Source organism: Grampus griseus (genome assembly GCF_964374135.1).
Source record: "Grampus griseus genome assembly, chromosome: 20".
Classification (NCBI taxonomy): Eukaryota; Metazoa; Chordata; class Mammalia; order Artiodactyla; family Delphinidae; genus Grampus; species Grampus griseus.
The window spans coordinates 31,490,663-31,562,751 of record NC_139014.1 but is presented as its reverse complement, the minus strand read 5'-3'; the positions used below and the strand labels follow the sequence as shown (position 1 = coordinate 31,562,751).

Below are 72,089 nucleotides of genomic sequence, written 5' to 3'. Positions count from 1 at the left end.
GAAAGGTATTAAAGAGACAAGCTATTTTTTATTGAAATTCCCTTTTACCATATGGAGTGGGATTCGGTTCCCGGGACAACCAGTGACCAAACTCATTGCTTACTCATGGCTTTGTAAAACAGTGTTGACCCCTCCAGTCCCACAGTTTACATGATTACGCTTCATTCTAGAAGCCAGGCTTCCCAGCTCCAGGGCCTGCTTTGTCGGGAGAGGACAGGGAGATGCAGATAACGTATTTATAGAATAGCCCTCCTTAGGAATTCCAGGAAAGTGAGCTGACCTTTCAATTCAGAGGACCTTGACCTCCACACTACCCTCCTCAGTTTGGCTCTGTTGGGCTTGAGGCAGAGGAGGGGGCTCAGAGAATCGTGGACAGAAGAGTTTACTGGATCCCAAAGCACCTTGGAACGGATGCCACCAATACAAGGGGCTGTTTTGTCTCCTCTGCCTGGGTCCTGCCTGGCTCATGGCTGAGTGCCAAAGCCAAAATTTGGTCAAACTCTTTCCCGGATTCCCAGCTGGGGCTCCCCTGTCCTGGGTTTCTGGCATCTTCTCTACTTACTAAATGTGCTTCGTGATCTCAGATAGAGTGGGAGGGAGAGAACCCACTGCTAAACAGAGAAGCAACTAAAAACCCCAAATGCCAACATGTCCAGTCGGGTACACGGTCATGCACCATCCCACTCATTCATTAATATCTCCATTCACGAATATCTATGGCCGGTCGGCTACCTGCAGTGGCAATGCAAGGCTGCAGGTCTAGAAGCTTCAGGTGAAACTGGGAAGGAGAACCGATGGTGGTCAGAGTGGTTAGAGAAAGGGAAAGGGCCTTCAGTCTGCGAGGGTGCCGTTGAGCATAGCCTGAGGGCAGCTGGGGTATCCGAAAGAGGGGCGTGAAGAATGAGATGGAGCCAGTAGGTTAGTAAAGCAATTAAAGAACGAAATTAAGAACACTCTCAGCACTGGCCCCCGAGGAGGGTTAAGGATTAGAAGATAGCACAGCGAGCCTCATCTAAACCTCGCCTCAGAGACCATCCCCAGGACGCTGGGGAACTCGGGCAGCCTCCCTGCTGCGGGGCAGGCATCCTTGGCAAGCAGGGAAATCATCAAAGGCTCCAGCAGCAGGAGCATTCCAGCCATTAGACAGTGGAAGACAGATTTCCTCTAAAATGTGCCTTTAAAGACAGCTCATTTACCTTCACGGGCCCCAGGAAAGCCCACAAGATGTGGCATCCGGGAAACCCAGACTCTGTCAGATCAACACGGTCTAATGCAGCATAAGAGCCGTACGTCAGACCAAGAAACGACTTCCTGACTGTAAGGGCCTATTGAACCATGAAAGAGGACTCCTAGAGAGACTGTGAAATCGCCTTCTCTCAAAGTTTTTAGATTCTTGTTTCTTTGGGGCAGTGGATTGCGGGCCAACCCCAGGGGCAGGCAGAGAGATGTGATGAATTCTCAAGTCCCTTCGTCTCATCTCACTTTCCAATCTGAGAACTGAGGTTTCTCCTGCCTTTCTGGGTGGATAGTTGAGTCCAGAAAGCAGATGGGGACAGCAACTGTTGTATTCTGCCTAAATTGCTCTTAAGGAGTTGGGGGTGACAGGTTTAGGATGGAGCCTAAACATTTTACTTTTTTATTTTATTTTTCAGAGGTAGGTCAACTGGGTCGCAGGCTCCAGATTTTCAAATACTGAATAAGAAATACTCTTAGCCTGAAAGCCATTTTACTATTTTAAATATGTGGGGTTTCTCCAGTACAGCTGTAGGATGTAAAATAAAATCCATTTCTCTCCAGTCCCTGGGCAACTCTAAAGTATCAAATGGCAAACCAGGATGGTGCTGGGTGGGGAGTGGAGAGTGGGAAGAGGCGGGGATGGGAGGTGGGGGGCGGGGAGTGGCGGGGGGGCGAAAAGTGGGGCAGGGAGTACATTTGCTCTATCTTGTGGAAGAGTTTCTAAAACAGTAGATGTGAACCCTCAGAGCCCACGGAGAGCTATAGATTTTTTATCAGCATCTGAGAGCTTTGGAAATGCCCCCAAAATTTGAATACAAGCTCCCCAAGTGACATGGTCAGACTCAGACAGCTCTCCTGGCAACTGGACACTGACATTCCCTGGTTGAAGAAAGAGAAGGAGGGGCGGGGCTAGGAGGTCATCCTTCCATCTGGGCCGTTTTGGATTTGTGATGTTTCTCCGGGATAATTCGTACTGGATTTGCAAACACTACAATTGCCACGCCAGGGCAGATGCCACAACCAATCTGGTTAAATGAATTCTTGTATGAAATGCCTATGTACTGGGCACATTACTCCATGAGATATGGGGTTGGTGCTGGGCTTCTGATGATGGTACCAAGTGGCCCCGATCTTACCTGACCTTCTCTCCCTGCTGTATCCTTACCCTTGGTGCTTTAGAGAGCACAGAACTATTCACTCATTCATTCATTCAACTGATCGTTCAATGCACTCAGTAGATATTCACTGTGCTTCTCTCAAGAACTATAAATGTAGCCATGAATGAGACAACCCACCGCCCTGCTCCCATGGGCCTCACATCCTAGTGATGGGAGACTCACAAGCAAAGAAACAACCATAGCTAGCTAGATAGACAGACAGACAGTCAGATAGATAGATACATAGATACATACATAGATAGGTAGATATAGAAAGAGAGAGAACTTTTATATTTATTATAAATAGATTAAAATGTATATATGTGTATATACACATATGTGTATGTGCATAGATAGATAGACAGATAGATAGATGATAGATAGATAGATAGATAGATGATAGATAGATGATAGATACAATTTCAAATGGTGACAAGTGCTATGCAGCCAACCAGGCAATGGAGTGACTGGCATGGGGCCCCAACATTAGCTCAGGTGGGTGGGAAAGTCCTCTCTGTGACACTTAACCTGAAACTTTTGTGCCAAGGAGCCAGCCAGCCCCATGAAGATCAGAGAAGGATGCTCCAGGCAGAGGGCCTGGCAGGTACCAAAGCTGTGGGAGTAGGAAGGAGCTTGATGTGTTCAAGGAGCAGGAAGAAGGGCAGCATGGCTGGGGCACGGGGAGGGGCAGAGCTAGAAAGAACCACGTAGATCCAGAATTAGCACCGGGAAGAAACGTGGAGTTCATGGGTCCAATTCCCAGCTTTACAGCTGGAAAATCCAAGGCTCACAGAGCAAACCTGACTTACTCAGGGTGACACAGCGATTAAGAATAGATCGGAGGGCTTCCCTGGTGGCGCAGTGGTTGAGAGTCCACCTGCCGATGCAGGGGACATGGGTTCGTGCCCCAGTCCGGGAAGATTCCACATGCCGTGGAGCGGCTGGGCCCGTGAGCCATGGCCGCTGGGCCTGCACGTCCGGAGCCTGTGCTCCGCAATGGGAGAGGCCACAACAGTGAGAGGCCCACGTACCGCAAAAAAAAAAGAATAGAGCCGAGACTGGTCCCTGCGCCTGTGACAGTCTTCTCCATGTTCATTCCGTGTGTCACATGTCACAGCACACATGTGGGCAGCACAGGCCTACAGGACACTTCGTTGGGGAAAAAGCAAGAGCTATAGGAGGTGGTAAAGGAGAGCCCAGACGTCTGTGTTAGCCAGCACTGGCCTCAGGTTCAGACTGTCCCTTACAAGATTTGTGACCTTGGGAATGTCATTTAACCTTCCTGAGCCTCAGTCTCTTCATCTATGAAGTGGATATACTGTGGGGACAGTGTGAGATGGTACATCTGGAGGGCCTAGCACAGCATCTGACGTATAGAAGGGGCCTCGTTGCACATTCATTGTTCTATGCTTATCATATAGCTCGGGCCTGTTGTGCTGGAGAGAACACCCAGGCACAAACCTTGCAAACACTTCATGCTTGTTCACACACTCACCAAACATTTACTGAGCACCTACTCTGTGACAGGCACTGCGCCAATCACTGGGAACACCGCAGGGGACAAAGCCACATGTGGTTGGGCTCAGCGCACCAGATGGGCCACTATGGCCATAACCACGCAGAGAAGTCCACGGTTGTGACTGCAGAAAGCACAGGGCAGGTCACAGTGTTTTGAGACACCATCAGGAAGATGGAGATCTGGTTGGTGAGGTCAGCGCAGGCCTCGCAGAGAAAGTCAAGCTTGGGAAGCAATGTGAACCATGAGCTGGAGGTAACCAGGCAATTGACAAGAGCAAAGAACAGTGTTCCAGCAGAAGGAACAGCAGGTGCCAATGTCCTGGGACGGCAGAGCACGGTGGGTGTGAGTGACCAAGATGAAGCTGAAGTGGCCACAGAGGGGACGGGCCCATCAGTACAGGAGGATGGAGATGGAGGTAGGGGCCAGACCACAGAGGGCCATGTGCAAAGATAAGGGGTCTGGGTTTTATCTGAAAATAATAGGACATTTAAGCAGGGATGCTTGGAACATAAACATGTCATTCTCTCAAATGTATTAATTTATTCAACAAGCATTTACCAGGTACCTTGTGTGTATATAACACTGTTCCAGGCACCATGAGGATAGGCAAGATGCCCTGGGCACTAAGGCTCTAATAGAACAGTGGAGCAAATGGGTATGTTAGCAATGGTTTATTGTAGAAGAGCTCTGGACTGTATATCAAAGACAGGGGTTCAAGTCCCAGCTCTGCTGTTTACTGAATAACCCAGAGTCCCTTGAAGACAGTGACTAGGTTTGATTATCTTTGGGTCCTCAGCACCTGGCGCACAGGAGGATGGGTAAACTTAGAATAATCACATCACTGTGTATAATATCAATAAGGCCTTACATTTGTTTAGTGCTTTATTGTCTTTAAAGTACTTTCACATACTGGATCTTATTTTATTCTCACACCATCCTCGTGAGGTAGATTCAGGACCAACTACATAATTTGTGAGGCCAAGTGCAAATGAAAATATGGGCCTCTTTGTTCAAAAATTAATAAGAGGGCTTCCCTGGTGGTGCAGTGGTTGGGAGTCCTCCTGCCGATGCAGGGCACACGGGTTCGTGCCGTGGTCCGGGAGGATCCCACATGCCACGTAGCGGCTGGGCCCATGAGCCATGGCTGCTGGGCCTGCGCGTCCGGAGCCTGTGCTCTGCAACGGGAGAGGCCACAGCGGTGAGAGGCCCACGTACTGCAAAAAAAAAAAAAAAAATTAATAAGAATGTCATGACGGTGGTAGCAGAGAATTAAACCAAGGTCAATATCACTATAAGGATGGGGTCCTGTGTTACTGCACAGGCTGCACGTACATGAAGCCAGTTCTGGGTAAATTCTATTTTATTCATTTTACAGGTGAGGAAACTGAGGCACAAGGGAAAGTGACTCTGTCAATGTCACTCAGCTGGTACCCAAAAGAGTAAGCCTCAAAAGAAACCCAGGCCTTCTGCTTCCAGGTCCAGGATGCTTCCTGATAAAATAGGGCTGACTCACTTCTGCTCTGCGTTGCAGCTCTGCTCTGGGCTGTGTTCCTGGCAGGGTAGTTCTAAGCATTGTTTGAAAAGTGATGCAGACAGCAAAGTGGATTGCAATTGTTCATGATGTTGCATGAAACCCTTCAACAGGTCCCGTTGCTCTCAGGAGAAAGGCCAAAGGTGGAGTCCCTTTGCAGTCTGATCCCTGATGAAAATTCTCCAGCTGCATCACCCACCCCTGCTGCCTCATTCAAAATGTGCTTCCCATCCACACACACCTTCCTGCAATTTCCCAACTGGACCTTGCTCCCTCTGACTTCCAGGCCTTTGCTTGTACTACTCCCTCTGCCCCAGATGCTGTGCTATGAAGGGTGAGTTCAAGGTGGCCAACTAATGGAGGGAGCAGGGCAGGATAAGAAAAGGCATCTAAGGCAGATGACTAGTCTGTCTGCATCCTTGGAGAAACTATCCATCCATCCATCCATCCAACAAACATTCACTGAGCCCTGTGTGCTATACACCAGGTATTAAGTTAGGCACTGGGCATCCAGAGATGAATAGCCACACCTCCCACCCTCAAGAAGCTCACAGTCCAATGGAAAGACAAACAAGTGTTACCCACAGTGCAAAACCAATTTCATAACCTATGTGAATCCAGACTCCTTCTCATAATTTATGCAAATTCTTTCTTTCTTCTTCCTGATCCTGTCTCCATTCTTGTTCGTAAGTGTCATCCCAGTATGGCCTTGAGACGGTTGGGACAAAGCCCTAAGCCCCTTTACTACTTTTCCATAAGAAATACAATTCCAGTGATGATCTTATGGATTTGATGCCTTTATCATATATGGACCTGAAGAGTTATGGTAGAGGACTATGTCTCACACTTTACAGCCTTCCACCATCTTGCTGGTTTGCCATCCATAATCCTCCACTTCCCCAAAGCCCAGCGATTAGCATGGACCCCTCCCCACTGCACAGCCCCCTGGGAGTATCATCCAGTCCTCGCTCCCTACCCTGACGCATCCCCCAAGGACAGCTGGCTCCCCAGAACCTGGTGAAGATAACGTGCTCGAATTCACAGAAAGGGACCGCGACAATACAGAGAGTGGTGAGCGCTACAACGGGGCAAGTTCAGGGTGACTGTACAAGGTGTTACAGAAGACGGCTGGGTCCTGGGAAAGACTCCTGGATGAAGAGATGAGAATATTCCAAACAGAACAAAAGACAAGGACAAGGAAGCCAGAGAGGGCCTGGCGATTTAGGGTCAGCAAAAGTGGTTCAGCAGGGCTAGAGGATCAGGTGTGAGGGGCAAGGTGACACTGGAGAGGCAGGCAGGCCATGAGGCGTCGGGGGGCAGAGCTGAGGACCATGGACTTGAAGCTCTAGCTGCAGAGCCGCTGCTGAGAGATCTAAAGCTGAGAAGTGATACGATGATAAGAGAATTCAGAAAAATTATAGGGGCTGAGATATATGGGGTCACTCCACCCCAACCTGGAGGTTATGGGAGCCTCAAGTGCAGGGCCAACGTCATTACAAGGCAGCAGTCTGCCCACCCACCCCACCGGGGAGTAGGCATGAGACCAGACAGAGCCACTCCTGGGGACAAGGTCTTGTGATAAAGACAGGCAGCAGAGCCCCAGGGTGGCTGTCCTTGTGTCCCTGGCAGGGGTGGGGCGAGGGTAGTGGCCTCACACCCACTCTGTTCTGCAACAAGTCCTCTTGGGGATCTGTTATCAGAGCAAAAACAAAGTCTGTGAGATTCATGGACTGTCAGGACCTGACAGAAGGATTCAAACTAATTTTCAAATGTCTTCAGGTCAGCAAAACCTCAAATGCACTTTTTCCAGAGCTCTTTCCTATCTCCACACGCCCACCACCACCCCATCACTGCTTCATTCTAGAAGCCGCATGGATTTCAAGGGAAATGGAATCAGTGTGGTCCTGCTTCTTTCACACTTGAATCCTCAAACAGGCTGTTTTGTAAGAGACCGAGCACTTCCAAGACACCTTTGCAGACTCCCTGAGCATCTTGTTTTGAATCAGGAAATTGGATTTTGCCAGAACTTTATGTTCAAGTTCAATATTAATGTCAGAACCCATGAAATGTGAGTGGGTTCTAAATTTGGAAAAACATATTCTTCAATCTCTCCCCAAATCATTCCTTCAGCTACTGGCTTCGGAGGCAAGTTCTCTATTCTGTGTGGCTGTCCAATGTTGGCTCTGAATGATACACTCAGGCTTCGAACACACGAGGTGCTCACTCAGCCAATCAATAGATCAATAACCTGCTTTGGAAGAGTACGCAGAGGGAATCCAATATCTAGCCAGCTTCCTTTCTTGGCAAAGCTGCTGGGTTGAGTCTTGTTTCTGTGCAGGACATCTGCCCTGACTTGAACTTTGACTCCCTACCAGTGTCCTTCCTGAATTATTTACACTGAGAACATAGCGCCTAAAAAGATTTATTTTAAAAAAAAAAAGAAAAAAGAAAGAGCCGAGTGTCATTTTTAGAAAGGCGAGACACCCAACACATCCTACTCTGAGTAGATTTCTTTGACGGCTTATGATGTTGCCTGAATGGTAAATATACCCTCAGACTCCGAGTAAATAGTCCATGGCATGTAACTTGGGATAAAAGAGGAAATTTTACACAACGTGGCCACAGACGCCTTGTCATTTCCCAGAAAATTAGAGGGTCTTCCAGTGACCCTGTAAATTTATCACACAAGTATTCTTCCACGACTTCAGGAACAGATGGGGTCTGTTTTGATAATGTTTTCCAATCCCCATAGATAACACGGAGGGGGGCAGGGAGGGGAAGGGGGGAGGGAAGGGGAGGGGGAGGGGGAGGGCGGGACGGCCTGCCATTGCCCCCAGAACGGGAAACCAGCGCTCAGGCAGGCAGCCGGGCGTTCTGTGCCTCTGGTCACTTGAAAGACACTTTGTTAGCACGGAGCATTTCGTTTTTGAAGGGAAGCAGCAAGGGATCTGGGGGAACACTCATTCCTGTACTGGTAGCCCTTCACTAAAGCACTGAGGTGGGAAAGGATTGGTCAAAGAGAGACTCAGATGCAGAGGAGGAGCTAGGATCAAAGACAGGCTGCAGGGCTTCCCTGGTGGCGCAGTGGTTGAGAGTCCGCCTGCCAATGCAGGGGACACGGGTTCGTGCCCCACCCGGGGAAGATCCCACATGCCGCGGAGCGGCTGGGCCCGTGAGCCATGGCCGCTGAGCCTGCGCGTCCGGAGCCTGTGCTCCGCAACGGGAGAGGCCACAACAGTGAGAGGCCCGTGTACCGCAAAAAAAAAAAAAAAAGACAGGCTGCAAGGGGGTCTTGAAAGATACCCCTCTGCCTCCAGAGAGGATCACAGGGGTTCTGAAATCAGAGGGAGATTTCATGACTGCTAACCAACCAATTTCTAGAATCTCAGTGGAGATGGAGAAATACAATCAATATCTTCCAGGTAGCAATTGTGCATTCAGTTTAAAAAGCAGATTCCACCACTAATAATAATAGCTGATATTGACTGAGGGATTCCCAGGTGCCAGGCACCGGGCTGATCACTCCACCAGGTTAATGCATCTAATCCTCGCCACCCTGAATGTGAAAGGAGGACAATGAGGTGCAAAGAGGTCACAGACCTGCCCGGAGTCTGCGGCTGGTCAGGGCAGGGCTGGGAGGAGTCCCCGGGAGATGCAGGGTGATGCTGTGCAAGTCTCTGGTCTCTCCACAACCTGGATTCCTCACCTGTAAAGTGGAGCTGACCACAGCAATATGACACAAGTCTTTTCCTTTCTTTTTTTATCTTTTCTCTCTCTCTCTCTTTTTTTTTTTTTTTTTTTTTTACCAGGCCCATATGCTTTTAAACCACAGTTTCTTTCAGGGTTCTCATTTCCAACTTTCATCACTCATTTGTCCATTCAGCACATGTGATTGAGCAATCACTAGTTATGTTACCGTCATCCAGACTTCCAATCGGGACCTTTGTAATTAGCTCACCCACTGCCTTTTCACGGTGGGCTTTCCCATCATTATCGTGCCTTTGACAAGCATCTCTTTATGCCATTGTCTGTTTTACAAAAACTAACTATATCTGTCTTGTGCTTTACTGTTCACAAAATCCTGTCCCATCAACTTACTTACTTGTATGTGATCTTTAGGACAACCTAGCAGAGAAAAGAGAAACAGATATGATCTTTATTATTACTGTCATTTTCCTATTTTACACACAGTGAAAGCACAGCCCAAGCGTTCCAAGTGAATGCTGGAGCCAGGATTCAAACTCAGATCTCAGGATGCCCACACTGGACCCTTTCTGCATAAACATGGCCACCATCTGGGGGCTCACCCTCCTTCCCCGCAGTGGGCCACGTTGGTAAAGGACAGCCACACAGAGCACTGCGGAGCTTGGCGGTTACACACGTGGACTCTTGAGCCAGATGGCCTGGGTTCTAAATCCTGCCCCTGCCACGTACTAGTTGATGACCTTGGGCGAATGCCTCCATCTCCTCATGTGTTAAAAAGGGGATAATAAGAGTACCTACCCTCATAGGATTGTTGTGAAGATCAATGTATATTCATTATGATTGATATAACATATATCATATATAATATTAATGTTTATTATGTTACAAATTAATTATAATCTAGAATACTGATTAATTTAGTACATTAATAGAAAGCTCTTAGGACAGTGTCTCACACTTAAATGCCATCTAATTATTCATTCTTTTAACGTAATTATGGAGGCATCTGAAAGCAAACAGAGACTGGGAAGGAAAGGGCAGAATAGAGCAAAGAGCTCTAGCTGGGGATCCAGGAGGAGGAAAACTAACTGGAACTGACAGTCAGGAGATATGGTTCTACTCTCCACTCTGCCACAGTTACAATCTGTGCAACTGGGAACAAATCCGTCACTCTCCACCTCTTTGGTTTCCTCATCTGTCTGATGGGAGGGAGTTAAACCACTCTGGGTAGGGGCGACTTGACAAAGACTCACTGACTCCCTCATCTGACCCAAAGCCTCTGGCAACTGATGAGTACACCAGCCACCCCACTTTGATTAAGACCAGTGAGTGAAGACAATCAGATAGTTTCACTTAGAATCAGTCTGACAAATTCATCTCAGTTTGCATGGGACTTTCTCAGTTCTCAGACTGAAAGTCCCACATCCCAGATACACAATCCCAGGAAAACCAGGACAACCAATCGCACTAATTAGGTCAGCCCCTTAAAAAATTCTGTAATTTCATCCATCATTCTCGAAACTTTGCCACGCATGTTATCACCTTCAGATATTGTGCCATAACTGGGTTCCAACTGTGAACTTACTCAAATACACTTATTTCAAAAGAGTGTTTTACATCATTACTGCAGCAATCAGGATAGGCCAGGTTAGCTGAGGGGACAAAGCAGAGAGCTGGAAATATGCGGGAATAGCACTACAGCTGTGAAAGCAAACCTGCATCGTGGGCCATAAAGAGAAGGGAAAATAAAAATCAATGAAAATAAAGCGAATGACACTAGCTAGTAGAGCTGACTAAAGCTTCTGTCTGGTCCCAGGTACCTGCTCACTCTTTGCTAAAAGGAAAGATTAGTAAGAATTTAAAACATCCTGGGATTTTTCTCCTTTCCATAAACAGGATTGAAAATAAAGAATTTATCACTCTGTGATTTTATCTTATTTAATGTCATGTCCATCTACCATCTAAAATCATCTCCCACGCCACCAGTGGAGGACATCAAATACACTGGGAAAGACAGAATCAGAGAGAGCATAAAGGTGAGAGGGCAAGGGCTGGGTCATGCATTTAAATGTTCAAATCTTCGAGAGGCACTCTTCCCTCCAAAGCAACTTTTACCACTAGTTAATAGCAAGTCAGACAGGCCACAAGCTGAGAGGGGACCCCTCTCCAGCCCTTCTTTTATCAGGAACCCCACCTTGCCTAGGGCAAGTACTGCAAGAGACAGAAAGCACTCAAGAGAGGTCCTTGTTGCAACAAGATCAGATGGGAAGAATTTCAGCAACGCAAAGCAACCGCAAAGGACCCATGACTTTTAAATCCCAACGAGGTTTAGGCAAGTCCCCAGAACAGATTAAGAAATGACTGTAAATTCTCATCATGTGGCTGAAAGGGCCTACGTCACTGCTACTTCTTCCAAAGCCATAATAGTACCAAATATGGTTTGCCACCTGAGATTGGTTACGGAGACAAATGCCAGATGGCGCTGCAGGAGAGCCCAGCCCTGCTATCTGTAGTCTCCCCTTCTCCACTCCTCCAATTCCATGAGCGCCATTCACTTTCTCCATTCCAGCCCTGACATGCTTCCTCGGCTGGGCCACCTCACCCACTCTGTGGCTTTAAATGCCACCTACAATGGCCAATGACTCCAAATCTTTAACACCAGCCCAGCCCATCTGCTGCACTTCAGAATCCAGACCCTACCCGATAGCCCCCACTTCAACGTCTCACCAGGACCTCAGACGCAACGTGTCCAAGCTGAACCTACAGTCTGCTCTGCCCCAAGCCCACTTCTCCTCCACCATCCACTCCTTTGCTCAAAGGCAAAACCTGGGAGTCTTCTGTGATTCCTCTTTCTCCTTTGTCACCCCAAATCTGGTCCTATTAATTTTATCACCTAAACGTTTATAGAATTGATCTTCTCCATCCCACACCTCCCACCCCACTGCAGGCCACCCACCCACATCTCTCCCCCAGCCAATTATGGAATCTCCTAATTGGTCTCCCAAGATCACCTCTGCTTCTCTCTAATCCTCGCCAATCCACAACACAGCTATAAGCAACTTTTTAAATGTAAATCTTATCTTCTTGTTTAAATCCTTCAACTGTACCCTATTACCCTTGTAATAGAAACCGTGGCCTGAAATCCATTTCACCTGCCTTCACTAATCAAGGTCGTTTTAAGGCTTGCAAAGTCCTCCAAGCATCACATAGCCTAAACAGTAAGATGTTTGCCAGAGTTGTTTTCTAGGAACTTGGAGTCAGCTGCTCTAGTTGGAGCTGAGCTGGTTAAGACTGGATAGAACCACCAACCCTTCACCTGGGCATGCACGAGTATCTACACTGAGTGACCTTTTGACATCAGATGCCTGAAAACTCCACCCTCGGAACATGCAGATAGGGAAAATCACCTTTCCCCATGCTCCCCATGTCTTAGAGCACCCTGATTCTTTATTCATTAACCCAGAAATGCCGTGGGCCTCTTGCCTTCAGGGAGGTGGTTTTGAGATTTGCTCTATCATCTCCTCGCTTGGCTGCCTGGCAAATAAACCCTCCCTTTGCTGCAAACCTCGGAGTCACAGCGTTTGGCAAGCCAGCCAGGAGGTAAGACGAGACAGACAATTTGTCTGTGGCTTGTTGGCCTTTTGCTGGTATTGAACCTGTGGATGAATCCAAGCAGCTGCCTGGTCCATCTGTTCCAGGGACCATCCCTTGGATGGTGAGATGCCATCCTGGTGGTGAGATGGTCCTGGTGAGATGCCACCAACCTTTGGTGCTTAGTTTTGTTTTGCAGCAAAGAGACGGTTTTGGGGTTTCAGGGTTTTGAGGTTCAGAAGACTTTTTTGGGAGAGTAATTTTGTTAAAGAAATCACCTATGCCTAGGTTGTCTTTGCAATCCTGACCAAATGGCAGGTTGGAGGCCCACCTGGCAGGATTTTGGCAGGCAACATGAAAAGTTACCACTACTGTGGCACTCCATACCTGAGTTAAAGGCCCAGGGCTCTAGTTCTGGTTGTGTTTGTGTTGGTCTCGTTTGTCTGTGTCTGATTGTCTTAATTGTAAAGAATTGGCTATTGGGGATTGAGCTTCTTGGTGACCATAACAAGGACCCTTAGAAAGATTTCATTGCTGCTACCACCTGGAAGCAAAACCCCTTCAATATGGGATATGTTAATCCAATTCCCTCTTGCAGCCCTCTAGGCTGTATTCTTTTAATTGGATGACTTTCAGGTTATGAATCCACGGTAAAGAAAAAGATGATTTTTTTTGTAACACTGTGTGATCACAATATCCTTTAGACTCAGGAGCAAGATGACCTGAAAATGGGTCCTTAAATTACCATACAATTCTGCAACTAGATTTATTTTATAAACGGGAAGAAAAATGGGATGTAATATCCTATGTACAGTCTTATGTTACTATATCAAAATAAACCTGTGCAAAGAAGAAGTAACCTTGGACTTCCATGGTGGTGCAGTGGTTAGGAATCTGCCTGACAATGCAGGGGACACAGGTTTGAGCCCTGGTCTGGGAAGATCCCACATGCTGCGGAACAACTAAGCCCCTGCACCACAACTACTGAGTCTGCGCTCTAGAGCCCACAAGCCACAACTACTGAAGCCCACTCTCCTAGAGCCCATGCTCCGCAACAAGAGAAGCCACCACAGTGAGAAGCCCATGCACCACAATGAAGAGTAGCCCCTGCTCACCACAACTAGAGAAAGCCCACGTGGAGCAACAAAGACCAAATGCAGCCAAAAATTAATTAATTTTTTAAAAAGGAAGATGTAACCTTATAGTCCAACAGAAAAGGAAGGCAAAGAAATTTGTTTTGCTTGACTCTAATGAAAAGGAGGACAACTTTCTCAACTTGCTGTTGATTCAGCTGAACACTCTGACTGCTCCTCCTCCACCCACATACAATGGTGTTGCTGCTCTTTCGTTGCCAGCACCTGAGCCAGAGCCTCAGGCCTGGCCACCTCAGTCTCTGAGGGTCAAGAAATAAGAATGGTCTCCCCCTCTCATACCCACTAGGGCACTCAATTTGGCCAGGGAGCTACCCGGCTCTAGTTGGAGCTGAGCTGGTTAAGACTGGATAGGACCACCAACCCTTCACCTGGGCATGTACAAGTATCTACACTGAGTGACCTTTTGACATCAGAGGCCTGAAAACTCCACCCTCGGAACATGCAGATGCCAGTAACCTAGTTATGCAGGGGGGGCAAGATTCATTAAGGCAAGTCCCCATTAGGGTTGTAAATGCTGAGACTGGGCAGTTGATGGGGTTGAGAAAAAGGAGTGGACTCAGATCAACTTCCAATTAATTTAACTGGAAGAGCAACACGCCGTCTTATAGAGATGAACCAAAGAGAATGGAAAATCTTTTCATCGATTTTTTTTTTGCCACCCACACCCCAACCTGGACAGAGGTTCAAAATTTATTAAATATCCTCTTCACTTCAGAAGAACATATAACAGTGCTGGATAAAGCTATGGAGGAGGTAGATCGGCTTCACACAGTACCTGGCAAGCTGGTACGGGAGGCAGCAAGGGTAGCTGTACCAGCAGTGGATCCTAACTGGGATGTGAATGCTAGGGATAGGCTAAAAGTTGGACACTACTAAGAGTGCATTCTTGCAGGATTGTGAAGAGGGGCACCAGAACAAAGAAGCCTTAATAGAGTACAGGAGGTAAAACAGAAACCAAATGAGGATCCTTTGGAATTTCTAGAAAGGGTCTTTAAAGCCCATAGGCAGTATACAGGTATAGACCTATGGCCCTGGAGAATTTAAAGATAGTTAATATGACTTACCAGTCAGAGTGCCCCCAACATACAGAAGAAACTGCAAAAGGTAGAAGTGTTACTGAATTAAGTGGTATGGACCCTGCTTGAGCCCTAGTCCCGCCAAGTCCCTCTGCCTTGGCTGGGAAGGTTCCTTTTCCATTCGTGTTCATGCAACCAAAAACAAAACTGAAGCTGAGATGGAAGCAGCACAAGCTTTATGCAGTGGCCAGAGAATGGTGACATAGGAACTCAGTTCACAAATCAACTTCTCCCCTTAAGTGAGAGGAATTTGCTTTTAAGGAGTAAGAACAGTGGGAGGAGGAGTGAGGCTGATGATGGGGAGGCGTAAGCATTAGTTTTCTGGGAGAGAGACAGGGCTTTCCTGGAAGTGGGGTGTCACCACTTTATGGTCTGTGACTTCCAGTCATGGCCACTAGTAGGCGTGTCATTCATTATGCTAATGTAGTAAAATCAGCGTAGAATGAGACTCAGGGTCTGTTGGAGATCAGATTCGTTGCCATCTTGGTTTCAGCTGGTTCTATCTGGTTTTTGCTTTTCTCTTCCTATAGCTTCCTTTCTTTGTGTCTAGACTTTGTACCTTAAAGATATAAGTTAGGGGGGCTTCCCTGGTGGCGCAGTGGTTGGGAGTCCGCCTGCTGATGCAGGGGACGCAGGTTCGTGCCCCGGTCCGGGAGGATCCCACGTGCCGCGGAGCGGCTGGGCCCGTGGGCCATGGCCGCTGGGCCTGCGCGTCCGGAGCCTGTGCTCCACAGAGGGAGAGGCCACAGCAGTGAGAGGCCCGCATACCACAAAAAAAAAAAAAAGAAGAAGAAGAAGATATAAGTTAGTTCCTCTTCAAGGGAGGGGGTTGATGGGTTTTGAGCAAGGGTCTGGTGGCAACCCTGGTAACAGAAAGGAGTTTAGCGATGCCTATGTCTCAAGTTGTTGAAATTGCCTTTAAAGTTTTTAATGGCAGAGACCAGGTTCAGGAGCAAAGGGAACAACAGAGAATGAAACAGGCCACTCTGCTGGCTGCTGCCCTAACACAGGGAAGAGAAGGGCAAAACTGAGGACCTCAACAAGGGACTCAGCAAAAGGGTTACCTCTGCACCTGGACAAATGGACACAAAGTACCACCAGAACAGGCTTGTGCATTACAGACTCTATTGTTCCAATCCTGAAAAGAATAGCCTGCAACCATTCCAGAAGAATACACCAAAGAAGGAAACTCTTAAAGGAGGAAACAATGAACCTCTAGGCTGAAATCTTGGAAGATTAAACAACCACAGACCAGATCCATCCTCACTGGACTGGACCTTATGAGGAACGCAGTGAGATACGGAAACCATGCTGCAGAAGAAAAACTGCAACCTAGATCATCCAAACCTTGGCTCGTCGGACCCCCGACATTGACTTCTCTGAGTGGGCAGGGGAATGCCTAACAGATCTCAAGATCCTTTTCAGAAGGAAGCTGTGAGGAAGAAATTAAGGTGATCGTCTTTGTCTGCAATATGGCAGTGGTGACTTTGGTAAGGTTAAACTCTTCAGAAGGCAATTTAGATCACTTGTTACATTACCAGAATGACTGTTCTCTTCTAGTTATGCCTTCTCAGTCCTCAAGCCCTTGTTAGGTCTACGCCCCTTATCAGCAGGAAGTAGCCAGAGCAATTGTTGCCTCTCTTCCTCAAGGTTGAGGAATAATCAAGGGGGGGGGGGCTGAAACCGTGGCTTAAATCCATTTCACCTGCCTTCACTAATCAAGGTCATTTTAAGACTTGTATGTCCTCCAAAACTCACATAACCTAAACAATAAGATGTTTGCCAAAGTTGCTTTCCGGGAACTTGGAGTCAGCTGCATCTAGTTTGAGCTGAGCTGGTTAAGGCTGGATAGGACCACCGACCATTCAACTGGGCATGTGTGAGTATCCACTCAGTGACCTTTGGACATCAGAGGCCCGAAAACTCCACCCTCAGAACATGCAGAGCCCTGTAGCCTAGATCTACCTGCACAGAACCCCATTATTACACCGTCTTCCCATCACCTTTCCCCACGCTCCCCATGCCTTAGGCACCCTGCTTCTTTATTTGTTATCCCATAAATACCCTGAGCCCCTGGCCTTTACGGTGGTGGGTTTGAGATTTGTTCTCTCAGCTCCTCACTTGGCTGCCTTGCAAATAAACCCTCTTTGCTGCAAGCCTCGGACAGCCTTGCTGTCCGTTGGGCAAAAAGAACCTGGCTGGATAGCAATGAATCCTCAAGTCCTTAAGGTGGCTATGAAGGCACCATGTGCTCTGCCCTCCCACATGTGCAGGCTTACCTCCACCCATGCTCCCTGCCCTGGGAGCCTCTTCACTCCAGCCCCACACACTTCCTCCACCTTCTCCTCAATGCCAGGGTGTTGAACAAGCTAGGAACAAGCCCTCTCTCTGCCTAGCACATTCCTCACAACTCAGCTTAGCACTCCTCTGGGAAAGCTTCCTGATCCCCAGGCCAAAGTAGGGCCCTCTCACCCCCTATATAAACCCTAGAGCACCCTGGCCTCCTCCTTCCCAGTGCTCAACATAACAGCATTTCCTGTCCATTAGCTGTTGCCCATTAGGCTGCCTGTTCCTTGGAGACAGGGACCCACTGGTATCCCCACACCTAGTACTGTGCCCAAGGGTATAGCAAGTGCTCCACAGATATTTGGAGACTGAGTGATAACCATGAGAGTCACTCCCCAGTGGTCTGGGTCCCCACCCGCATGCCTCTCTGTGCCCTTTCTGAAGAAGACTCAATAGCATGCATTCTAGTCTTAGAGAACATGGGATCTGGTGACACCACTGGGAACACTGACAAAAATGTGTCTGTGGTGGGTTCACCCAGCCCTCAGGAAGGACTAAGGATGGAGTCATGCTGCGTCACGCACAGGAAGAGCCTGAGCTGGTGCTGCTGGCACGGGGTGTCCTAAGCCTTTGGTCTTGGCTTTCTCTTCCTAGAGTATTTATATCCATCCAGAGAAGTCTGCTGGCTTCATTAATTGTGAACGTATGTCCACCCAAAGCAGCCATAAGCTGAATGTATTGAATACCAGACCTTATATGGGCATCCCCTGTTGATTTATATGTTAATATGTGACATGAAGGGGAGGGCTAAGGCGGAAGACCAAATGTTCGCCTTCCCCTGTGATCTCAAAGGCGCGAGTTCGTTGGTGTATTGTTTGTTTTTAATGGAGTGACTACCTTTCCTATGAAAAAAGGGCATTGTAAGGCCCACAGACATTTGATGGTCAGTATAGGGACAAGCCTACAGTTGAGAAGTGGCAGCAAAAAGTGTAGATTCTGTGTCCGTGTCTCCAATGAGAACAGCTAACATGCAGTAGATGTTAGTGCCCAGCACCCTCAACACAAATGCACCCACTCATTCCATCCCCACAATAGCTCTATGCGGCGGGTACCGCTGTTACGCGCTTTTTGCGAATGGGGAAAGCAAGGCCCAGAGAGGTTAAGGGATGGGCCCTCTTAGTGAGTGGCAGAGCTGGAATCTGAATCCAGGCAGTGTGGCTGCAGAGTCCTGAGTAGTCAGGACCCACGGGGATCCATTCCGTCTAAACCAAAGCCAAACCCAGGGACCCGCTTCCAGAGGACTCCAGCCCCTGCCCTGATTGGGAGCCAGGGGCCGGGGAGTGGGTCATCCAAGTAGGCAGAGGCCTTGAAGCACCGATCACCAGGTACATCCCTGCTCTGCGGTTACCAGGTTCCATGGCGGTGGGCAAGTCGGCGGTTTCCTCTTGTGAGGCTCAACTTCCAAATCTGTAAAACGGAAATGCTGACGATAACATCGTGCTAGTTCCTGTCTCCCAGGGATGGTGTAAGGATTGTAGGAGAGAAAACGTGCAAAGCATTTAGGACAGGGAATGTCTTCAATAAACATCGGTCCTATTATTTCTAGCCGGGGGGGTTCAGGACATCACCAGTTATTCATTCACAAACATATATCAAGCACCTACTAACAATGTACCAGGCACCACGCCAGGTGCTAGGCACACAAAGAAGGAGATGGCAGCCAGGCCTTCAAAGAGCACATGGTTCAGAGAGGCTGTGATATGGTTCTACACAAGGGACAGCGGGGGAGGGGGACACAAGGCTGGTGGGAGCCTTGGGTTCTTGCAGGGGAATCAAGAAGGTGCCACGGAGGAGGGCGACAAGGATGCAGGAAATGGGGCGAGGTTGTTTCCTACATTTGCAAGAGCACCAGTAAGGGGCCAGCTTCACAGCATCCAACAGCGGGGTCAGTGGGCTTGAGGAGGGGGGTCACCATCACACAGGGACTGGGTTCCAGGCAGGCAGCTCTGATGTGGTGAAGTCTACATCCACGTCCTGAAGTCTTCTTTATCTCCAGACTCAGCCCGAGACAAAGAAATAACTAAACATTGAAGCAGGAATCTAAGTTTGGGTTTTTTTTGTTGTTTGTTTTGGTGCCCAGTTATTTGCCTGTTAGCCAGCCCCGGGATAAGACAGAATTTATGTCTCACCAAAGAGGCACCAAAAAGGGAAGGAGAGAGAGACAGAGAGAGAGCAGATTATGCAGAGTTTTGTGTTTTTTTTTTTCCTTCAGAGTGTCTCCTCACTAGAATCCTGCCGCTCTGTCTCCGGGGAGCGGTTCGCCCTCCAGAAAATATGACACTTTATTTCCTGCCCTTGTTTGTTAACACACCCCATTACCATCCATCTCAGTTTCAAGTAACTGCCAGCCGGCATTAACGCCCTCCTCCTCGCCGAGGCAGAAAATAGAAAGGGAAGAATTCAGCAGATTTTCCCCCATGGCACCCTCGGAGGCACCAAGATAACCAGAGCAGAAACCACAATTGGATTCTTATTCCTTCAGCCCAGGAATGCGAAGGACGGGACGGTTTAACCACCTCCTGCATTTTCCTGCAAAGAGAGCCTTGTTATTTCGGTTGTCTGGGCTCCCTTCTCTGCTACGGAGAAAGATACATTAATTAATTTTTTTTTTTTTTTTTTTTAACGTTAGGCAGGAGATGTTACAAACTGTCAGGAACTGTCAGTGGGCGCCTGCCCCAGTCAGGTGAGCGGCCTGCGGCGGAGACACACTGACCCCTAGTGGCCGTCCCGGCCCTCGCAGCCCCGGCGCCCCGCCCTTGCCCTGGGCTGGATAAAACCGCTCTTTCCTCCCGGCAGCGTTGTGTGGGCTGCGGGGTGGCCAGTGTTGTGTGCCCACCGCCTGCCCCAGCGCAGGCACAGACACACACACACACACCATGTCCAATTTCTTCTCTCCTTTTCCAATTCCATAGAGCATACATTTCCTAAGAACCCTCACAGTGCAGGCTCTGGGTTACAGATAAGGCCTGTTTCTGTTTCTCTGGTCCTGAGCAGTTGCTGGAAAGGCAGACAGGGCCCCAGCAGGACACAGGGCTGGGAGGGAGGAAGGGAGCCGGCTTTGTGGAGGGGCTGCCTTGTGCCAGGCACTGTGCATATATTATCCCACTGGAGCCTCACAGTGGCCCCGATGGACAGATTTGGAAACTGAGGCTCTGGCTGTCCAGTGGCTTGCCCATGTCACAATGCTAATGTTTTACTGATTTTATTTATTTTAATAAGCAAATATTTACATAACACTTACCTGCCAGGCATTCATCTAGTGCTTTATCTATATTACAATTAACTAGATTGAATCTTTATCACGATCCTATGAAGTAAGTACTATTATCTCTATTTCACAGATGAGGAAACTGAGGCACAGAGAGGTTAAGTTACTAATGAGTGGTGGATCTGGATTCAGCCCCACAGTCCAGCTTCAGAGCGCCCTCGACCGTGGCGGGGCTCCATGTACCCTGGATACTGGTAAGGAGGAGACTAGGACTCCAAATCCAAGCTCTTCCCCTGACCTCCTTTATCCCCTGAGGATAAAGTGCTGCAGCCGTGCAGGAGAGCGTGCGGTGCTTCTAACTGCTGCAACAGGAAGAAGCCTGGTAGAGGAGGTGGCATGGAAGCTCCTGCAGAGGAGCTCCTGCATGGTCACAGACCATGCCATTTACCTGCAGAGCCCCAGGCCTGGCACATGGTGGGGAGGGGTGCTCAATAAAAGCTCAGCTGGACTGGACCTTGAAAGAAGGTTCAAAGACCTTGAAGGACGTTTCAAGGAAGGTAGGAGGGAGGCTACGAGGGCTGCACATAGCACAATGCTGAGGTAGAAAAGTACAGGTCATGTTTCCATGACCAACCCCACAAAAAGGTATTTTCAAAACCGCCCCTGCTCTTTTGGGCCAATACAAGGGGATTAGCTAGACTGCAATTGAGCGCCCCCTGCTGCACACACCTGTGATTAATATCATCTAAAGTGTGTGTGCCCCTCCCCGCTCTGAATTTTATCTCATCTGAGCTTCACAGCAGGCCCATGAGATAGATATAACCAGCTTCACATTTAACATGAGAAAACGGAGGGCTTTTCCAAATGGGCTGAGTAACTTGTCCCCAGTGTCCCAGCGAATACATAGAGACCTGGACACCGAGGCTTGCTGACTCCAAAACTTATGCCCCCTCATGCTGTCACCATCAGCCAGGACCCCCATGCAGGGAAAGCCCAGCACCCACCCTGGCAGCCCCGTCCTTCTCTCATGCAGTGTTTTGAACTGGCCAGCTTGTTCCCGTCTTGCCCCAGCCGTTCCCTCAGCCTGAAATGCTCTTCCTGTACATGGATCTTCCCGCAGTTGGCTTCTTCCTGTCATTCCGGTGTCAGCTCAAGTGTCATCTCCTCTGAAAAGCCTTCCTTGTCCACCCAACCGAAAATAGCCTTCCAGTCACTCTCTATTGCATCACTGTTTTGTCTTCTTCCCAGCAGTTATTCATCCCTGATAATTTCGTGTTTAGTTACTATCGTTAGTCTCATCTCATGTATAATACGGGCTATCAATTACATGGCACAAACCTACCGTGTGCCAGCAATCTTTCAAGAACTCTGCACACAGTAGGTCATTTACTCTTCACGCTATCCTTTACTGTAGGTTCTATTATTATCCCCATTTTACAGAAGAGGAAACTGAGGCAGGGGAAGTTCAGTAACTTGTCCAAGATTCCACCTCTAGTAAACACGGCTCTTAGCCACTACAAAGACATCAGCCCTTCAATAACAAAAAGACAAGGGAATTCCCTGGTGGTTCAGTGGTTAGGACTCGGCACTTTCATGCTTTCACTGCTGTGGCCCAGGGTTCAGTCCCAGGTCGGGGAACTAAGATCCTGCAATCCCCGTGGCACAGGCAGAAACAACAACGACAACAACAAAAAGACAAACAATTGAATTTTTTAAATGAGTAAAGGACTTAAATAGATATTTCTCCAAAGAAAGTACACAAATGGCCAATAAGCATATGAACAGATGCTTCATTAGTCATTAGGGAAATGCAAATCAAAACCGTAGTAAGATACCTCTGCACAGCTACTAGGAAGGCTATAATAAAACAGAAGATAACAAGTGTTGGCAAGGATGTGGAGAAACTGGAACCCCCATACATTGCTAGTGGGAATGTAAAGTGGTGCAGACACTATAGAAAACAGTTTGGTGGTTCCTCAAAAAGGTAATCATAGAATTACCATATCACCCTGCAATTCTACTTTTAAGTATACACCACAACATTGTATGCACAACATTGTGAATGTACTAACTGCCATTAAATTGTATACTTTATAATGGTTAAAATGGTGGCTTATATTAATATATGTATGAATTTTAAAAATTTTTTTTAAAATTCAACCTTGTCTGTCTTGTTCATTTCTGGGTCCCCAGGGCTTAGAACAGTGCACGACACACAGTAGGTACTCAGAACATATTTGTTGGAGAAATGAAGAAAGAGGACCAGGGCCCAGGCCTCCCAGCTCTCAGTCTTGGGTTCTTCCCATAGCATCAGGAAGCTCTAACTCAGTGGTTCTCAACCTCTTCAGAGGACTCACTAAATCACCTCAATCACCTGGCTCACTAAAACCAGACTGCAGGGCCTCAAGCCCTCGGGGTCTGAGAGTTTGCAAATCTGACAAGTTCCCTACTGGCCTCAACATACCTCGATGTAATTAAGGCCGTATATGACAAACCTACAGCTAACATCACACTCAATGGCGAAAAGCTGAAAGCATTTCCTCTAAGATCAGGAGCAAGATAAGAAGGTCCACTCTCAGACACTTTTATTCAACATAGTTTTGGAAGTCCTAGCTACAGCAGTCAGAGAAGAAAAAGAAATAAAAGGAATCCAAACTGGAAAAGAAGTTAAACTGTCACTGTTTGCAGATGACATGATACTATACATAGAAAATCCTAAAGATGCTACCAGAAAACTACTAGAGCTAATCAATGAATTTGGTAAGGTTGCAGGTTACAAAATTAATACACAGAAATCTGTTGCATTTAGGGCCACACTTTGAGAACAACTTCTCTCTGTTGCCCATTAAACCACCAAAGAGAAGAGAAGAGGAACCTTGACATGACCAAGAGAGAGGAAAGGCAGGGCCAACATCTAATTAAAAGAGAAACAGAGAGATTTAAACTACCTAAACTGAAACACAAAAAATGTTGTCAGGTTTTTTTTAATTTATTTTTATTTATTTATTATTTTTGGCTGTGTTGGGTCTTCACTGCTGCGCACAGGCTTTCTCTAGTTGCGGCGAGTGGGGGCTACTCTTCGTTGCGGTGCACGGGCTTCTCATTGGTGGCTTCTTTTGTTGCAGAGCACGGGCTCTAGAGCACGGGGCCTTCAGTAGATGCGGCACGTGGGCTCAGTAGTTGTGGCTTGTGGGCTCTAGAGCACAGGCTCAGTAGTTGTGGCGCACGGGCTTAGTTGCCCCGCAGCACGTGGGATCTTCCCGGACCAGGGCTCGAGCCCGTGTGCCCTGCATTGGCAGGCAGATTCTTAACCATTGCACCACCAGGGAAGCCCTGTTGTCAGTGTTAATCAGTTGAAAAATCTCTGAGGCAGAGACTTGTTTTCTATCAGGTGAGTTTACAGGTTTGGTGCAGAGGGTAACGGGACCAGAGGAGACTTACTACTTACCACCTCGTCTCAGACACTCTCCGCTCACTCCTCAGAGGTGAGGCCACACTGGCTTTCAGGAAGCTCCTACAACAAAGTGGCTCCTTCCCCACCTGAGGGCCTTTGCACCTACTGCTGCCCCTGCCTGCCACAACTCTGGCCCTTACCCTTCCCTCCCTTTCTTCCCCACCTCCATCTCCTTTGCCCAGCTAATTACTTCACAATCATTGAAGGCTCTCCCTCTAGGAAATCTTCCCTGACAAGCTGTACTAGCTCAGGAATTTAAGGATGGTTTAACATTAGACAAATCTATTATTATCACATTAATATTGTTACAAATAATATGACCTTTTTTTTTGGCCATGCCACTTGGCTTGCAGCATCTCAGTTCCCTGCACAAGGGATTGAACCCAGGCCACAGCAGTGAAAGCCTGGAACCCTAACCACTAGGCCACGCAGGAACTCACAGTATATTTATTTCAATTAATGCAAAAGAGCATTCAAAAAATTAAATACCCCTTTATAATTTTTTTTTCAAACTAAGAACGGACGGGAACTTCCCTAGCCCCAAAATAGCTTTCTACCAAAAGGCTACAGGAATCATATTTATTCCCTTTAAAGATAGGTATGAGGCAAGAAGACACTATTATGACCTCTGTTCAACACTGTTCTAGAAGTCCTAGGTACAGTGATAAGACAAGAAAAACTAATAAGGGTTATACCTCTTGTAAAAGAAGAAACAGTATTGTCATGGACAATAAGATTTTCTACATAGAAAATGTGATGGAACTTACAATATGTGAGGGACATTTGTTTCCTGTTTCTTCATGGTGGTAGCGCCATTAGAATAACACCCTTGGCCTCTATTTGCTCCCTCACCCACCCTAAAAGAATAATTTATCACGTTTGGAGAAGGAACTGAGCCTGCACAGCGCAGTACCCTCCTTTCTACTCACTTGGGGAACCAGCCTGCCCGTAGGAACCTCTCATCCTCTGCTCCTCTACTCCATGGGCTTTACAACGGCAGGGCCTGCAGTTTTCCAGCTCTATGTGCAACTGGGTACATTTAATTATGGAATTGAAACTGTGTAACTCAGATTGGGACTTGAACCCACGTTCTTCTAACTGAAATCACACACCTGGTCTCAGGACTTAATGAAGCTCAGGTTCCTTTTTTTCTTTTTTTTTTTTTTTTTTTTTTTTTGCAGTACGCGGGCCTCTCACTGTTGTGGCCTCTCCTGTTGCGGAGCACAGGCTCCGGACGCGCAGGCCCAGCCGCTCCGCGGCACGTGGGATCCTCCCGGACCGGGGCACGAACACTGCATCCCCTGCATCGGCAGGCAGACTCTCAACCACTGCGCCACCAGGGAAGCCCAAAGCTCAGGTTCTTGATGTCTCATGGCAGAAAGGGTTCAGTGAGAGACAAAGTGATAGGTAAGAAGTGGATTTATTTAGAGAGAAACACACTTCCCAGACAGAGTGTGGGCCATCTCAGAAGCTGAGAGCAGCCCCAGGGTTTGGGGTTCTCAGTTTTTATAGGGGTGGGTGATTTCATAGGCTGATGAGTGGGAGGAGTATTCCAGCTATTTTGGGGAAGGGACAGAGGTGTCCAGGAGTTGGACCAACGCCCACTTTTGATCTCTGATGGTTGGCCTCAGAACTGTCATGGCGCTGGTCGGTGTGTCACTTAGCGTACGCTAATGTATTTGAGCGTATAATGAGGCTCAAGGTCTGCCGGAAGTCAAATCTTCCACCATCTTGGACCTATTTGGTTCTAATCAGTTTATGTCATGTCCTCAGGCTATGTCATTCTTTTAAATGTTGTGCCCTGCCTCCTTCCCCCCCCCCCCCGTTTCAGAATGGGCTATTAAAGAGCCTATTGTAGCCACAGATTTAACCCGTATTTTGCAAAGAACCTTATGAGTAATAAAGGTGACAGCTTGTACTGTCCATCTGACTCCCATATTTACTTCTCAATTTGTTCTAAACTTGGGAGAGGAGCAAATGTCCTACACAGTAACCCTCTCAAAACCCCAAAGTATTAGAATTAATAAGAGATATCAGAAAGGTAGCTGGACACAATCAATATATAAAAATCAATATTATTCCTATACACAGCGGAATAACCAACGAGAATATGGAATTTTTAAATTTATTTATTTTTTAATTTTTTTTGGCTGCACTGCATGGCAGCTTGCAAGATCTTAGTTCCCCGACCAGGGATTGAACCTGCACCCTCAGCAGTGAAAGTGCAGAGTCTTAACCACTGGACTGCCAGGGAATTCCCTAGAAAATGGAATTTTAAGAAAATTCCAGGACTTCCCTGGTGGCGCAGTGGTTAAGAATCCGCCTGCCAATGCAGGGGACGTGGGTTCGATACCTGGTCCTGGAAAATCCCACATGCCGCGGAGCAACTAAGCCTGTGCCCTACAACTACTGAAGCTCACACACTCTAAGGTCCGCGTGCTGCAACTACTGAAGCTCACACACCTAAAGCCCACTCTCCGCAACAAGAGAAGCCACCGCAGTGAGAAGCCTGTGCACCGCAACGAAGAGTAGCCCCTGCTCGCCGCAACTAGAGAAAGCCCGTACGCAGCAATGAAGACGCAACGCAGCCAAAAATAAATAAATAAATAGAAAATTCCAATTATAATTTTAAGAGTCCTGCAAGGTCTCCAGGAATAATGCTCACAGAACACAATCTTTAGAAAGAAAATTATAAAATTGTAACAATGGACGCTAAAAAATGGCCTAAATAAATGGAGACATAAACCTTGTTCAGAGATAGGAAGTTTCAATAACGTAAAGATGGCAACTCTTTCTCAAGTAGGGAGACAGCCCTTCTGTATTCCGGATTCCCCCAACCACTCTCTAGCCCTTCTCTAAATAAGAAGTTTTAAAATATAAATAGAGAGTGAGAATTTATCTTGATTGATAAAATAATGCCCAAGAATTTTTTTTAAGTAGTAATGGCTACTTTTATGGAGTGCTACTCAGTAAAGGAATAATCACAACATTTTGAACTAAGTATTATTATCATTATTCCCATCTTACAGACAAGGGAGTTGAGGCCCAGAGAGGTTAATCAATTTGCCCAAGGGCACACAGCTAGTCAGTTGGTGGAGCCAGGATTGGAATGCAGTCTGGCTCCAAGCCTGTTTTCTGCTGCTGTCAAGTTTGTCCTGAGGTGCCCTCGCTCTCACTCACCTTCCATCTGAGAAGCTGCTGTGAGGGGAGGAGGTGACATTGGAGTGAGCTCACTGTGAACACAGAGCTCTAGCCCCTTTGTCTGTGGCCTCTGGGAAGTGTGCACCAGGTAAAGTAAGCACAGCCGGCCTGTGTGTCCAGGGGAGGAGGTTGAAAATCAGGGTCTATCTGATAGAAGAAGAATGCCCTCTGATCGTAAAAGGAGTGTTTGCCCCTGAGATGTGAGCTGTGTCCAAGTTTCCTAGAAACTCAAGGAGGCCCCCTCCTCCTCTGCTGGGATGTGAGACCCTGGCTCCCTGTGGGTCTGCTTTATTTTTAATTCTGCTTCATTCCTGCTCTTCTTTGGAACCTATCAGTGTCATTACCTTGCATCCTGTCTCCCACACACATGTGCAGCTCCTACTTCTTGGAAAACACCCTGAGACACAGGTGGTGTGGTGGCCTGAACAGAACCGTTCTGTCTGCCACTACGCCCCATACAAGTCCCTGTATTAAATTTCAGAGTCCATGGAATGGGTCTGGCACTCAAACAATGCCCCTGCTAGATGGGAGGTGCAATAGTGTCCCATTAAGGTCCCATTCTGAGCACTCAAGGAGCTCAGGTGAGAAAACGACTTAACCACTTAAGGCAGATGGATTTCAGGTTTAAGGGCAGAGGTGCAGAATGGTTGGGGGACCAGAGTAGTGAGGGGCTTCCTAGGGTCAGATTCCAGCTCTGGTAGCCCGTGGTAGGCAGAATAACACCTCCCCTCAAGATGTCCACATCTTCATCCCTGGAACCTGTAAATATGTTACCTTGAGTGGCAATGGGGAATCAAGTTTACTAATCAACTAACCTTAAGATAGGAAGGTTGTCCTGGGTTATCCGAATGGGCCCAATGTAATCACAAAGGTCCTTAAAAGTGGAAGAGGAAGGTAGGAGAGCTGGTCAGAATGATATGGTGTGAGAAGAACTCAACTCATTATTACTGGCCTTGGAGACAGAGGAAAGGAGACACAAGATGAGAGAGGCAGGCAGCCTCTAGAAGCTGGAAAAGGCAAAGAAACAGATTCACCCCGAGAGCCTGCAGAGAGGCTGACACTCCGACTTTAGCCCCATGAGACTCAGGTTGGACTTCTGACCTCCAGAATGTAAGATAATAAACGTGTGTTGTTTTAAGTTTCTGGTCATTCGTTACAGCCAAGGTAGAAAACTAATACACTACCTAAATTCTGTAAACCTCAGTTTTCTCAACTATAAAGTGGGAATAATAACCACAGCTACTGCACAGAGTAGGTGTTGTCGACTGAAGAAAAACGCACTGCCTAAATATTTTAAGTTTTATTCGGGGACCTTACTGAGGACTCTCGCCTGGGAGACAGCCTCACAGATAGCTCTGAGAACTGCTCTGAAGAGGTGCGGGAGGAGCCTTATACACAGGAGTTTTTGCTGGGGAAAAAAAAAAGCAAACACACAGGTAGCTGAACATTGAAAGATTACTGCTAATCACAAAAAACCAGACATCTCAAGTTAATGATTTTAGTGCTTTTCCATGTTTAGGAAGTTGCAAGTCTGGGCTCATTGAAAGTATTCCTTAGATATGCATCTTCACTATCTAGGGTCAGTATCCTGTTTTTCTCCATCGTGAGTTCCCCTCAGGACGCACCCACGGTCCAAGGGCAGTTCAGTGGCTGATGGCTTGATGGCCGGCAACATTCACTGTTTACTGAAACGGCAGGCAACATTTTTTTGTCCACTGTGTGATGAACAAATGAGGCGCTGTATGTAAAAATCTTAGTGCAGGATTCAGCCCATAATAGGGATAAAATAAATGTTAGTATCATCATTGTTGAGAGCTCAGTAACTTTCTCGTGGACAAGCCCTCCCGGCTCCCCTGGCACAGACCCTCCTCTGTAGCCCAGGGCGGACGAGCATCTCTCCTTATCCTTTTTGAGGATGTCATCACATTCTCCCTAGGACCACCTGGTCCACTTTCCCTTGCCCTCCCAATTTCTGCTTTTGTTGGTCTTTGATAGTCCAATCTCTGATTCTGGGGTTTGTGGGCAGGTGAGGGGCACTAGGATATAGAAACTGCAACCCACTTTCCACAAGAAATGTCCCCTTGGCTAGAAGACCAGGGTGTAGAGCTGGTACTAAGTTACGGCTCTATTTCCAGAGCTGGCCTTAGGTAAATAATCTCTTTACCAAAAGAGATGGCTCTTGTGAAAAATTGCTGGGTGTTTGTATTTTTATCCATTCATCTATTCAAAGAACAGTAAATTTTCTGATCCTGGAGTCACAAAGATAAACAAGGAAGAAAAACCTCTGCTTCTCTTCTTGTAGGAAAGGAAAGGAGACAACCATGGAAAGCAGGCTTAACACCAGTGTTTATTAGAGCAGAAAAGGAGAGAGAAAAAAAAAAAAAAGCAATGACCAAAACCCCAGCCGCCCCAAGCGGTGTGCTTCACTTAGCAGAACAAGGCTTGCTCGCTAACCCCTCTCCTGTTCTGGAGGCCCCAGCTCCACCGGCCCCAGGAAAGGTTCTCCCTCTGCTCACCCTGCCACAGTGGTAGGAAGGCCATTGCGGGACAGGGAGGGGGGCCTGGAGTTTAACGATTGGTTTTAATGAGTTGTGCACGTTAGTCAAATGAAGCAGCACAAATATCTGCCATCAATCCCCAAGGCAACCTCTGCTGTGCCCACGACTCACAAAGCCTGAAGACGCCCATTCCACAGCTGAAAAAGAAACGAAAGGAGCCTCATCTTGTTTCAATAGTATCCGCGCCGCTGTTTATCAAAATGCTTGCTGGAAAAGAACAAGAAAATAATGTTAATGTGATGATGATGTCGATAAAAAAGAAGAAGTGGGGGGGGGGAAGAGAGGAGGGAGAGGAGGGGAAGGGGGAGGGGAAGGGGGAGGGGGAGGAGGAGGAAACAGTTATCGAGCTGCCATTTCCTGAGCACTTCCTAGCATGCGCCAGGGCAGCGCTGTTTTCCATGCACTGACTTTTTTGATGCTCAGAACAGCTTTATGAGGGAGGAACTCTTCCATGTTACAGGTGAGGAAACCGAGACAGAAGTTAGGAATCGTTTCCGAAATGGAGTCACAATCTGAATGCTACCTGACTCCAAGTTCCAAGTGGACCCATCCCTCCAGCCACTACGGCCTGGTTTTCCTGGTTGAAATGGATGTTGCCTGGAGCGAGGCCTCTGTTTGGCAGGAGCAACCCCCGCTCCACCACCACCAGCGTCCCGGAAGCCTCTCCCCTCCCCTGGCCTGCACCATGGTGTGACAAGTGCCTCTGCTCACAGAGCCAGTCACTACGCTCCAGGCTCTGTAGATATCATCACTACCCCAGTTTACAGATATAGAAATGGAGACTCAGAGAGGGTAGGTGACTTGTCCAAAGTCACAGAGCAGGAACACAGAGCACAAAACCCAAGTCTGCCCAACTCCAGAGTCTGAGCTCTTAAGTACTCCGCAGTGCTGTGTTCTGAAAGAAGCCAAGAGCGGGCTTCTGGTGCTGGAGGAAAAAGGTCCCTGGTGCCGGGGGTGGGAGAAGCTCTGACCTAGAACAGGGATCCAGAGGCAGTGGGGACCAGAGCACGATGTCAACCCAGCCCCTAGCCCTCAAAAGCAGAACTCCTGTTCCATTCCTAGCAGATGCTCCTCTCACTGTCTGTTAAAGCCCCTCACGAGGACCGTGCCCACCCCCATCCCCAACACACACACACACACACACACACACACACACACAGGTTCCAGCAGTACCGCCCGCGGAAAGCTTGCAGGATTTGGAGTTGTCAGAAGACAGACACACCAACTACTGCCCAGCATGACTTAGTAGCTTAATCACGCTCAGTTAGGTCCCCTATAAAACAGAGTTAAAACACACGCCCTGCAGGCTTCCCTGGTGGCGCAGTGGTTGAGAGTCGTGCCCCAGTCCGGGAAGATCCCACATGTCGCGGAGCGGCTGGGCCCGTGAGCCATGGCCGCTGAGCCTGCGCGTCTGGAGCCTGTGCTCCGCAGCAGGAGAGGCCACGACAGTGACAGGCCCGCATACCACAAAAAAAAAAAACACGCCCTGCAATGATCAGGAGTGTTAAGAGGATCAAATGAGAGATTTTGTGCGATAGCACCCTGAAAATTATAAAGAGCAGTCCTCTAACGGGAGCGTTCCTGTGTCAATTCACAGCAGCACAAAATAAACAGCAAGGAAACAAGATTTCTCTTAACAACAAATGATCAAGTACCCAGTTATATCCTGTCCTGCTTAATACATACAAATCACAGAGGAGGAATGAGACTCACTAGGCTTAACCTCTGAAGGGATTTAGTTATGTAATCTAGCAAGAATTGGAAAGGGGACAAGGAGATGGACACAGACACACTGTGAGTGGAGCAGCAAACAGCCTCTCGCAGGAACAGAGGTACAGAGGTGGGCTGTGCTGGGAGTGCTGAACCATGCAGGTCAGGGGGACTGAAAGGGCAAAGCCAGAAGAAGAGGGAAGATGGGACACAGGCTGGGCAGAGCCCCAGTCTGGAAGGCTGTGGGGAGGCAGTAAAGAAGTTGCTGATCCTGGTGACAATGGTGACCATTGTGATGGATGTCACCAGTCAAGCCCATGGATGCTGACGCCACCTGGAGAGACCCAAGTCTCAGCAAGCCATGTCTCTCCAGATTTGTATCCCAGAGGGACCCTTTCTGGATGGCAAATAGGGTCACATCCTTCCCGTACTTGGGATCTCTTGGTGACTCAGCAGGTGTCAGGCCCCCGTGCGCGTCCCCAGTGGTCCTCTCAACCTGGCTCCCACCGACCTCTCCTGCCTTGCACTTCCCGTTCTCCAACCCATAACCAGCTCACCTGCTGGTTCCCCTAACACCATGCTCTCGAAGACCCCCGAGCCATGCCTGCACTGCCCACCGCCATCTCCCTGAAACAGAAGGCCAGGGAGAAGGAACGTACCGGGGGCTGGTCCCGAGCTGCTTACACAGGATGGACCATGTTCCTGTCGCAGTGGGGCTTGCAGTGGGGGTTCAGCCAGTGCTCCAGGAACTGCTCTTCAGCACGGCGTTCCAGGCGGAGCAGATGGTGCATGTACTCCTGGCAAAACAAACCCACATCGAAGAGAAGCTTTTATTCACGGCTGATGGTCGAGCTGCCCATGTTCGGGGTACAGCTGTGGTTCTGAGACAGGGCAGCACAGCCAGGCAGGAGAAACCGCCACCAACCCTAAGTGCGGCGAGGGTGTGTATCCATGGGAACTCACAGACACTGCTGATAGAGAGTTACATGGAACAACCACTTTGGAAAACAATCGGTTGCCTGCAATCCAGAAATTTCACTCTTGTTTATATCCTCGAGCAATGATTCTCAAATTTCATCAGGCATCAGAATCACCCAGAAGACTTGTTAAAACCTACAGACTGCTGGGGCCCCACCTTCAGAGCTTCTGATTCAGTGAGTCTGGGTTAGGGCTCCAGAATCTGCATTTCTAACAAGTTCCCAGCTGAGAATGCTGCTGGTCACTCTGAGAACCAGAGCAGATACGAATGTTCACAGCAGCAATAAGTTTGTAGTAGCAAAATTCTGGAAACATCTGGAAACATGTTAAATATCCATTGACAGGAGGATGGATAAATAAATTATGGTAGGGTCACAACGTGGAATATTATACAGCAATGAAAAAGTGAATTATAGCTACATACAACAACATAGATGAGTCTTAGAAATAGCATAATGAGTGGAAAGAGCAAGTCCAGGAAGACAGTGTTTACAGTGCGACACCATTTTAATAAAGCTCAAAACGTGCATAACTAAATAATATATTTATTTATTTATGGCCGCACACATTTGTGATAAAATCATCTTTTTTAAAAGGCAAGGGATAACTGTGAGAAAGCTGGAGTTGCTATACTATTATCAAACAGAATAAACCTTAAAGCCAAAATAAAGTTACTAGGGATAAGGGGCATTTTGTAAAAACAGCTTGGCAGCTCCTTAAGATGCTAAACAGAGTCAACATTTGACCCCACAATTGTGTATACAAGAGAAGTGAAAGCATATGTTCACACAGAAACGTGTACACAGCTGTTCACAGCAGCACTATTCATCATAGCCAAAAAGTGGAAACAACCCAAACGTCCATCAGCAGATGAATGGATAAAGAATGTAATGTGTCCCCATACAAGGGGAATACTACATGGCCATTACAAGGAACGATGCACGCTACAACCCGGATGAACCTCGAAAACATTGTTACGTGAAAAAGGCCAGTCACAAAGGACCACGTGTTGTATGATTCCATGTCTATGAAATGTAACTGGCTCTATGTGTTGGTGTGTCCACAACAGAGAGCAGCTGATTGTCCGGTGCTGCCCAGCTCCGTGACCAGCCTCTCCATCGACTCAGGAACCCGAGCCAGACGTGGACCACCGTGTCTCCCTCAACTCATCCTGAGACTGAGTGTGAGGACTCTGAGCCTGTCTCCAGGAGAGTTCTCAGATGACTCCCTCCATCTCTGCCACTTCTGCAGGTCGGGTCTCCACCGTTGCCACCCAGGCTGTCCCAGCTTCCTCACCCCTCCATCCGTCACTCTACCTCCCGTTCCGCCCACACCACGTCCCACACCCCCCACCATTTCTGCTCCAACCCAACAGACTGATCTGCCCAAATGCAGCCCTGAAAGGGCCACGGCTCTTCAGAGGCCTTCGCCAGCACTGCCTTCCTGCAAGGAGGGAAGAGGTGATGACCCACTGCCCCTTGGGCTTGGCCTGTGGCTCTGGATAATGTCACTGTAACCAGCAAGTGAGGACACCTCCTCGTGGGATCTACCACCTCCTGCCACTCTTCACAACGGCAGAGAGGGCCCCCTCCTGCCCTGGTCCATGGTTGTCACTGACAACAAAGCGTTGTTGGTCTCTGAGCTTCTCTAGAACCACAATTTCTCCTTCAGATGGTTCCCCTAATGGAACTTTAATGAAGGAACCATTCACAGCCGTGTAAACAGGCTGTGTAAACCACCGAAGCGCATTCCAGTACCAGGGACTAGCAATAGAGGAAAACCCCATGGCCATGCCTAGCCCTGCAGGGCCCAGGGCAAGGGCTCAGCCTCTGTAAGGCAGGGGAAGAGCAGGAGACAAATACCCCATCCTCTCTCTCCTCTTGCCCTCCATCTCCTGCCAAGCCCACGCAGAAGCCAGCCGGCCAGGGATCCAGGCGATGCAGTTTCTAGGGGTCCACTTCCGGAGCCGGGCAGAGCCAGGTGGAGGATGGATGGGGGACAGGGTGGAGAAAACCAGCAGCTGTACCAGGATGATGGCGTATGAGGGGTGTGCTGTCGCCCTTAGAAGCAAGTAAAGAGCGTAAATGATAGCTGTTACTGATGTTTGCTGCAAAGGAGCCGGCTTCTTGGGCTGTGCATCCATTGATCATCGACCACTGAACACACTGATCCGGCTGGAGGAGGGGCGATTGTTCCTTTGCATGCAGTTATCGTCTCTCCCCCTCTTCTTCCTCAGTTTGCTCTTGCTCTGCCCTCGATCAACAGGAGTGTCACTTCCAGGTTCAGGGTAAACCTTCTCTTCCCAAAGTGGCTTGATCTTCAACAAAGCCAGTTCAGGCTGTGAGTTTTCTGTGTGTTGTTTCTCATTGCATTATCCCATATAAATGATACACCAGAAAAATGATAAATCAATAGGATGCTTCTTAAATAAGAGTGAAGTGTTACTTCTCTTGTCTTAATCACTTACAAATTCTCTTCTTTCCCTCCATACCTTGCCTCTCCATCCCCTGCTGCAAACAGAGAAGTGGTCCATGGGCATCGCCCAGACCACCAGCAGTAGTTCTCCACGCGTCTGTCCGTGACCCCACATGGCTGGTAAAGCAGAGTTCCAGCCTGCTCCTGGGCTCCCACCTCTTCCCCACTCTCCACCCCCACCAGCCAAGCAACCCCTAAATCCCGTGGATGCTCTTGGATCCCATCTCCCCATCCCCACTGCCCCTGCCCAGTCTCAGTCCCCACCCTCCTGCTAGATCCCTGCCACTGCATCTGCAGGGTTCTCCCTGTCTCTCGTCTTACCTCCTTCCTCTACATTCCACCCCACAGCCAGGGTGGGTATTTTTTCCTTTTTTCTTTTTAATAGACTTTATTTTTCAGAGCACTTTTAGGTTCACAGCAAAATGGAGCAGAAAGTACAGCAATTTCCCGTATACCCCCTGTCCCCACAAACACACAATCTCCCCCATTATGAACATCTCGCCCCAGAGTGGTGCGTTTGTTACAAGAGATGAACCTATGTTGACACAGCGTCATCACCCAAAGTCTATAGTTTACATTGGGGTCGCTCTTGGTGTTGCATATTCTATGCATTTGGACAAATGTATAACGTATCCATCATTATAGTATCATACAGAGTATTTTCACTGCCTTACAATCCTCTGTGCTCTGCGTATTCATCCCTTCCTCCCCTCTAACCCTTGCAATGACTGATCCTTTTACTGTCTCCAGAGGTTTGCCTTTTCCAGAATATCGTATCATTGGAATTATACTGTATGTAGCCTTTTCAGATCAGTTTCTTTCACTTAGTAATATGCATTTAAGTTTCTTCCACGTCTTTTCATGGCTTGATAGCTCACTTCTTTTTAGTGCTAAATAATATTCCACTGTCTGGATGCACCACAGTTTATCTATCCATTTACCTACTGAAGGGCATCTTGGTTGCTTCCAAGTTTTGGTAATAATGAATAAAGCTGCTATAAACGTCTGTGTGCAGGTTGTTGTGTTGAACATAAGTTTTCAACTCATTTGGGTAAATACTAAGGAGCATGATTGCTGGGTCATATGGTAAGAGGACGCTTAGTTTTGTAAGAAATTGTCAGGCTCTCTTTGAAAGTGGCTGTACCATTTTGCATTCCCACCAGCAGTGAATGCGAGTTCCTGTTGCTCCACATCCTCGCCAGTATTTGATCATGTCAGTGTTCCGGATCTGGGCCATTCCAATAGGTGTGTAGTGGTATCTCATTGCTGTTTTAATTTGCATTTCCCTGATGACATATGATATGGAGCAGCTTTTCATATGCTTGTTTGTGATCCGTGTTCTTCTTTGGTGAAGTATCTGTTCAGGTCTTTTGCCAGGGTAGGTTTTTTGTTTGTTTGTTTGTTGCGGTACGCGGACCTCTCACTGTTGTGGCCTCTCCCGTTGCGGAGCACAGGCTCCGGACGCGCAGGCTCAGCGGCCATGGCTCACGGGCCCAGCCGCTCCGCTGCATGTGGGATCTTCCTGGACCGGGGCACGAACCCGTGTCCCCTGCATGGGCAGGCGGACTCTCAACCACTGCGCCACCAGGGAAGCCCCAGGGTAGGTTTTTAAAACATGAAAAATGAAAATGGTTTTATTGGTTTTTTTATCACAACAGTGATACATATTACTGTTTTGAAACTATGTAACAATAAAAAGTTATAAAGAAGAGAGTGAAAAATCCTTGTTGTTTGTTTTGTTTTGTTTGTCTATCTCTTTATCCTGTTGCAAAGTGACATTTTTTTAAATCTACCCATGTTGTTTCCTCACTTAAAATACCTGAATGGCTTCCACTGGGCTCAGGAGAAATTCCAGTGCCTTCAATGTTTTGTGGGGCTCCCGATGGCCCAGCCTCACCCATTTCCTCTTCTCCCACCATCAACCCTTTGCACTCCGTCTGTCCCTGGATTGGCTACACTCGCTCTGCTCTCTAATCTCATGCTATTTTCTCTGCCTGGCACACCCCTGTGCCTTCTCTTTTTCCTGTCTCACTCCTATCTGACTTTTCAGCCCTCAGCTTAGATGCTTCTTCCTCCAGGCAGCCTTCTCAGGTTCCCTGTGACCCCATAGCTCTCTGGACTTCTCCTGGCATAGCCCTGGTTACTCTGTTTAGCAGTGACCACATTCTGACAGTAGGGACTTAATTGGGCCACATCAGATTTTTTAGTGGAGGTGTCATGTGTCTTGGCTCACATATTGGCATGTGAACTTTATGTTTCCCCCACAGAAGAGATTAAAAAAAAAAAGACTTTTAATTTGTAGGATGTATGTTGTCGATATTGCCCTGAAATAAGCCTTGGTGCTGAGATTATGGGATGGGAATCATTGCAAAGTGTGCATGGAACAGTCCACATAAACACATACGGGTAACCCAAAGCTGCAGGCCATTAACCAGAGAAGTGGCATTTCACCTTGGGCGAGAGTAGTCATATGCGGTAATATAAGATTATTTTGGCATGTATAGATATAAAAATCCTAAATCATGAAAACCCTCCTATGGCATTAAGGAAGCTTTAACAGACGGTCCAGTCTAGAACTTTGAGTTCTTAAGTTTCAAGAAAAACCCCTAGGAAGTCTACATCCTATTTTAAATATAACTTTTTTTTTCAATTTAATGACTGTGCAAAGGAATGAATTAGGAGGTGTCCAATTTTCCTGAAATGTTTTTTCTTTCCCCCAGGACTCATGCAGTTTAAAATTGTTTTGATTATCGTTGTTTTCATTTAACTCTTCAAAATGCACCCTGTGTCCTGGGTGTGGAGTCTCCGGGGCAGCTGGGGAAGGGCTGGATGCTGGGAGGGCTGCTTATGGGATCCAACAAGGATTCCCCAGCAGCTTGCTGGACACGTTTGTGAGTCTGGGGCTGAACCCTGCCCTGTCTTCCCTGTCTGAGGAATCTTTGGCCAGAAGAATAGTCATCGGGAGGAACAGGAAGGCAGTGTGCAGGCTTGTCAATAAGGAACAAGGACTTCTCAGCATACAGCTTTGCTTATTCAACTGTTCCGTGTAAGCAGCTCACTGAAGGAAACCCACGTTGCCATCTTCTTGCCTGCCTGTTTGCCAGAGCGGTGTGGTGGAGAGGCTAAGAGGTTTGGGTCTGGGTCCGGATCAGGGTCTGGTTCCAAACAAAACCCTGCCAGTACTATTGCTTTACCTCTCCAGCCTCAGTTTGTCCATCTGCAATGTGGGGATGGCCCTCGCACTTATCTCATTGGGTTGCCAGGATTAAATGAAATGGTACAAATAAAGCTCTGTGCCAAATATGTAGTCTCCATTTTCACTTCTAAACCCATTCTCTCCCCTCCTTCACCTGGCCTTTTGCACTAAGAGACTGACCTAGATGAACTGCAACCACAGAGTCTTTTGTCCTGGGGTTTCCGGTTGGGTTTGGCGTATAGGAGGCGCCAGCAGCGGACTAGAGGTAGGAGGGGAGAGGTGAGGGTATGTACTCCCCTGCAACCTCCCCGAGGAGTCTCGGCAGGTTGGCTGCATCCCTCCCCTGAAGACCCAGCTCCTAGAGGGCTGCCGTTCCGGGTCTGGGAACCACACTCTTCCCTTCCGCCCTCATGCCTCAGGAGTCTTAGCCCTGCATCCTTTATCATTTCTTGGTAGTTCACCTTCATCTTGCCACACCTTTGTAAAAAGTCTCTTTATTAAGCCCTCCTCAGTTAACTTTGGTTACTATTAGATGTGGAAGATGTGAGCATGCCTTGAGGTTGTAGATGGAGCATCTCTCCCAGGAACTGGTCCACAGGAAACTTTCAATAAATGTTTGTTGAATGAAAAAATAGCTGTGGTCCTCAAAGCATGGTCTGTGCTCCCCTCGGGGGGTCCATGATGTCAAAACTATTTTTCGAGTAATACTAAGACATTTGCCTTCTCACTGTGTGCATTGGTGGGTAAAACTGACGCCTCGGCAGGAGTCGAGGCAGTAGCACCCAACTGTCCTAGTGGTCGACATATCCTTCATCACACGGTCGCAGTTAAAGTAAATACAAATAAAACATTCTCAAAATGCCAGTTTCACTGAAGCATGCCCTGGTGAAGCCGTAGAAAATGACCGCATGCACGCAGCACTTCTGCTGCACGACAAAGTACAATGATTTTCTCAAGGAAAAGCACCTGGGGGACTGTTGGCATCAAGAGTTGAAGTAGGTGTGTTTTATGCGTGTGTTTGGCAGACATATTCCCAAAAGTGAATGAAGTGAGCTTATCATTTCCAGGGAAACTGGAAATATCATTTTGTTACAAAATGATAAAATTTGAGCTTTCAAGGGGAAATTAGAACTCTGGAAAACTTATATTTGTGATCATGAACCTGACAGCTTCCCAATAGTTAAAGACTTTTCCAATGAGATTGGTGGTGATAAGAAAGAATGTCACCACTGTTATACAGCATTTATACACCACTTATAATTATATGCTCATTGGCATCCTTATTCATTTAATCCCTGTCCGTCTCAGCCAAATACCCAACTGGCTTTTTGACAAGAGTGTCCAAGGAATACCTAGTATACGGTTTAGTGCTTGGCACATAGTAGGGCCTCAATAAAACTCACAGGAGAAATGTACAAACAAGTGATGAATAAATGAAATGACTCTTCTTTCTCCATAATCTTACTAAATCCTCCTTGGGAGGCTCCTGGGCATCTGCGTCAATCTGCTCATTATAATGGCCCAGGCCAAATGTACATAAAAAGCATCAAAGAGTAACATGTATTTCACACCCCTAAATAGAGGCTGAAATCACTGTTGAAGAGAAACAACCAAAACAGATGCACACATAGAGAGAGAAAGAAACAAGCCCTGGTTTCCATGACATTTCACTATTTATTTAAAATGTTAGGGAAATGAATAAGCCACAAAGGCCTAAAAGCAATCATTAGTCAAAGATGAAAAGCCAAACTGCAAATCTGCTGAAAACCACAAATTCAACAATTGTGTTGGCTAAGTTAGAAATGACCCAGCATTAATGGTTCAAATGTTCCTGGATCAAGAAAGAAGGGGTAGATGAAAAATAAGTTTTCATTTTTTTTTAGATTCCTTTTTTCAAGGGGAAAAAAATTAAAGCAAAACAAAAACTAATATCTGCATTTCGTGTCCAATGCCAACTGGAATGATTTAAGTAAATAATTTCTCAAGATTTAGAGCAGAAATTGGAGGGGGTCCTTTATGACGGCACAGGAGAGGTGTGATAATGAAATTAAATACCCACTGGAACCTGATCCAAGCTGAGAATCATAAAGTAGACAGTTAATCGATCAAGGTGGGATCTTTTTCCAAGAAGGCAAAATCCTTCCCGTGACATTTGCATGAAATTAAAGGTCCATCGACATCTGGATGAATTTATTTTGCTCATTAGTAAAAGCAAGATAATCATATAGGCAGAAGGGTGGCTCAGAACTTAACTGCTCTGGGCCACTTAGAAGGCTTAGCCCTAAAAGAAGGCAAATCAGCGATGTGCACAATTTGTATCTCAGTCGCTCTGAACTGGTCTTGGAGATCACAGGGAACAAAAGGGTAACGGAGTTACTACATACATTTGTCAAGGGGCTAAAAATGAAAGCATATTTCACAAAGACTATTTACAATAAAGCTAATATGATTTATACTTGCCCCACAAGAACATTCCTTAAAGGAACACAGGCCAAAATGGAAAGCATATTCCCAGGGCACACAAGTGCTTACGAATACAATCACAAAGGACATAATTTTAGCTCGGATGTCATCTTTTTTAGAGAATTTCCATGGTTCACCCCAGCAGTTGGCAATAATTTTTTCCCTAAAATTTGGGACGACTAAGAGAAATTTAATGAATTTAAGCAAGGCAATAGAAGATTTCTTTGAAATAACCTCCAGGTTCTATGGTAGAGTAATGTCCTACAAAATTTCTCCCCTGGAGAGAAGCAAAGAAAGGAATGGAAACAAGTATAATGAGCATTTAGTAAATGTCAAATTCTGTGCTTGGTGCTGGGGACCCAGAAGTGAAACAAACAGTCCATCTGCTCAAGCAGTTTAGAGTAGTCTAGTAGGAGAGATAGATTTTTTTTTTAAGTCAGAAATAGCAATTTTGTGCTGTGAGTGCTAGGCCAGAGGGATGCTCTAATTCATGGTGGGAGGGTAGGGGCATCAGGAGGGCCTCTCAAAACAGGCATCATTTCAGGTGAATCTCTACAAATGAGTAAGAGTTAACCAGGTAGACAAGAGCAGAAGAAACAAGTACAAAGGCAGGTGCTGTCAGAGAAGAACTTCAAACACACCATCATTCCAGACAACCTGCTTCTTCTCCTAGGTTTCTAATGCCAATGAGTGGCAACAAGGTGTCCACACAGACACCCACACGTCCCTAATCCTCCCTTACTGCATCCACTCTGCCCCAGAAATGGCCAACTCTAATCCAATTTAAGATATTATATCATGCTCCCATTATCTTTACCTTAAAACCTCTACTGAAACATTCTCTTGGATGACAAGACATAAATTATTTTTTAAAACTTTTAGAAAGCAATGTGGTAATATATACTAAAAGGTTCAAAAATACTGTATTCATATCCTTGGATCCAATAATTTATTTTCTGGGAACATATCCTTAGCAAATAATTCAAAATATTAAAAGCACTTTAAGAACAAAATTTTAGAGTGCTGTTTATAACAGAAAAAATAGTGGGAAAGGGAACCTTCCTACATCGTAAGTTGGAATGTAAATTGGTACAACCACTATGGAGAACAGTATGGAGGTTCCTTAAAAAACTAAAAATAGAGCTACCATATGACCCAGCAATCCCACTCCTGGGCATATTTCTGGTGAAAACCATAATTCGAAAAGATACATGCACCCCAATGTTCATTGCAGCTCTATTTACAATAGCCAAGACATGGAAGCAGCCTAAATGTCCATCGACAGAGGAGTGGATAAAGATGTGGTTCATATATAGAATGGAATATTACTCAGCCATAAAAACAGAATGAAATAATGTCATTTGCAGCAACATGGATGGACCTAGAGATTATCATACTAAGTGAAGTAAGTCAAAGACAAATATTATATGATATCACTTATATGTGGAAATCTCATAAGATGATACAAATGAATTTATTTACAAAACAGAAACAGACTCCCAGACTTTGAAAACAAACTTATGGCTACCAAAGGGGAAAGGTGGGGGGAAGGATAAATTAGGAGTTTGGAATTAACATATACACACTACTATATATAAAATAGATAACCGGGCTTCCATGGTGGCACAGTGGTTGAGGGTCCGCCTGCCGATGCAGGGGACACGGGTTCGTGCCCCGGTCCGGGAAGATCCTAGATGCCGCGGAGCGGCTGGGCCCGTGAGCCTTGGCCGCTGAGCCTGCGCGTCCGGAGCCTGTGCTCCGCAATGGGAGAGGCCACAACAGTGAGAGGCCCGCGTACCGAAAAAAAAAAAAAAGATAACCAACAAGGACCTACTGTATAGCACAGGTAACTCTACTCTTCTGTAATAACCTATATGGGAAAAGAATCTGAAAAAGAATGGATATATGTATAACTGAATCACTTTGCTATACACCTGAAACTAACACAACACTGTAAATCAAATATACCCCAACATAAAATAAAAATTAAATTTAAAAAAATAGTGGAAATGATCTAACTAACAAAAGAGGGTAATTCACTATTATGATGGTTATAAAGAGTTTCTAATAATATGAGGAAATGTGTATGTTATAATATTAAGAGAAAAACCAAGATACAAAATTGTAGAGTGTGATTATACTTTTTAAAAATACACAAAAAAGACTAAAAAGAAATACATCAAAAATGGCAATGCTGTCTTTGGGGAGAGGGAGTAAGACTACAACAGATTCTTTTTTTCTTCTTTTGACCCTTTCTTGGTTTCCAACTTTTGTATAATAAATATGAATGGCTTACATTTTTATTTGTAATTACACAAGTAACACATGAACATATTGTTACTGTTTAAAGTTTAAACATCAAACATAAAGTTCCCTAGATCAGTACCTGCAATCTTAACCTCCTGAATGAGATGACACAATTAAGAGTCAACTGATCATATTTCTAGACCTTTTTCTAGAAATTTACATACATATAGATGTACCTATATATAGTATTGTTTTGTGAGTGAGTACTAGGAGGGCAGGACCAACTCAGGGGAGATAGAAAAAGTGACATTGAGAATGAAGAAGAGGGTACCAGGCATAAATAATGGAGAATAGCTCTGCAGGCAAAGGGAATCATTTGTGAAAGGATGCTGAGACCAGGGAGAGGATGGTTTATTTTTAAAAACAATGAGAAGTTCCAGGTGGTTGGAGCATAAATGGCCTTGGACGAGTGGCAGGAAATGGGACACAATGGTGGCTTAGGGCTGGTCTGTCTCCCAGGCCAAGATACTTGGCCCTTATCTTATAAGCAGTGAGGAGCCAAAGAGGTTTTTGTTTTGTTATATTTTAAAAAGTATTTATTCAGCTGCTGCTTTGTAAAAAACAAGAAGAATGAGAGCCAATGTCATCACTCAGTCACTGTGCTTTGCATGCTTTCTCTCACAATAAGTCTCTGAGGTAGGTTTGATTATCATATCCCATTTTATAGATTAAAAAACTGAGACTTACAGAGTTTAAGCAACCTGGCCAGGATGTGATAGCCAGTAAGTGGTGAGCTGGGATTTAAACTCAACACTCTGCTGCCCCACTCTTAAACCCTCTCCTGTGTTGTTTTTGGTGAAAACTACACATACACTTATTAAAAATAAAAAACTGAATGTCCTGAATTGAATAATGTCCCCCCAAATTTCATGTCCACCTGAATCCTGTGAATGTGGTCTTATTGAAACAAGGTCATACTGGAGTAGGGTAGGCCCTAAATCCAAAGACTAGCATCCTTAGAAGAAGGAAATTTGGACACAGGGACACACAGGGAAGAAGGCCATGTAAAGACAGATGCAGAGATTGGAGTAATGTAGCTACAAGTGAAGAAATGCCAAAGATTGCCAGCAACCACCAGAAGCTAGGAGAGAAGCATGGGACAGATTCTCCCTCCAAGCTCCCAGAAGGAATCAACCTTGCCAGCTCCTTGATTTCAAACTTCTAGCCTCCCAAACTGAGAGAGAATAAATTTCTATTGTTGGACCTCCTTGGTGGTCCAGTAGTTAAGACTCTGCACTTCCACTGAAGCGGGTGCAGGTTCGATCCCTGGTGGGGAAACTAAGATCCCACACACTGCCCGGCACGACCATTAAAAATAAATTAATTAATTAATTAATAGACAGATAGACAGATCAATAAATAAATAGATTTCGATTGTTTCAAGCAATCCAGTTTGTGGTACTTTGCCATGGCAGCCTTAAGAAACTAATATACTAAGTAATAGCAAAAAGCATGAAAATAAAAAGTATAAATTTGTCCCAAATTTTATCATGGAGAAAACAATGTCATTATTGTTTGGCAACATGTCTCCATATACCTGTGCAGATAGAAGAGTAGATAGGATTTCTTTCCATTTTGAAAGTTGTACACACAAAACTTTCATGATATCAAGTGCTGACAAGAGTACAGGGATCCAGGTACTCTTATACACACTACTGGTGGGAGCTGGTAAGTCAGTTTGGCAAGCTGGCAGTACCCATTGCACCTGGAAGGACATAAACCCTCTGACTCAGAAATTTCATTTCTTATCGCTGAACTCAGCAAAACACACATGTGTACAAGGATCTTCATCACTGGAAATAAGTAAAATGGCCATTGTTCCAGGAAGGGCTAAATAAATAAGTTGTAATATGTCTCAGTCCATTCGGGCTGCTATAACCTGAAATACCACAAACTGGGCAGCTTATAAACAGCAGAAGTTTATTTCTCACAGCTCAGGAGGTGGAAGTCCAAGATCAGGGTACCAGTACGGGTGCGTGAGGGCTCTCCTTCAGGTCACAGACTTCTCATTATATCTTCACGTGGCTGGTGGGACTAGGGAGCTTTGGGGGGTCTCTTCTATAAGGGTGCTAATCCCATTTACAATCCACGAGAGCAGAGCCCTCATGACCTAAGTACGTCCCAAAGGCCCCATCCCTTAATACCATCACTTGCGAGTTAAGATTTCAACATATGAATTTGGGGTCTGGGGGGACACAAACATTCAGATCATAGCATCATACATTTACCCTATGCTTCAATTTAAAATGAGCTAGAACAAGATGTATTATTGAGTGAATAAAAGCAAGTTACAGAATAAACGCAACACTGCTTTCCACATAGCCTGAACTACATCAATGAAGGGACAAGCAAGCCTGACACATTCAAGGCGCAATGAGGAGGCCAGCATGGCTGGAACGGCGGCAGGGGTGGGGGGCAGGGATGAGATGCAGGTAGAGGCCAAGGAGGGAGCAGAGGGAGTAGACAGATCTCTAGGGCCTAGTAGGCCACTATAGGACCATGGATTTGTTTGGAGTAAGGCAGGAGGTCATTGGAAGGTTTTGAACAGGAGAAAGATGGGATCCGGTTTACGTTTTTAAGAACTGACTATTGCTGCTCTGCTGAGAACAGATGCAGAGGGATCTAGAGAGGAAGAGGGAGGCAGGGTAAGAGAGTATTGCTCAGTCCACTCTAGGGACTCGGGTGGTGGCAGGGGAGGGTGAGAAGTGGGCAGATTCTGGATTTGGGGCCCATGCAACTAGGAGGAGGTGGCCCACCTTACCCCACCGTGGAAGGCAAGGGCAGGGCTGGTGTAAGGCAAAAATCTGGAATTCCTCTTGAGGCTGTTAAGTCCAAGATGCTGGTTAGATGTTCCAGTGCAAACAGCCAAGTGGACAGTTGCGTGAGGGAGCTCACAGACAGAGTCCAGGCTAGAGATAGGAGTGTGTGGCCATCAGCATAGAGGTGATATTTAAGCTCGGGGACTAGAAAAGGCAGAGAGCAGAGCCCTGGGATGCTCTGACATTTAAAGGACCGTCAAGGGCTAAGAACCCAGCAAAGGAAACTGAGCAGCAAAAACCACAAAGCAGGAGGAGAAACCAGGAGCCAGGGGTCCTGGAAAACAGGAATCCACAGAGCAGAGCGCCCAGAGGAAGGAAGAGGGATCCTTGTGTCAAAACAAAACAAGCGCAGGCTGGTTCCCAGTCCGCAGGATGCCGGGAGCAGAGGCTAAGAGCCATTTCTCTAGGACAGCACTTCTTAAACTTAAATGTGCACCTCAGTCACCCAGCCTTGTGGCCCAGATCCGCCTTCAGGTGTGGGGAGGAGCCTGAGGCTCTGGGCTCCCAAGTGAAGCCCAGCGGCCTGGCTGGGGACCACTTTTTGAGTTGCAAGAGTTCAGCCCTAATCCCTGAAAATCAACAGAAGCACAGTCATGACTGAGGACACATTCCAGGGAAAGCTCAGGATTCTTTTTTCTAGCTTCTTCCCTCTAACCACAAGTCCAGCCCTTCTTTTCACACAGCCCTGTCCTCATCAGATTCTCAGATTGTTTTTCCTCCATTAGGATCTTGAGGCTTTGTTACAAGCTCTTCTAACATGATGTCTTCACAAACTGAAGTCCTAAGTCCTAGAGTAGCAAATGAATTCAGCTGAAACCCAGATGTCTCCAGATGGGGTGTCCCCACGTGAATCCCAGGCTTCCTGGAGTGCCCATCCCACTCCTGTGACATCTAGAACCCAATTCCCCAAAATCTCTGAAGATCTGGGACTCGTGTTTCTCCACCACTGCAGCGTCCAGATCTGAGCGATTACCTCCCTCTTTCGTCAGCCCCCCTTCAGCACACACCTGCCATCTGTCATTCCCCCAAAGAACCACTAACACAAGGTTGCTGTGCACAGCAGACTTTTCCTACGGTTTGGAGGCTTCAGAGGGTAATCACCGCACAGAGCTGAGAACAAGTTCTAACCCAATGTCAAGGAGTTGCCATAAAATAGATGTGTTAGCTATTTCCTGCCACAGGGAATCTGTCAGGTCTGGGCCCTCTCAACCTCCCCACCTGCCCCCTCTCTCTGACCCGTGTTCACATCCCCCAGCTCGGGGCCTTTCATCCTCTTCCTCCCCAGCTGCCTCCATGCACTCAGAACCCCTCCTGCTTTCTTCCCCGGATCCGGGTTTCCTCTTCCTCTCTCCCCCCATCCTCACTGAGGCCCTACCTTTCTCCATCAAGGATGCCAGCAAGGTGTTCCCAATCCTCTGGGGTGGAAGCCAGCCCTCCCCACAATGCAGGGCACACCAGTGATCTTTTCAATGCATTATCCACCACACAGGCAAAAAAGAACGGTTGTTGCCATGAGGATACAAGCTGTCAAAAGGGTCCAGTCGTTTGCATGTGTGGGCATAGCTTGTCTGAACCTGTTTCCAAAACACCTATCATCCCACAGAAGCCAACATCTGCCAATATTAAAGCCAAGTGTCAAGAATATAACATTGTTTTATAGATACTCCCGAGGAGAGACTACTGCAAATCTTCGTATGTGCTTTCATTTTGAATTCTTAATACCTTCCCAAAGCATCATCCATTTACTCTCGTCAATGGCCTCTCCCCTCTCTGAAAGGCTTTTCTTCCGCTCAGTCCCTCAGAGGGGAGAAGCGAAATGAAATAACGCACCCGGTCATCTCTCGGTAATTCTGAGTTAGTGGTGAGCACACGAGTCTCAGAGTTCAGCTCCCGAGGGCACACACATTCCCAGAGATCACTACCTCTGCTCATCCGTCCCAGTCCACCTGTCTGTCTCCAGGCTGCCATGGGAAGGAGGTACAATAACACGTCCAACAATGTAATCTCCCATGTCCCACGTATAATGGTAACTGAAGGCCAGCGTCCAAGAGGCTGTGTCCTGAGCCTCTAAACGGCTCCAGCACGTCAGCCCTAATCCCATCATCCCCCACTTCAAATCCCTTGGTGGCTCCCACTGAGTACAGAATGAAAGTCCACTCCACTATGACTCCAGGTCCTTCCAACCTGGCCCCGAGAGGACCTTCTGTGCCCATCATCCATCACGCCATAAATCCCAGACACTCAAGTGAAGGTCAAAAGACAGGAAACTGGAATCCAGAGCTTCTGAAAAAATTATCCTGCAAGGCCTGTTCCAAAACACACATGCACACACAGAATCATACACACACCCATACACAAACGCTCACATACACATGCACACACCCCCTCACACATGTACAGTCATACACACATACATATCCTCACACACACCCCCTCACATACATATATATCCTATACATGCACAGTCATACACAAACGTTCACACACACTCACACACAATCCACACATACACGCAGTATGTACCATCCTGCACACACAGGACGGTGTGTCCATCTCTAGCAAAGGGATATGCAAGCAGATGGTTTGCACAAAGAAAGAAGAAGAGTAGAAGGTGGTCTCGGCAAGAGGTAAAGCGCAGGGAAGGGTGGTTCCCTTGGCCAGAGGTCCGACCTCATGGCCTCCTGGTGACCTGCTGACAAACGTGGGGTCACTGCGTCCAACGCTTCATTCAGCAGTGATGCAGGCTGGGATGCCTGTGACATCTGTCAGCCGCTCAGATAAAAGGGGTGAATCGAAACAGGGTCCTACTGTACAGCACAGGGAACTACATTCAATATCTCGTGATAAACTATAATGGAAAAGAATATGAAAGAGAATATATATATATATAAATGAGTTATATATATATATAAATGCGTCACTTCGCTGTACAGCAGCAATTAACACAACATTGTAAATCAACTGTACTTCAATACAAAATACTGTAATTTTTTTAAAAGGGGGTGAATTGCTTCTTTTTTTTTTTTTTTTTGCTTCTTTTTATATAACAGGTGATTCGTATTATTCATCTTGCTCTCAGTAAATCCCTTAAAAGGAAAAGTCAACAACAAGCCACAAGGGGGAACCAGGTCAGACAGCAAGTGCAGGAGGCCGGGAGGCCCTGGTGTTTGAGAAAAATGCCTACGTGAGCCCCTCCAGGGCCTCCAGATAAACCCCTCTGGCCCTCACCAAGTCCACAGCCGGCTGCCAGGGCTCTTCCTACCAGTTGCTGACTGGCACCAAGAACCTGGTCGTCCTGAAGCTCTATCCAGACCCTCATATTCTATATGAGACCTGGGATGAAACTTCTAGTCAGACTCTGGGCCAAACTCTGCATTTTACAGAGAAAACTGGGTTTTCTCTGTAAGGAAAAAAAAGGAAAGGACTCATCCTCATTCTAAAGCCCAAAGTCCACAACGAGTTTGTGCAGAACACTGCATGGAATCACACTGAGGGGGAACTCTCTTCCCACCTCGCCCACCGCTGCACTGCCTGTAAACTCCGCATCCTTCCAGCCTCAGCTCCGTGGCGCCTCCTCCAAGAAGCCTGACCAGCCTCTCTCCTCCTTCCGGTTGGAGCTTGAAAGCCCTGTCCTCAGACCCCGTGTGCCAGATGACCTTGTTAGAGAGCTGGAAACAGGCCGGATGCTCTGGCTCATCCGTCCCCATGCAGTGCACACAGCATCTCAAATGAACGGAGAATGTCTAGTCTATGGACTCAGTGCCTGGTGCTCGGCCCGGCACGGTCGAGGTGAAGTATAATTAAGTGCCCATCTTGGTCAGCAAGGAGTGCTCTCTGATTGACCACCTGACCCTCTCACTCTGTCTCTCTGACCTGCATCTGAACGAGTATCCCATCTACTCTCCAGACCCTCATTTCAACACTCAGCTAAATGCATTCCCAACCGGACCACGGGAGCTGCTGTTACCCATGGCGGGTCTCCCCCAGAAGGCTTGGCCCACTGGTTCTCAGCTTCGGTTGCATACTGATGCCACCTAGGGGGCTCTCACCCCCCTCCCCAATGCCTAGGACACACCGCAGGGCACCCCTCTGTGCGGGGAACCCAGGCATCAGATTCTTAACCTCCCCATTTGGTTCCGGCATGTGGCCAAGGTTAAGAAACATGCTCCTAAGAAAAATGGGATTCCAGAAACTATGTGTTGGTTCAGCCAGTACTGCGTGTGGGTGGATGTATGACAGTGCGAGAGACACACAGAGTGACACACGCAGTAAAAGAGAAAGAGACTGTCCATCATCATAGCCAGTGTTCCTCACCCCCGACACGATTACATTTCAGGCCACATCATTTTTGTTGTGGGAGCTGCCCTGTGCATGGTAAGATGTTTAGCAGCATCCCTGGCCCTAACCCATTAGATGCCAATAGCAAACCCTCCTCCCACCAGTTGTGACAACCAAAAATGTCTCCAGACATTGCCAGATGTCCCTGAGGCGGGGGAGCAAAATCACCCCTGGATGAGAACTACAGGTATAGGCTAGCCGCCAAACAACTTATTGCATATTTACGTTCACATTTCAACTGCAGGCACACAGGCATTTTTCCAAACTTGACTAAGTGGCTGAGGATTCTGGACACAGGTCAGTGTCTTTGTGACAGACATACGGGACTGTACCATACACGGGATGGGTGGGAAATGGTGGGTGAGTCTAGAGAGAATCACAGAAACTAGATCAGGCAGGTTCAAGGCAGCCAAGATGAGTCAGTGGTGGTCAAGCCTATAAAAGATGACCAAAACCAACAAAACCCAAAAAGCCAGATATTCAGTAAAGTAGCAATGCCAGAGGCAAGCAGAGGGTTGTCACAGGTGAAGGCAGGTGATGACCAGGAGCCAGGAAGAGGGAAATGAGAGAGAAGGAGCTCATGGAAGTTCTGGGCAGGGAAGGACCACCCCAAGCAGCGTTTGGGGATAAAGTGTAGCACGGTGTGTAGCTGGCATGGGGGGAGGAAGGACGCTGGGGGCGGAGGCGGAGCCGTAACACCCACACCCACGTGCTGCCTGATGCCTAAACCACCCCCAGTCCCTGCCCAGGCCGCCCTTCCACAACCAGAGCTCAGGACGGCCAGGGCCAGATGCCAGCAGAGAAAACACCCAGCCAACGCTGGGGCTGAGCAGAGCCTGTCTACTGAGCACCTGGAGGGGGCCTGCTGCCTCAGAGCCCCTTGAACCAGCCTCCCACAGCCTCCAGGGCCCCCAGGGAAGAGCCTCTGGAACGGCCCCTCCAGACATCACCCCAAAAGAGCAAAGAGCCAGTTGGAGTTCCCCAGGACCCTCGGGCCAGGCATCCTGCTCCCCACTGGCTCCCTCACCATCCACCCCGCCCCTTCCCAACCCTCATCCCCCGTGCTGGAGGCTTGGTTTCCCCCAATATCCCCTCACGTTCCTTCTCATCCCCTCGGGATCCTCTGTCTCTGCCCACCTCTGAGCCCTGGTGTGCTCAGACTTCAATGCTGGGCCTCTTCTAAATGCATCTCAAACCATCTGTGCACTCGCCCATTGGAGACATGCTTTGATTGTCCTCTACTGAACCCAAGGTAAAGTCCAACGTACCCGAAGCCCTGCTGCTCTTGCGCCGGCCCACCTCCCAGACCCCTTCCACCTGTGTGTGGAGATTCCAGCCACCTCTGACTTCTCCTACCAAAGAGAACAAAGCCACGTCCACCCCTAACAGCCTGAATCGCTTGCTCGTTTCTAAGCCGTTCTGTGAAACAGTGATTTGCTGACTCTTCTGTGTCTGCCACCAACTCTGAGCAGAAACCCAGGTGACTGTCTGCAGCCTCGGCCCCACCCCGTCCCCGGTACTTAATACTCAAAGGAGCTGTTACCGCTTGCTGAGTACTATTTTAAGTGCCTTACTATGAATCACTTTATTTTATTCTCATAAAGTAGTTGTTTCATGCTCTTATAATAATAATATTATAGAAATATGAGTAATAATATTGTTTACCCCCTTTTCATAGTCAAGAGTACTGAGGTACAGAAATGTGAGGAGACTTCTTCAAAGTTACATAGTTTGAAAATGGGGAGGTTCAAACCGGGACAGTCTGCCCACAGCCAGGAATCTTCACCGCTGTGCGACCCGGCATCATACTGAGAGACTTTTAAGTGAACTAATCCAACTACCCACACGATTCCGCAGGGAGCAAAGGCCAGTGCTGCTGCAGATCCTCTGGGCCTCAACACAGAGATGCAATGAACAGAGGGTGAGCATGCGGCCCGGCTGATGTGGGCACAGGTGGGAGACCAGCCTTGACCACAGACATGGCTTCACAGACACGCTGACTCTGCCTGGGTCCCTGCTACTTACATTCACCTGAGTGGGGTAAAAATACCAGGAATGTCGGCACTTCCATCGTGGGAGGGAGAGAGAAGCCAGGCCCGAACTGGCCTGAGGCCAGGGTGGCAGGGCCTAGTAGCACCCACCACAAGTCACAGAGTGAAGGCAGCAGAGGGTACTCTGGTTCAGAAAGACTAGGTGGATGCCACAAACCTACAGGGCAGAGCTGAGGCCAAAGACCAAAATCAGAGGCACAAGGCGAGGGTGGAACCTGGTGGCAGCAGGGGCAGAGATTCTGCCTACCCAGACAGAGCATCACTAGCCGGGGATGCTGGTCCAGCTTGCCCGGCACCCAAGGGAAGAGGGAGAAGATGGGGTTGGCACCAGCCTCAGGGCACAGCTCCCTAGCATCCCATTCAGGGGAGCCACCCAGCCGCCCACGCGGGATTCTGGACTCCCACCATCGGCCCCACTGTTTCCACTTTAAATACTGTTCGAACAGTAGGAGAGCAGAGCTGGCACCTCCGGAGAAGAAAAGGCGTGAATAAGAAGGTGAGATCACCTTACACCTGGGACTCCACAGAACCTCCATCTAGCACCCATGCTGGGCTGGAACCAGCACCTCATTTGGGTTCATAATGAACAAGCATTCAAATGATCTCCCTCTCCCTTCAAAGAGCCAGAGCCCGGAACTCACCCTCATGGGCTCATCAGGGAACCCGGGTTTGCTCGGCCTGTCCTGGCGCCGGGATCTCAGGACCTGTTTGGCCTCCTTTTCCGTCAGAATCGGGGAGGCCCCTGAAAAAGTCAGGAAGGGACCTTAGGGACTCTCAGACACACGCATCCATGCTCCGTCTCACCATCCAAGGCGAAGCATTTGCAAGTCCAATTTGGGTCAACGCACAAAAGTTCTTTCAAAGGGACCTGTCCCAAGGACGAGGCGTTCCAGAGGGCTCAGAGGGGAATTTTTAATTGTTTCTAACATGGTTAACTCAGAATAAAAGCATATTTACCTGCTGCCGCCATGGCTCATTCCTCTAAAAGTGGCTATTAATTTAATGAACACGTTTCTTTAAACATATTTTCTTCAGTTCACTGGTCAGTGTGTTTATTGTCCCTCAGGGTTGCTTTGGTGGGATTCTTTTAAATCCTCAATACACTAAATCAAGTTTAAGTTGTTATTAGAAAATTCCCCCATGACAATAAGATTATATTAAACTTGATAAGCACCCACGATCCCTCAAAGAAAATATTATAACTAAAGTAAGTTAAGTTTTGATAATCACACACAAATTCTAAAAGATACTATTATAATAAAAGTATATCAAGGGAATTCTCTGGCGGTCCAGTGATTAGGACTCCTGCTTTCACTGCAGTGGGCCTGAGTTCAATCCCTGGTCAGGGAACTAAAACCCCACAAGCCACGCGGCGTAGCCAAAAAAAAAAAAAAAGGAAAAACGAAAGTATATCAAATTCTGATGATCTCAGATAAACTCTAAAAGACAGTATCCTTGAAGATTTATCAGCATTTTTGAGAATTAGTGTTCAATATGTTTAAAGATTAAAAATATAATTTATCCCTAATTATACCAATTCCGGGAGCCTGCTCTTAGGAAGAAAAAAAAAGAAGCACTGAATTATTATACATTACATATTACTTGAAATTTTGAAAAAATATTTTAAAAATATAAGATAGACTTATTTCAGTTTATCTTGTCAGCACAGAAATAGGTTTCGGGAGTTAATGCTCACCTGAGAAGAAAATCAGTAAGGTGAGAGACAGCACGAGCACAAATAACCTCTTCATCCTGCCTTGATCCCTCTCTCCGCCTGTTGCAGAATGAATCCCCCAGGTCAAAGAGCCAGCCTACTTGAAGAGAGCCACATCCGGCCCAAAGGCTGTTTATGCTCTGACTAACAGCACTCACAGCATGACGCTAAACGCATCTGACGCTAAATTTTCAGTATGATCACGAAAATATTTTCCTCTGAATTCCTATAAATTTTCATCCTGAGGAAGGAAATTATCCTTGTCATCAAACTTTTGGAGCTTGAATTTGACAAAGCAACACATGACAACCATTTCATTTAAATAGATATGTCTATATATACATCATGGAGTAGTTTGTGTTTATCTGTAGCTTCAGTTCATGCTCCTACTGTTTCATTGAGAATTAATCACCTCTCACATTTACATATTTTATGACATTTTTCCAAAACCCATTCACCAATCCATTTTGACCTCCCCAGTAATTTCAGAAATTAGCAGGGAAATTATCAAGGAGCCTAATGAGGGGAAAAATTTTTTTTCAGCTGACCTTGAAGCCAGATAGACCAGGGTTCATGCCCAGGCTTCCCCTCTTTTTGGCAACATAAACTTCGGTCAATCACTTATCCTTTCTGAACTTCAGTTTCCTCTCCTGTACAAAGGAAATAACAGTGCCTACCACGTGGGTGATTAAGGATGAGGGATAAGGGATGAGATGCATGGCTCATCTTCATTTTACAAGTAAGGAATTGGGGTTCAGACAGGTGAAATGATGTCCAAGTTCATACATTTTGCTGAAGTCGAGCCAAATTCTTCTGTTTTTAAAGCCTGGAGCTCTTCCCATTATACCCCAAAAGGGCCTTGTGCAATAAGTCAGTAATACTGTAAGCAGCCTTACTCCACACTTAAGTTTATTTTTATAAAGGTAATAAAATCTCAATAAGCTGAAGTCTTTTTAAATTCAAATCACCAATATATATTACATAAATTATTAAATATATTATAAAAATATGTGTGGAAGGTATGTGGCATTTATTGGGATAAAATTCTCAGTTCAGAGAAATGATCTGATGTTTCTGTAGTTACTTTGCCAGCTCAAAAGAAAACAACCCCCTATCGGTAGTTGCCCAAGTTTATGCTAATGTTGTGTAACTGATATTAAACTTAAATGTTCTGCCCATTCTGCTGGTATAAAAATAGTCTGAACCGACTGTTATCAAGGAAAAGAAATCATGCATTGTTAGCAAAGTTGCCTCATATGTTAATTTGCTCAAAATTAGATGTTTGGTTTTACGTATTCTGTTGCTATTAACGTCCTTCTGTTCTCATACAGTTTTCAATAACTGCGAAATTTTAGGAGCACTATTTTAGCAATATACATTTGTCACATGAAGCATCTTGGTTTTTTATGTGCATTGTCAAGTTTTTTATTCCTCTTGTTCTTTGTGGTTGGAACAAACACTAACTGCACTGTTTTGTTATATCAAATAAACATCTTCTATGCACCAGAAAAGAAATTTATACCTAGCTAGAAATTTCTAATGTATCCAATGTAAATTCAGTACAAAAGTATTTTTTAATTTGGTAACTGCTGTCTATATCAGCACTGTCCAATAAAATCATAATGTAAGTTATGGATGCAAGCCACATAAGTTAAATTTTTCTAGTAGCCACATTTTTTAATAGTAAAAAAACAGGTAAAATTTTTTAAATTATATTTTATTTAACATGAAATATGCAAAATATTGCTTCAACATGTAATCAAGATAAAGTACTAATCAGATATTTTACATTCTTTTTTTTTGTACCACGTCTTTAAAACCTGGTGTGTATTTTATACTTGCACATTTCAAGTGCTCAGTAACCACATGTGGCTAGTGGCTACCACACTGAACAGTGTAGGTCCAGATTCTTCCATCTCTCATGCCACTACCAGAGTCTAGGCTACTGCTACTTCTCACCCAGCCTCCTGCACCAGGCTCCCAACTGGTCTCCCAGCTTCCCTCCCTGTTTGCTTCAATCCATTCTCCATGCAGCAGTAATGATGGTCTTCTTAAAACAGAAATACAAAATATAAATTGGACCTCATCACTTCCCTGCTTACGAGTCTTTCTTTATCTTCCCACTGGGTTCAGAACAGAATCAGAAACCCTACCGTGCACTACAGGACGCTGTGTTACCTGGGACTGTGGTTTTTTCCAACCCCACTCCAATCGCACCCCTCCAGCTCATGCCAATCCAGCTGCACTTCGTTACTTTCAATTTAACAAGCTCTTTCCCACCCAGGATCTTTGCACATGCTCTTCCTCCCTCTTTTAATGACTGGATTCTTCTCAGTCTTCAGGTTTCAATTTGTACTTTCTCTTGCTCAAGCAAGCCTGTCTTTACCAGCATACTTAATGAAGGTTCCCTGCCACCCCACAACCACCATGACTCTCTACCTCACAGCACTCCCCGTAATGGGTAAATGTTGTCTTTGTTTACTTTTTAAAATCTGTCTCCTCCACTGGACCGTAAGCTCTAGGTAAGCTTATGTTACTTTTTTTTTAATATTGTTTCTAATATTCTCCATTTATTTATTTGTTTGTTTGTTTTCGGCTGTGTTGGGTGTTCGTTGCTGCGTGCAGGCTTTCTCTAGTTGTGGTGAGCTGGGGCTACTCTTAGTTGCGGTGCGCGGGCTTCTCATTGTGGTGGCTTCTCTTGTTGTGGAGCACAGGCTCTAGCCGCGGGGACTTCAGTAGTTATGGCTCGCGGACCCTTAGAGCACAGGCTCAGTAGGTGTGGCACACGGGCTTAGTTGCTCCGTGGCATGTAGGATCTTCCCAGACCAGGGATTGAATCCGTGTCCCCTGCATTGGCAGGCGGATTCTTAACCACTGCACCACCAAGGAAGTCCCGTGTTACTTTTCTAATTTAAAAAAAAAAAAGAGAGAGAGAGAGAAAAAGAAAAGGGAAACTTGGGTGGACAGGAGAAGTGAGACTGGAGAAAGCCTGTATCCCACCCTGGGATGTTGGTTCAAGGTCTCAGGTGGAGAGGGCCCCTCAGGTGTGATACTCGCAGGGTCATTCAAATGCCTTTCAGGTGGGCTCTGGAGATATCATCTCAAAAGGGGGAACTATAGAAAAACTGAAAGAGCAAGGTAACCTGATTGTGAGTGTCACTCTGGTGGGGAGAATTCTCTTCTACCTGCCTATGCTCCTTTCTAGGGAAAGTGTCAGCCAGATCAATTAGGTGAGTCAACAGGGCTCACAGTAGAAGACACAATTCCCAAAAAATCCACAAGGTGGCAGAGTAGAGAGAAGAACCTGGGACAACAAAGGTCAGGGGAAAGACACTTCAGGCCACCAACATTCACCATTCCAGAAGTTGCCAAGAATACCAGGGAATCCACTGGAGGTGGAGAGGGGTGGCACTGCAGTGACTCAGACTATTTTCCTAGGATTTTAATTGATCTGAAGGTCCCCATCAGATACTGAGACATGGGAAAGCTACATTACCAATTTGACATTTAAGAATATATAAAGGAAGAGTGCTACCACCCATATCACAGCACCCTGACATAACTGATATTTTCATTCACGTGGGTTTCCCATCTCTTTTAAAAAGAAATCCTTAAATGTTTAAAGATCAGTGATAAAGCCGACACCATCAAGTTCTCAACACCATCACACTGCATACTCTTTCAATAGGATAAGACAGTGATTTCAAATTCTGTGAGCTAAAGAAACTTCAGAAACAAGGGAACATCTTTTTTTTTTTTTCCCTATAGAAAGCTGCTGAATCTGTCTCAAGAGAATTATAACGTGTCCACATTCTTTAGGCCCAGAGCCAATAAAATAAATTCTAACATTCCTTTTTGCAGTTGTTTTCTTTTTTATTATTAGTTTTTTTGGCTCCCTTTCCCACTAGACTATAAACTCTACATTTTTACCATGTACATATAATTGTTGTATACTATTCATAATAGTACCTCCATAAATCTCATGTGTACCTACCCACACATTAATTTATAGGCACACTGTGTGGGCAGATGTTAGGTTTGGGTTAGGCAGATCGAATTATTAGCACCAGTTCTTCACCAGCACCAGTGCACCTCTATGCTCTTCACCATATGACTTTGCAGTCCTGCCCCTTAACTTTGGGCCCAACCACGTGACTTGCTCTGGACAACGGGATGGTAGCAGACATGACACAAACAGAGGCAGGAAATGTGTTTGCAGAGTTAGGGGTACCCTCTTGCATTTTGCAGCCATTGCTACAAAAAGAGCTTCCCCCAGACAGCTGCCATCCTTCAAGCTAGGTCTCAGAATTAACTCCCATGAAAAGTGTCTGCACAGATGTACAGCCTCCAGCAGACCCACCCAGCCCAGTCCAGCCTCACTCAGCTGACCTCCAGCTACCACCACCTGTAGCAGAGCCTCCCATTAACGTGCAGACCCTTAAGAGTAAATGATTATTTCAAGCCACTGAGCTAGGAGCACTTTGTTACACAGCACTACTCTGACAACAGATAACTGATACGGGGGTATAATGGGATGGTCAGCGTGTCCAAATCTGGGTGCTTTGGGGTCTAAGTTAATAATAGGGTCCTGCCAGATACTTCATTCAAAAGTGAATGAATATCTGCTGTGTGGGCTGAGTGATATAATGGTCCAGATTGTGGGCTGCAGAGTTATCAATAGAGCTGGGCTTGAATCCTGGCTCTGAAACTTATTATCTGTGCCACACTGAAGCTGTGTGACATAGGGCACATTTCTTTACTATCCAAGTCACTGTTTACTCACTATTAAAAAATAATAATTCTTATAATAAAACTTATATCTTAAGGTGTTTTGAGACTTAAAAGAGAAAGTGTATGTAAAGTACTTGACAGATATAGTAACTAATACCTGGAAACTATTACTGTTTTATTATTCCTCCTTCTCTGTGAAATCACTCTTTATATTTGCACACCCTCCCCATTCTCAGACACATGATAGAAAGCCTGTAAAAAAATTTTTAATGACCAAATGATATCGAGATTAACCAAACACATCTTAAGATAATTTTATATACTGTTGAAATAAAAATACATCTTTATTAGAAAATAAAATATGGCCCCTTTTAAGTGTGAGTTGCTTTCCCCTGCTCTGTCTCTACACCCCACGCCCTGAGTTTCCTTTCACGTGTCCTCAATCCTGCTATACAAACACACACCTTCCTCTCTGGAGCAGCAATACAATGGTAAGACGGTTTAGCCTTGGACAGGGCCCTTTCTGGCCTGCTGCATGCTTCCCCGAGCAGGCTATAATTTCTGCTCTGGGCCAGGACGTTGGCCTCAACTTACATCTGCCCAGCAGGTAAGGATGGCCAAGGTCTCACCAGGTCCCTGACAGCTATTGCCAGGCTTCTCTCCAGCCTAAACAGGAATGACCACGGCACTGGCAAAGGTGTAGGAATGTAAGATGGTACAAATAAACACATGAGGGATGGAGCATGGACTGAATAACTCGTGAAACCACCTCTAAGGCTACTGTTATATTTCATTGAGGAAAATGGCTAAGGCTGTAACTGGAAGAGAAAAGCTCCAATTCTTCTGGAGAAAAAAATACTGAAATATGTGTTGTTTTTCTCTGTGGGATTTCAGTTGGGATGACAAGCTTGAGGGATTAAGAGATACTCTAGCAGCGGTTCTCAAATCTTAAGGTGCCTAAGAGTCACTGGGAGGATCATCGGACATCTGAGAAAGCCTCTGACACGGAAGATGAAGACAAAAGAAACTACAGGAAAAAGCAACTTGAGGCAATCACAGATCAGGCAAGGAGAGGAAGGAAGAAAATATCTAACAGTATCCTCCGAGAGATGAGAGAAAAATTTTGCTCCCATGAAGCATGAATAGGATGCTGTAAAAAAAGTAAGACTCAGAAAACAAATCAACAAAAAAGTTCTTAGAAATTAAAAACTCAATAAACAGATTCAAAAATAAAGCTATGAAAATCTTTTAGAATATTAGAGCAAAAATGAGAGATTAAAAAAAACTGAGAAAAAAATGTTTACACAGAGGACATTTATCCAAAGGATTTGTAAACTTATGTCCACACAAAAACCTGTACACAGATGTGTCTAGGAGCTTTACTCATAATTGCCAAAACTTGGAAGCTACCAAGATGTCCTTCAGAGGTAAATGGATAAATAAACTGTGGTCCATCCAGACAATGGAATATTATTCAGCACTGAAAAGAAATGAGCTATCAAACCATGAAAAGACATGGAGGAAACTTAAATGCACGTTCCTAAGTGAAAGAAGCCAATCTGAAAAGGCTACACACAGTATGAGTCCAATGATATGACATTCTAGAAAAGGTAAACCTATGGAGACAGTAAAAGGATCAGTGGTTACCAGGGGTGAGGGTCTGGGGAGAAAGGAATAAGCAGAACCCAGATGATTTGTGGGCACTGTAATAACCTGTGTGACACTATAATAGTGGATACATGTCATTATACATTTGTCCAAACCCACAGAATGTACACCACCAAGAGTGAACTCTAATGCAAACTATGGACTTTGGGTGATGATGCTGTGTCAATGTAGGTTTATGGATTGTAGCAAACACGCCACTCTGGTTCAGGATGTGGATAATTTTTCTGTACTTTCTGCTCCATTTTGCTGTGAATCTAAAACTGCTCTAAAAAATAAAGTCTATTTTAAAAAGAGAGAGAAGAGGGAGGGGGTATGGGGATATATGTATGCATATAGCTGATTCACTTTGTTATACAGCAGAAACTAACACAATATTGTAAAGTAATTATACTCCAATAAAAATGTTAAACAAATAAATTAATTAAATAAAAATAAAAAGAGAGAGAACGGTCTAGGAGGTCCAACATCCAGATAACAGAAGTTTCAAAAAGAACACAGAAAATAGAGAGGAGGAAATCAACAAAGTAATTCCAGAACTGAAGGACATGAGCTTCTAGACTGAAAGGGTCCAGAAAACCTGGCAAAATACATGAAAATAGACTCACACCAAGGCACATCTTTGTGAAATTTCAGAACACTGGAGAAAAAGCAAAGATTCTACAAGTTTCAGGAAAGCAAAAACAACTTGCATTCTTGGGATCAGGAATAAGAGTAACGTCAGACATCTCTACAGCAACACTAAAAGCAAGCAGAAATGGAGAACTGTCTTTAATGGTGTGAAGGAAAATTATCTCCAACTTGGAATTCTACATGCAGATAAATAATCAGGTATGGAGGGTGGAACAGAGACATTTGTAGACACCATGCAAGGACTCAAAAAAAAGCTCAAAATGGATTAAAGACCTAAATGTAAGGCCAGACACTATCAAAGTCTTAGAGGAAAACATAGGCAGAACACTACATGACATAAATCACAGCAAGATCCTTTTTGACCCACCTCCTAGAGAAATGGAAATAAAAACAAAAATAAACAAATGGGACCTAATGAAAATTCAAAGCTTTTGCACAGCAAAGGAAACCATAAACAAGACCAAAAGACAACCCTCAGAATGGGAGAAAATATTTGCAAATGAAGCAACTGACAAAGGATTATTCTCCAAAATTTATAAGCAGCTCATGCAGCTCAATAACAAAAAAACAAACAACCCAATCCAAAAATGGGCAGAAGACCTAAATAGACATTTCTCCAAAGAAGATATACAGACTGCCAACAAACACATGAAAGAATGCTCAACATCATTAATCATTAGAGAAATGCAAATCAAAACTACAATGAGATATCATCTCACACCGGTCAGAATGGCCATCATCAAAAAATCTAGAAACAATAAATGCTGGAGAGGGTGTGGAGAAAAGGAAACACTCTTGCACTGCTGGTGGGAATGTGAATTGGTACAGCCACTATGGAGAACAGTATGGAGGTTCCTTAAAAAACTACAAATAGAACTACCAAATGACCCAGCAATCCCACTACTGGGCATATACCCTGAGAAAAACATAATTCAATAAGAGTCATGTACCACAATGTTCATTGCAGCTCTATTTACAATATCCCGGAGATGGAAACAACCTAAGTGTCCATCATCGGATGAATGGATAAAGAAGATGTGGCAAATATATACAATGGAATATTACTCAGCCATAAAAAGAAACGACATTGAGCTATTTGTAATGAGGTGGATAGACCTAGAGTCTGTCATACAGAGTGAAGTAAGTCAGAAAGAGAAAGACAAATACCGTATGCTAACACATATATATGGAATTTAAGAAAAAAAATGTCATGAAGAACCTAGGGGTAAGACAGGAATAAAAACACAGACCCACTAGAGAATGGACTTGACGATATGGGGAGGGGGAAGGGTGAGCTGTGACAAAGTGAGACAGAGGCATGGACATATATACACTACCAAATGTAAGGTAGATAGCTAGTGGGAAGCAGCTGCATAGCACAGGGAGATCAGCTCGGTGCTTTGTGACCGCCTGGAGGGGTGGGATAGGGAGGGTGGGAGGGAGGGAGACACAAGAGGGAAGAGATATGGGAACATACGTATAACTGATTCACTTTGTTACAAAGCAGAAACTAACACACCATTGTAAAGCAATTATACTCTAATAAAGATGTAAAAATATATATATATATGCTTCCCCTGTACCCTTGCTCTAAAAGCTACTGAAGGATGTGCTCCACAAAAACTAGAGAATTCACCAAGAAAGGGGAAATCACAGGACCTAGGAAACAGAAGGTGCAAACAGGAGCGCAGTGAAGGGGATCCTGGATGACCTCTGTGTTCTGACATTGGGGGCAGACGGTCCAGTTGCTTCTAATATTTTAGAAACAACTTAAATAGCCAACAACGGAGTTAAGGTTACATAAACTGTGAACTGTATTCATAGAATGGAATATTATGCAACCATTAAATATAAATTTATAAAAACATGTAAAGGATATTTTGTCATGTTAAATGAAAAATGAGCTAGATAGAGAATATATCTACCATATGATCAAAATTATGTGTACAAAAAGGTTATCCATTGTTTCCATAGAAAATAATGGAAGAAAATAGGCCAAAATGTTCAAACATAGAGTGTCTTTGAGGTGAGAGATGGATGATTCTTTTTCTTCCTTTATATTTTTCTGTATTTCCCAAATGTTCTATAATGGGAATGGGGAGGGGGAATCCTCACTTTTTAAAAGTATATTCTTTTGTTACGTTTCCAAATCTAAACTAATTTAAGGGCTCTGCCTCAACTAGGAGTCATAAAAGACAACGATATTTCCATACACATGAAGGCTATCAGAGGGGAAGGGAAGCTTTAGAGATCTCATCCAACTGTCCCATGTGGCAGATGAGGAACGTGAGGCCCAGAGAGATGAACAGACAAGCACAGGAAGATACAATTAGATGTGTGAGGGCAGGAATCTGATCCCAGGCCTCATAATGCCATCTAGCTGCTCTTCCCATTTCACCACATGCCCTCCCTCAATCTTCACAATCCAGGTTATTAAATGTTTCAGCATTGCCACTCCAAGTGTGGCCTGGGAACCATCAACATTAGACCAGTTATTAGAAATGAAGACTCTCAGTCCTCATCCCTGAAAAAGGAAATAAGAATCTGCTTTTTAACAAGACAGTCCAGGGCACAGTTTCTCAGAGAAGTAACAAAATAAGAGAAATTCTCTTTGATGGTTTAGATTGAAGCAACTTCGGTGACGCAGTTAAAACAAAGTGATCTCAGCCCCAACACTGGGTTTGTGACAACAATCATGTACCTCTGTTTTCCTCGTCTGTAAAATGGGGATGATAAATTTAGCATGGCGCGTGGTAAGTGCAGAGATTGAAGCTGGGGTGCAGTAAGCCATTACAAACAGGGCTAATAAATCCTTCTTGTTAGGCATGTTTCAACAGTCCTGGCACTCTGGGAGAGCTGGGGCTCTTCGCACAGTGCTTGGCACATAGTAAGCCCTCAGCTTTCTGTTTAATAAGTAACTAGCGGGAGCGCAGGTGACAGCTACCAATTTTTTACTTGGATTGTCCTGTTCTATCAGAACATAACACTCTCAAAACTGCCAGTTTTCTCCCTTACAACTTTCAAAACTGCGCCAGCTCCCACCTCCACCAGTGAGGCTGGAAGTCACAGAAAAGGTTAATTTATACTGTGTAAATCATTCATGCTAGAACTCTCGCTCATTACGATGGTTGAAGACTCAACCATCCATCCTCTCTAACGCCCCCACCTAATTGTTACTCCGCCCACTGTTCTCCCTAAGCCGCGCCCACGGGGGCCGCCCTTCCCATCCTGCTCCTCCTCCCCCTCCCCAAGGCCCTGCCGCCGCAGGCCTCTCGGCCTTCCGGTCGCATATTACACTCAGTCCAGCCGCCGAGCTCTAGCCGCAGGCCCCGCCCTCGCCCGCGGCTCCAGTGGACCCGGGCAGCTCCAGCGGCGTCCGCACGACCCCGCAGGCCTCCTGGTGGCGCGAGGGTGCGAGGAAGGCCCGAAACCTGGCCCCGGGAGCCGTGCCACCGCCCCAGACTAGGTAGGGCCGGAGGGGCGGGTGGGGCCGGGGCCCTGGCCCCCGAGGCCTCGCGAGAGGGGCGGGGCCGCGCGGTGGGCGGGGGCGGGCCTGAGGGAGGCCGCGCGGGCCCAGGAGCTGCAGTACGCGTGTGTTTGCTGGGTGTGGGCTAATGGTTACGGGCGCTAGCAGGCTCCGTGCGGCCCACGCGCGCCGTCGCGCCCAAAGAGTGGGCGCCGCACTGGCCTTCCCGTGGGGGCAGCCTGTACATTGTGATTGCGCCTTTCCCGGTGCCGGACGAGGTGAGGAGGCGGTGGCCGGGCCCAAGGAGGAGGGAGGGGACGGAGCGTGACAGCCCTGGGCGCCGCCCCCTCGGCGCCGCAGGTCCGCGGCGCGGCGACCCGGAGGCACTGGGGTCGGGCCGCGGGGAAGACGGCGTGCGTGCCCCTCCTTGGAGAGAGCGGAGCCACCTGGGCCGACGGCGCTTTGGGGATCCCCTGAAAGGCAGGAAGGAGGGCGGGACGGGGACAGCGAGCCCGAGGTGGACCCGCCCGTGTCTCTCCTAGTTAGAAATAGACCTTGGGGAAGATGGAAGGGGAGAAGCGGCCGGCGCCTTACGAGGGCCTGTTTGCGCACGGGCACCTGGTCCTGTGGACGCTGTGCTCGGTGCTGCTGCCCGTGTTCATCACCTTCTGGTGCAGCCTCCAGCGGTCGCGCCGGCAGCTGCACCGCAGGGACATCTTCCGCAAGAGCAAGCATGGGTGGCGCGACACGGACCTGTTCAGCCATCCCACCTACTGCTGCGTGTGCGCGCAGCACATCCTGCAGGGCGCCTTCTGCGACTGCTGCGGGCTGCGCGTGGACGAGGGCTGCCTCAAGAAGGCCGACAAGCGCTTTCACTGCAAGGAGATCATGCTCAAGAATGACAGCAAGGCCCTGGACGCCATGCACCACCACTGGATCCGGGGCAACGTGCCCCTGTGCAGTTACTGTGTGGTTTGCAAGCAGCAATGCGGCAGTCAACCCAAGCTCTGCGATTACAGGTACGGCCTTTGCGGGTACTGATTGCCCCACAATGCTTGGAGGGAGTCAGGATTTCAAAGAGTGGGCGTAGCAGCCTGCTTTGATCTCCACAAATGGCCTCAACTGCCCACTTAGAGGACACAAGCTAATAAATAGCCCTGGTATTATATACAGTGAGGCAGCTTTGCAATAGTCATTTGCCTCGTTGATTCATCTAGCTTACACTCCTTAGCCAACTTGCCCTTTTGGGTAATAAAACTTGGCTCTTAACTTTCATCCAGAGGTCTCTAAGTGCCACATACTTTATGGCCACTGTATGTTATATTTTAGCTTTTGTTTCTATTGTTTAGCTCCATTTTGCATGAGAAAAAATGAAGTATGAACAAATTAACTTTTCCCTAGAGTCTCAAAACTGATTCATCCTGGATGTTGTGTTATGAATGTACAATGAAAACAAGTGTCATTCCAGAGGAGCACTTTAAGTATCTTTTCTAATCTATATTCGGTGCTATAGTGAAATACACTCCAAAAGAACACTCCTTTTGCCAGATGGTCTTTCAGACCTGTAGCATCTTAGACAAGCGACTTTGATTAATCCAAGAATATTTTAATCGCTTTTAAATACACACTGGACAACACATTTGTGTTCTTAAATGTTGTCTGAAAATAGGTGAAGATGTCCTTTCCTCATGTTAGAGGTTGGTAATAAAAGGGGATGCTGCTTTGCAGATTATCTGTTCTAACTCATTTTACATTTGAGAGAATTTGATAGTTCAGAGAAATTTACTCAGTGGTAAAGTAGAACTGGCATCCTGGATTTCTAACCCCCAGTACAGGGTTAGGAATACTAACCCCTAGCCTCTTCTCTGCCTTAAGCCTGGACATCTTCATTGTGATGGGTTTTGTTTCTGACAAGTTGAAAAGTCCCTAAACATATTTAAGAACAGAAATAGAAAGCTGGCATGAGATAGCAAGTTACTTTTTTGATTATATTTTGTTTATTTAAAAATCCTTTTTTTAATTAGCATGAGCATTGTTATATCAACAATTATTTTTAAATCTTATTTTAAATAATTTTATACTTAAGATTTAGACTTTAAAAGTTACCAAAATATATACTTTAAACAACTACAGAGATTTATAACCATTTTTACTTGATATCTTTCAAATTTAGATGTCTTTTTGGCATCAGTGAGAGCTAGGTTACTAGTGTCTTTTTAAAAATTTCATAATTGTCTCCCTAGTTAAGCTTCAGTCTTGGAGAATTGGGATTAGTTGGAAAGAAGGCATGAATTGAATATTGTTTTATTTCCTTCCCTTCTTTGTGTCTGTGCAGAATTAGATTAAAATGGTTTCTATAAATATCTTAACTGCATTTCATATACTCCTTAACAAATAATCATAATGCTCTGATTCTCCAACCAAATGATCTTTCTAGAAATGCATATCTGATTGGGGTTTCTGCTCTGTTTAAAACCCTTTAATTACCCCCATCACTTAAAGTGATGGTCTTTCAGTGTTAACTCCAAGTGCTTAACGTGGTATACAAGGTCCTCGTGCTCTCTGGACCCTGCCTGCCTGTCTAGTCTTATCTACCACCATCTGCATTAAACTTTATGCACCAGCAACATCAGGCTGGTGTGGTTTCCTTTAAATACCCTTTTCATACTACCCTTTTTTTTCTCAAGGCTTAAGTATCCTCCTCCTGGCTAGCTTCTAGGCATCCTTCAAAGATTTTTTTTTTTTTTAATTTATTTGGCTGCGCTGTGTCTTAGTTGCAGCATGCGGGAACTTTTAGTTGCGGCATGCAGGATCTAGTTCCCTGACCAGGGGTCGAACCCTGGCCCCCTGCATTGGGAGTGCAGAGTCTTAACCACTGGACCACCAGGGAAGTCCCTCTAGGCATGCTAATGACTCATCTTGTGCCCTTTACTCCAGGAACACTTCCCTAATCTACTCACCCCTGCCCCCAATTTTTCCTTCTTAATGATGACATCATATCCTATATCTCAGTAGTTCTCAAAGTAAGGTCCCCAGACCAGCAGCATCAGTATCACTTGGAAACTTGTTACAAATGCAAATTCTAACACAGATTTAGATTTAGCACACAAAATTAAATAAAATATTTGTATTTAATACAAAATAAAATGTTTACAATATTTGAGACATACTTAGACCAAAAATTGATTGTTGTTTATCTGTAATTCACATTTAACTGAGCATCTTCCATTTTTCCTGGCAGTGTTAGCCCCAGCCCAGACACACTGAATCAGAAACTTGGGCTGGCAACCAACAATCTTTGCCTAACAGGCCCTGCAGATAATTCTAAAGTTTAAGAACCACTGCTATATTTATGTACTTCTTAAACATGAGCCTCTGTCCTTAATTTTGTGTTCCCTCCTTTGAGCACAGTGAACATGGCAGTGATAGGTCTCCTTTTCTGCCTTCGCTTGTTCTTACTGGTTACTGAGCAGTCTGTTCCCAGCATGCTGGAACTCCTCACCCATGGTAAAAATGGTTCCTTTATAATTTAGGAAGTGTTTATCATTCCCAGGAGAAGAGATCACAGTGTCCTGAAGTAGTATGTATTTTATAATATTCTGATTTATTTTAGCAGATAATTTTATGCAGGATTACAGTCTGCTGTGACCTTCTGTAGGAATGAGATATTTTGGAAAAAGGAACAGAATAAATATTTACAACCTTTAAACACAGACCAGACTGTCCCTCTCTGGATTTTATCCAGCCCTGGGGAGGGCTCCTTCTGTGCCTGCGTCACATTCTTGGGAAGTCTAAGATTTCAAGTGAACTGTGAAGACTGTTCAACAAGGTAGCATCTTGAAGGGCCATGTGACAGGTGGTAACTGATTTTAAAGGCTACAGAATAAGTGACAAAGGACTTTTAATTTATACTCACTGTCATTATTCAGTTTTCACATATTAAGCATATATTTTGTGCCAGGCACTGTGCTGGATCCTATTTTCCCTGTAGGCTTCTTTCTTTTCTGTGTTTTCCTGCCTCTGCCCCAACCACGGCAGAGTATGTCTGCACCTAGTATCATCTTATCACTGCTCCCCACACTTCTTTTGTTTCTTCTAACCTCTATTCTGACTAAAATAGGAAATCAGGTTCTATTTTTAAGTATTCAGTATGTTTATTGAGTAAACCTTTGTTCCTTATAGTGTTCTGTCTCTCATTAAGAAAACTTTTTGGTTTATATTGTATTTTTATTTATAAAAACCTTTATAAAACACTTTTTTATTTATTAAAAAACCTTTTATTTATAAGACCTTTTCTTCATTACACCCCCCTCCACACACACACACACACACACACACACACACACACACACACAGTGATTAATAAAACAGGCTTCTGACTCTTGGAAGGTAATTACATTGGCAGCTTTACTCTAGGCTTTGATCTTAAACTTTATGATGCTGGATTCTAATGTTTATTCATTTCATTAATTATCTGAAACAATGAAAGGATACCAAGTTATCTTCTGGAGCAGAGGTGAGCATACTTTTTCTATAAAGAGCCAAACTAAGTATTTCAGGCTTTGCAGACCATATGGTCTGTTATAATTACTTCACTCTACCGTCCATCATAGTACAAAACTAGCAACAGACAGCACATAAATGAATGGCGTAGCTATATTCCAATAAAACTTATTCACAGAATTAGGAGGCAGATGTATTTGTAGTTTGCCAACCCCATTCTAGTGTGAATTTCATAGATGACCATCTCAGCTTCACATATAATTCTGTTGCCTCTTCCAGCATGCTAAAGAAGAGAGCTATTGTGAACAGGTAACTTTAGAGAAGACTTTTTTTTTTTTTAATAAAACAGTCATACCCCTGCACAAGAATGGCACATAGGGTAATGTTCTGTGTCTTCATAAGGGTAAGTTACATAATTATGTTTACTTGTCAAAACTCAGCAGATGTACATATTTGTACATTTCACCGTATATAAATTTTACACTGAAAGAAAAAAACCTATAAACAAATACTGAACTCAAGGTAATGATATGCCTGCTTGCTGAGGTGTTTAAGAGATATTCTAATGTCTGCGATTTATGTTTAATGCACCAAAAATAAGATAGATTAATGGATAGATAGAAATGAAACAAAGCAATTACAGTTAATATATTAATGTTGGAATATAGGTGGTAGGCTTACCTGCGTTCCTGTAAAAAAAATTTTTTTAATGCAAAAACACTTAAAAAAGCAAGGAACTAATAAGAACCTACTGTATAGCACAGGGAACTCCACTCAGTACTACTCTGTAATGGCCTATATGGGAAGAGAATCTAAAAAAGAGTGGATATATGTATAACTGATTCACTTTGCTGTACACCTGAAACTAACACAACATTGGAAATCAACTATACTCCAATAAAAATTAAATTGTGTGTGTGTGTGTGTATAAAAGCAAGGAGACTATCATTGTGTTTTGGAAATACTTGCTGAAGTATTGAAAGGTCAAATCTCATAATGTCCATAATTTACTTTCAAATGATTTAGCAAAATATGAGTTTATTTTGAAAGAGAGAAAGAAAATGTGGGAGAAAATGTTACTTAAGAATCAGAGTTAAGGGTTGGTTTAAGGGTATTCATTTTGCTATTCTTTTGACTTCTGTGTAGGTTTAAAATTTTTCAAAATAAAAAGTTGGGGAAAGAATAAAGATCATAAACAATCACTCAAAGACATGACTGCTAAAACTAAGTATCAAGACATTATTAGTAATGTCTTATTTTCCCATCAGGTTTGAAATCTAGGTCAAATAAAATACCAATTACAAAATATATATGGAGAACAGGTCTCGATTTTGACTGTGGTATTTCTCAGGAAAAATATAAAGCTGAATAAGGAGTAAGTATTTTGGCTTTACCTTTACAGAGCAAAGGCTGATAATAGCCATCACCTTGGTTAAGAGTCTTTTCTGAAATTTATGAGAACTTATTAAATGATAAAGGTGTCACAAATCAGTGGGATAGAAAAGATTACTTTATAAATCATGCTAGGACATGTGCTCTTTGAGGAAATAAAAGTTGACTCTTCATATCACACTCTATACCAAAATAAACTCCAGATGGATTGAAGCAGGAGTTCTTAGTTCATAGATAGACAAGGTTCCAGGAAGCCTGACACTTTCATGAGATTCTCAGTGGAATCTGTAGCCCCAGAAGGTTAAGAAGCACTGAATTAAAGGCATAAATATGAAAACAAGTGTGAGGGGGGAATAGCTATAGGCAAATATCTAATTTGGAAAGGTAAAGGACTTCAGAGCATGAAAGCATTTAAATAAACCACAAAGGGAAGTACAGATCTGTCTAGCAAAAAATAAAGTACATTAAAAGGTAAATTTAAGAGAAAACTGAAACGTTTGCAATAACTATGACAGAAAAGAAGTTGATATCCTATATAAATTAAAAGTACATGCAGTTATTAAAACCTAGTAAAAGATGAATATAGACCATGAATCAATTCACAAAAAATTATGATATATCCATGTGATATGATATTAATATTCTTAACAAACCGTGTTTTTTAAAAAATACTTGATGGCATAGGACAGAATTCATGATACAATTTCCAAAGAAAAGTACTGTCCAGATATATATATAAAAATACATCATATCCCTAACCTGAAAAATAAACATATAGGGACTGTAAAACTGAGAATAAATACATCAGAAAGTTAAGAGTAACTATCTCTGGATGACTTTTATGTCTTTCTGTATTTTCTAAATTCTAAAGCATAAGCCAATATCATCTAAAATACAGTTTTAAAAATTTATACAAGTAGTTCATGAATACATACTGGTGTTTAGAAACTCAAGCAATACCAAAGAACATAGAGTAAAAAGAGAATGTTCTTCTCATCCCTCGGTCCCATTTTTCTTCCCAGAGGAAACCATTGTGAAATAATTCAGTGGGTTTCCTTTCAGGTTATTTTCAGTAATAATATACTAGTTTAAAGTTAACGGTAGAGCAGTAGGTGGAGGTGGTATACTTTGGCTGCATTAGCAGTCTGTCGCCGTTTCTCAAGCTTAGGTTGAAAGCAAGTGTTAACAGGGTTATCATGCAAGTTAATTTACAGTTTTCCCTTTAACAGATCCTGCAGATAATTGTAATTTGGGCAGTAAATAGGATTCTTGAGTTAATAGCAGTAATTACTTGATAAAACTGAACATCCAGCTGAAAAAAAACTTTAGAAGTCCAAGAGAGTTGACCTTGGGGTGAAAGAGTTTTTATCCGCTTTTTAATTTATTTATTTAATTATAACCATTGTTTTCTGTTGACCTGTTTTTGTCTGTACAGTCAGATTTGCCTTATCTGTGAGTGGATTAAATACTTAGTAGATTAATAATAGAAACCCAGGACCTTTGCCAGCACTATTCTCTGCTTGTTTCATGCATGCATTCAAATGTAGAGGCAAATTAGAACATAAATATCTGTCTGTACTTCAGATGCAAACATATAGATTAGTTTCATATTAACTGCCAATAAGAAGTTGACTATTTTACTATATTTGCTAAAGTGTTCACAGATGGTTATAAGTCAGGCGGTTTTCACACTGGACCCTGAGGAACTCTTTTAAGGACCCAGGCCAATGGAGCATTTAAGCTGAAGGCCTTTAGGCCTCACGAACCTATTCCAGCCAAAGCACAAATCGATAGTACACAAAACCATTGTTCTAGACCAGCTTTGTTTATGTGGATTATATCTACTAATATTTACCACGTTGTAAATTAAAACTGAGAAATTGTTTAAATATTCATTTTAAAAATAACAATA

General features: G+C 45.4%; 2 protein-coding genes across 3 annotated transcripts in view; one reads left to right on the top strand and one right to left on the bottom strand.

Annotated features, from left to right (window-relative positions):
• Nucleotides 1-29,513: 29,513 nt before the first annotated feature.
• On the bottom strand, nt 29,514-53,842 carry LOC309838150 (uncharacterized protein C17orf67 homolog). 2 transcript variants are annotated; one of them, XM_082679145.1, is made up of 4 exons: nt 53,770-53,842; nt 52,715-52,815; nt 32,106-32,243; nt 29,514-29,943 (listed from the first exon to the last, which is right to left on the bottom strand). In XM_082679145.1, the coding sequence occupies exons 1-3, from the start codon at nt 53,822-53,824 to the stop codon at nt 32,127-32,129; spliced, it is 273 nt and encodes a 90-aa protein (XP_082535271.1). In that variant the 5' UTR covers nt 53,825-53,842; the 3' UTR covers nt 29,514-29,943; nt 32,106-32,126. The 2 variants fall into 2 exon arrangements, with proteins under 2 accessions (XP_082535271.1, XP_082535272.1); XM_082679146.1 differs by lacking the exon at nt 53,770-53,842 and adding an exon at nt 53,031-53,072.
• A 10,331-nt stretch (nt 53,843-64,173) lies between these two features.
• Nucleotides 64,174-72,089, top strand: part of DGKE (diacylglycerol kinase epsilon) — a gene marked incomplete at its 3' end in the record, with an annotated part of 19,844 nt that continues 11,928 nt past the window's right edge. The window contains exons 1-2 of the mRNA XM_082679434.1: nt 64,174-64,282; nt 64,825-65,301. Of these exons, the coding sequence (XP_082535560.1) occupies nt 64,847-65,301 (455 nt within the window). The 5' untranslated portion in view covers nt 64,174-64,282; nt 64,825-64,846. The remainder of the gene's footprint in view (nt 64,283-64,824; nt 65,302-72,089) is intronic.

Coding starts and splice junctions, on each gene's coding strand:
- LOC309838150 (XM_082679145.1), bottom strand. CDS start 53,824: ATGAAGAGGTTATTTGTGCTCGTGCTGTCTCTCACCTTACTGATTTTC. Junction 52,816..53,769: donor CTTACTGATTTTCTTCTCAG/GTGAGCATTAAC, acceptor TGACTTTTTCAG/GGGCCTCCCCGATTCTGACG. Junction 32,244..52,714: donor TCCCTGATGAGCCCATGAGG/GTGAGTTCCGGG, acceptor TTGTTTTGCCAG/GAGTACATGCACCATCTGCT.